Consider the following 71,871-nt stretch of genomic DNA (forward strand, 5'->3'; position numbering starts at 1 on the left):
TCCACACACATATATATATATTCCATGACAATCACAATATGCATTCCACATTAAGTCTACTTCAATTCCTATGCATATGTATATATATTTTCAGTCAATCCACAGTGTACATTCAGCACCGAATCTACACCCATACGTGTATAAACATAAGTATCACCTCAACATCTTTACTCAGTCAAAGATAATCATTCAGACATACAATTCACAATCATAAGTGAGTCCAGTAGAAAATCCCTTACCTTCAAATTTGTTAAGCTCCTTAACCACGTTGAAGTCTATGAAGAACGAACCTAAACATTAAGACAATTTCTCAATAATTCCCTTCAACGCATCAGTCATTTAAATTCAACCCAATGTGAATCTTTTTGCAACTTACCCAAATCTTCGCGAAAGAAATCGAGTAGTGGCTTTGCGAAGAGATGACGTGCGGCGGAGAGACCGTATACAGATGGCCGGAGAGTCGCGCGGCAGTGCAGACGACGGAGGAGAAGAAATCGGCGGCGGCTGGGCTGAAAACAGAGGAGAAAGGAGAGGGGAGACAGCCGGCGGTTACAGGTTCACGCGGCGGCCTTGCTTCGCGAACAGAGATGGCGGCCGACGGTTGCAGCGACGGAAGAGCAACGGCGCCGCAGATCTGGACTGGCAGCGGCGCAGTCTTGCTTCGCGGTGGGGCTGCGGACGGAAGAAGAAAATGGAAAGAAAGGATCGGCGGCTAGCTGCGGGACGGGAAGAAGAAGATAGAGGTGTGGTTGCGGCTGGGCTGCGGTTGGCTGCGGCGGGACGGGAAGAAGAAGATAGAGGCGGCGGCCGTGGAGCGGAGAAGAAAAGAGGAAGAAAAAGAAGAAAGAAAAGAGAAAGGAAAAGAGAAGAGAACGGGGGGGGGGGGCTGTGCAGCGCGCGAGAGAGAGAGAGAGAATTTCTTTTTCTTTTCTTTTTTTATTTAAATTAAATATAATTAAATAAATAAATATATATATATATATATAAAATAAAAACAAATATATATATATATATATACCTTTGGGGCATTACATTCTTCCCTCCTTAAGAAACTTTCGTCCTCGAAAGTTTTACTCCTGAAATAACTCTGGATAACGAGTCCTCATCTCTTCCTCTCGCTCCCATGTCGCCTCTTCCATTCGATGGTTCCGCCACAAAACTTTTACTAATGGAATGCTTCTATTACGAAGCATCTTTACCTCCCTAGCCAGAATCTCCACAGGTTGTTCTACATAGCTCAAATGCTCATCAATCTCCAAGGGTTCATAGTCCACTACATGAGACGTATCGGCCATATATTCCTCAACATCGAAACATGGAAAACATTATGGACTGCAGAGAGTGATGGTGGTAACGCCAAGCGATACGCCACAACGCCAACCCTCTCTAAGACCTCAAATGGTCCAACAAAACGAGGACTTAACTTCCCTTTCTTCTCAAAATGCATAACACCCTTCATAGGTACTACCTTCAAGAATACCTTTTCTCCCACATCGAACTTAAGGTCTTTTCGCCGTACATCTGCATAACTCTTCTGTCTACTCTGCGCTGTTTGCATACGTGTTCTAATCTTTTGAATAGCCTCATTAGTAGACCGAACTAATTCAGGTCCCATCAACCTATGTTCACCAACCTCACCCCAACAAACAGGGGTTCTACAACATTTGCCATACAAAGCCTCAAATGGTGTCATACCGATGGTAGCCTGGAAACTGTTGTTATAAGAAAACTCCATCAAATGTAGATGAGAGTCCCAACTACCTGGAAACTCTATAACACAAGCTCGTAGCATATCCTCTAAAACTTGGTTCAAACGTTCAGTTTGACCATCAGTCTGTGGATGAAAGGCTGTACTAAAATCCAATCTCGTACCCATAGCAGTCTGAAGTCCCTTCCAAAACTTGGAAGTAAACCGTCCATCCCTATCAGAAACAATCGATACAAGCACTCCATGCAGTCTCACAATCTCAGTTAAATACAACTCTGCCCACTTACTAGCAGTATAAGTGGATTTCCCTGGTACAAAATGTGCCGATTTCGTAAGCCTGTCTATGACAACCAAAATCACTGTGAAACCCTTCAGGGTCTTAGGCAGCCCTGAAATAAAATCCATCGACACATTCTCCCACTTCTACTCTGGCACACTTAAAGGTTGTAACAAACCTGCTGGTTTCTGTCTAGGTGCCTTAACTTGCTGACATACTAAGCACTTACTAACAAGATCTTCCATTTCTCTCTTCATATTACGCTAGTAACAAACTCTTTTCAGATCCGGATACATTTTTGTGCTACTTGGATGCATGAGAAATGGGAAACTATGAGTCTCAACCAATAACCTTGTCTTAATTGCTTTTTCTGTTGGCACACATAATTCTCTCTCAAACATAAGTTCATCATCAAAGGATATGGAAAACTCCTTAACTTGCCCTACTTCTACTAGGCGATGCTTCTCAATCAAATAAGGATCAATGAATTGAACCACAAGAATTCTTTGTCTCAAGGTCGGATGTACTGACAACTGAGCTAACTTTGAGGTGACTTCCCCCACTGAAACTACAATCTCAGCTCTCTCGTGGTTTTTTTTTGTCTAATGAAACCTGTCTGGTAATAAGTGCTGTCAAAATGTGATACTTTTCTACGAAGAGCACCAACTTCCACATTCACCTTACCTAGATGGTACAAAATCTCACAATCATAGTCATTTACTAACTGAAACCATCTTTGCTATCTCATACTCAACTTCTTTTGAGTGAAGAAGTATTTTATACTCTTTTGGTTAGAAAATATCTATATCTTTTCATCATACATATAGTGCCTTCAAATCATTAATGTAAAAACCACAACTGTCAATTCCATATCATAAGTTGGACAATTTTCCTCACGAGGAGTACAAGCAACTACTTTAACTTGTTGAATAAGAATACCTTTTAAACTTTCCTAAAAGCATCACTATAAATTACGGAACATTCTGAACCATCATGTACGGTAAGCACGGGAGTTGTACAAGCTTCTGCTTAAGATCCTGAGCACTATCCTCATAGGCTTTGTCCCAAACAAACAGAGTCCCTTTTCTTAGTTAACTGAGTCAAAGGAGTAGCTATACGAGAAAATTCTTATACAAACCGTTAGTAATAACTTGCTAACCCTAAAAGACTATGAACCTCACTGACTATGAAAAGTCGAGGCCAACTAGTAACAACTTCAATCTTTTGTGAGATCCACATAAATGTCACCTCTAGATACCACATGGCTTGGAAAGATACTTGGCCTCATCCAAAACTCACATTTTGAAAACTTTGCATACAATTCGTTGACTCGAAGAGCCTCTAAAACCATGTTAAATGCTCCTCATGCGCTGTCTCTATTTTGGAATAAATTAAGATATCGTCAATAAATACAATCACGAAAGTGTCTAAGAGATCGTTAAACACTTTGTTCATCAAGTCGTAAACATTGTTTGAGCATTTGCCAACTCAAAAGACATCATAATGAACTCATGATGTCCATATCACGAACGAAAATCTGTCATAGGAATGTCACTGTTCTCTAATCCTCAACAAGTCATAACCTGAATGTAATTCAATCTTAAAGAACACGGACTTATTGCAGTTGATCAAACAAATCCTCATTCATTGGTAAAAGATATTTATTCTTAACCGACACCTTATTCAACTTTCTACAATCAAAACATAAGTGCATCGACCCATCTTTCTTCTTAATAAACAAAAATTGGTGCACCCCAAGATATCATACTTCGTCGAATGTAGTCCTTGTCAAACATTTCTTTCAATTGCACCTTCAAATCTTTCAACTCTGTTGGGGCCATTTTGTATGAAGCTTTAGATATAGGAACGAGTCTAACTCTATCTCAATAGGAAGACCAAATTCTGTTTAGCGCGGTAATCTTAGAAACTCTTCTAGACAAATATCATAATACTTTTTCACCACTGATTCAAATAACACAGAAACATCGACTTCTCTGGTGTCTACCACACTAGTCAAATACAACAGGTACCCTGGTCAAGCAACTTACTAACCTTCATAGCTGGGATAACTTTTAGCGAAATGATAGTTCCAACCTCTTTGTACTTGAAACAAGCCTCTGGAGAAGGATTAGAAACTACATTTTCGCTGAACATTTTATGTTTACATGGTTAAACTACATTCCAATTTTCAAACTCCAAACTAGTAACTTTTCATTCACGAGAAACTCAAAATTGTTTCTTAAAGTCACATCAAGACAACCATGCTCATCTTCCTTGTTTCTTTTCCAATACCTCCATTCTAAAACCATTTAATGTGTTTCGTATAAACTTGACCGTGTATTTAGTCCTCGTTAAAACCACCTACATAACTTATTTTTCTTAGATTTCCAATCACAAAACAGACAATTTCGCTAACAACGTCTTACTTTTCTACTACTCGACCACTCCTTTGAACACCTCTACATGGCAACATTTTTCCTAAATTTCACCATTAAATCCTTCACCATTAAATCATAACATTCATGTAATTCTAGTTTAACTTAGGCAAGGTCATATACATAAACCATACATATAAGCATAAAGCATACCTGACGAGAGACGAAGGGTCGCGTTTGCCATAGGAACACAAAAACATAGACTTACATCGTAAGTCAGTCTACAGAACCTAAAACTTAGGCTCTGATACCAACTGTAACGACCCAACTTTTCTAAGTAAGTCGAGGTCGTTAATTTTTTTTAACAAAAGACTTTGGTTGATACAAAACGAAACGTAAGTCAATTTAAAAACAATACATCTTCAGGCCTGATTTTCAAATATTCAAGAAAACATAAAATAATACTGTTTGCAACAAACGTTTGTAAACTAAATTTCAAATCAATCTTAAATAAGCGGAAGCAACTACACGTTTCCTATGGCATCACGCTTCCTTCCTGCCCCTCGCCGGTTTGCCGCCTTTATTACCTTTGCCTGAAAATTAAACATAAGAAGGGTGAGTATTTTAAATACTCAGTAAGAGACCCTCTACTGGTCTCGTCAGGGGAAAATAAATTGTTAAAGTTCTATTGGGACACCCTGTACAGTCGCAGTCTTGTGATCCCGTAGGATACACATATCAGTCTAACGCCCCGAAGGACGTACATATCAGTCTGACGCCCCGAGGGACGTACATATCAGTCAAGTGTTCTGCAGAACACATATCAGTCAAATGCTCCCGAAGGTGCAAAAATAAATTGGTGATCCCGTGGGACACCTACAAGGTAATCATCCCAATACAACTTAACAATTTATCCCCTCATTCCATTCAACCCATCTTTCAGATACTTCAAAACATAGAGTTCCTTCTCTCAACAGTCAACTTATCTCACTTAGGTCATATGTCTGTCAATAACATACTAATACATCAGTCAATCAAACTATACAGTCAATACACCCCTCAGATCACCAGCACACAGTCATACTTTAGCGTAACGACACCCAATCTAAACGACAATCACAAGATCGCATCTGCATCTCATACAAGCATAATCTACAATTTTCGTCCTGTCCACATCCACACACATATATATATATTCCATGACAATCACAATATGCATTCCACATTAAGTCTACTTCAATTCCTATGCATATGTATATATATTTTCAGTCAATCCACAGTGTACATTCAGCACCGAATCTACACCCATACGTGTATAAACATAAGTATCACCTCAACATCTTTACTCAGTCAAAGATAATCATTCAGACATACAATTCACAATCATAAGTGAGTCCAGTAGAAAATCCCTTACCTTCAAATTTGTTAAGCTCCTTAACCACGTTGAAGTCTATGAAGAACGAACCTAAACATTAAGACAATTTCTCAATAATTCCCTTCAACGCATCAGTCATTTAAATTCAACCCAATGTGAATCTTTTTGCAACTTACCCAAATCTTCGCGAAAGAAATCGAGTAGTGGCTTTGCGAAGAGATGACGTGCGGCGGAGAGACCGTATACAGATGGCCGGAGAGTCGCGCGGCAGTGCAGACGACGGAGGAGAAGAAATCGGCGGCGGCTGGGCTGAAAACAGAGGAGAAAGGAGAGGGGAGACAGCCGGCGGTTACAGGTTCACGCGGCGGCCTTGCTTCGCGAACAGAGATGGCGGCCGACGGTTGCAGCGACGGAAGAGCAACGGCGCCGCAGATCTGGACTGGCAGCGGCGCAGTCTTGCTTCGCGGTGGGGCTGCGGACGGAAGAAGAAAATGGAAAGAAAGGATCGGCGGCTAGCTGCGGGACGGGAAGAAGAAGATAGAGGTGTGGTTGCGGCTGGGCTGCGGTTGGCTGCGGCGGGACGGGAAGAAGAAGATAGAGGCGGCGGCCGTGGAGCGGAGAAGAAAAGAGGAAGAAAAAGAAGAAAGAAAAGAGAAAGGAAAAGAGAAGAGAACGGGGGGGGGGGCTGTGCAGCGCGCGAGAGAGAGAGAGAGAATTTCTTTTTCTTTTCTTTTTTTTATTTAAATTAAATATAATTAAATAAATAAATATATATATATATATATAAAATAAAAACAAAATATATATATATATATATACCTTTGGGGCATTACATTCTTCCCTCCTTAAGAAACTTTCGTCCTCGAAAGTTTTACTCCTGAAATAACTCTGGATAACGAGTCCTCATCTCTTCCTCTCGCTCCCATGTCGCCTCTTCCATTCGATGGTTCCGCCACAAAACTTTTACTAATGGAATGCTTCTATTACGAAGCATCTTTACCTCCCTAGCCAGAATCTCCACAGGTTGTTCTACATAGCTCAAATGCTCATCAATCTCCAAGGGTTCATAGTCCACTACATGAGACGTATCGGCCATATATTTCCTCAACATCGAAACATGGAAAACATTATGGACTGCAGAGAGTGATGGTGGTAACGCCAAGCGATACGCCACAACGCCAACCCTCTCTAAGACCTCAAATGGTCCAACAAAACGAGGACTTAACTTCCCTTTCTTCTCAAAATGCATAACACCCTTCATAGGTACTACCTTCAAGAATACCTTTTCTCCCACATCGAACTTAAGGTCTTTTCGCCGTACATCTGCATAACTCTTCTGTCTACTCTGCGCTGTTTGCATACGTGTTCTAATCTTTTGAATAGCCTCATTAGTAGACCGAACTAATTCAGGTCCCATCAACCTATGTTCACCAACCTCACCCCAACAAACAGGGGTTCTACAACATTTGCCATACAAAGCCTCAAATGGTGTCATACCGATGGTAGCCTGGAAACTGTTGTTATAAGAAAACTCCATCAAATGTAGATGAGAGTCCCAACTACCTGGAAACTCTATAACACAAGCTCGTAGCATATCCTCTAAAACTTGGTTCAAACGTTCAGTTTGACCATCAGTCTGTGGATGAAAGGCTGTACTAAAATCCAATCTCGTACCCATAGCAGTCTGAAGTCCCTTCCAAAACTTGGAAGTAAACCGTCCATCCCTATCAGAAACAATCGATACAAGCACTCCATGCAGTCTCACAATCTCAGTTAAATACAACTCTGCCCACTTACTAGCAGTATAAGTGGATTTCCCTGGTACAAAATGTGCCGATTTCGTAAGCCTGTCTATGACAACCAAAATCACTGTGAAACCCTTCAGGGTCTTAGGCAGCCCTGAAATAAAATCCATCGACACATTCTCCCACTTCTACTCTGGCACACTTAAAGGTTGTAACAAACCTGCTGGTTTCTGTCTAGGTGCCTTAACTTGCTGACATACTAAGCACTTACTAACAAGATCTTCCATTTCTCTCTTCATATTACGCTAGTAACAAACTCTTTTCAGATCCGGATACATTTTTGTGCTACTTGGATGCATGAGAAATGGGAAACTATGAGTCTCAACCAATAACCTTGTCTTAATTGCTTTTTCTGTTGGCACACATAATTCTCTCTCAAACATAAGTTCATCATCAAAGGATATGGAAAACTCCTTAACTTGCCCTACTTCTACTAGGCGATGCTTCTCAATCAAATAAGGATCAATGAATTGAACCACAAGAATTCTTTGTCTCAAGGTCGGATGTACTGACAACTGAGCTAACTTTGAGGTGACTTCCCCCACTGAAACTACAATCTCAGCTCTCTCGTGGTTTTTTTTTGTCTAATGAAACCTGTCTGGTAATAAGTGCTGTCAAAATGTGATACTTTTCTACGAAGAGCACCAACTTCCACATTCACCTTACCTAGATGGTACAAAATCTCACAATCATAGTCATTTACTAACTGAAACCATCTTTGCTATCTCATACTCAACTTCTTTTGAGTGAAGAAGTATTTTATACTCTTTTGGTTAGAAAATATCTATATCTTTTCATCATACATATAGTGCCTTCAAATCATTAATGTAAAAACCACAACTGTCAATTCCATATCATAAGTTGGACCATTTTCCTCACGAGGAGTACAAGCAACTACTTTAACTTGTTGAATAAGAATACCTTTTAAACTTTCCTAAAAGCATCACTATAAATTACGGAACATTCTGAACCATCATGTACGGTAAGCACGGGAGTTGTACAAGCTTCTGCTTAAGATCCTGAGCACTATCCTCATAGGCTTTGTCCCAAACAAACAGAGTCCTTTTCTTAGTTAACTGAGTCAAAGGAGTAGCTATACGAGAAAATTCTTATACAAACCGTTAGTAATAACTTGCTAACCCTAAAAGACTATGAACCTCACTGACTATGAAAAGTCGAGGCCAACTAGTAACAACTTCAATCTTTTGTGAGATCCACATAAATGTCACCTCTAGATACCACATGGCTTGGAAAGATACTTGGCCTCATCCAAAACTCACATTTTGAAAACTTTGCATACAATTCGTTGACTCGAAGAGCCTCTAAAACCATGTTAAATGCTCCTCATGCGCTGTCTCTATTTTGGAATAAATTAAGATATCGTCAATAAATACAATCACGAAAGTGTCTAAGAGATCGTTAAACACTTTGTTCATCAAGTCGTAAACATTGTTTGAGCATTTGCCAACTCAAAAGACATCATCAAGTCGTAAACATTTTAGGTTAGATTGAGTTTGTTGCACTTACACACTTGGTTGTCATTTTGGGTCTTCAAGTGCTCTTTTCACACTTTTTGAACTTTTTGGTAGTTTATTAGTTACGAACCTACACATAAGCTTTTTTAGATCATTTTGAAAGTTCAAGTGATACTTAGACACGTTTTGAACTCGTTTTAGGTTGGTTTGAAACTAAGTTTATTGACCTTACCCACTTGGTTGCCATTTTGGGTCTTGACGTGCTGTTTTCACACTTTTTGAACTTTTTGGTAGCTTATTAGTTACGAACCTACACATAAGCTTTTTTAGATCCTTTTGAAAGTTCAAGTGATACTTAGACACGTTTTGAACTCGTTTTAGGTTGGTTTGAAACTAAGTTTATTGACCTCACCCACTTGGTTGCCATTTTGGGTCTTGACGTGTTGTTTTCACACTTTTTGAACTTTTTGGTAGGCTATGGGTTACCAAATTACACTTAAGCTTTCTTAGATCGTTTTGAAAGTCCAAGTGATACTTAGACACGCCTTGACCACTTTTTAGGTTGGTTTGGAACTAAGTTTGTTGCACTTGCACACTTGGTTGTCATTTTGGATCCTGGAGTGTTTTTTTTTTCCATACTTTTTGAACTTTTTGGTAGGTTATGAGTGACGAACTTACAAACAAACATTCTTAGGTCGTTCTGAAAGTTCAAGTGATACTTAAACACGACTTGAACATTTTTTAGATTTGTTTAAGACTAAGTTTGTTTCACTTGCATACTTGTTTCACAAGCATTTTGAACTTTTTGTTAGTTTATGAGTTACGAACTTACACTTAAGCATTGTTAGGTCCTTTTAAACACATTTTGTGTTTGTTTGGAACTATGTTTGTTACACATTTGGTTGACATGTTGGGTCTTGAAGTGCTTTTTTTCACACTTTTTGAAATTTTTGTAGGTTGTGAGTTACGAACTTACGCTTGAGTATTGTTTGGTCGGTTTGAAAGCTTAGACACGTTTTGACCTCTTTTTAGGATGGCTTGAAACTAAGTTCGTTGCACTTAGATACTTCGTTTCCGTTTTGGGTCTTGAAGTACTTTTTTCACACTTTTTGAAATTTTGGTAGGTTGTGAGTTACAAACTTACATTTTAAGCATTGTTTGGTCGTTTTGAAAATTCAAGTGATGCTTACACACATTTTGATTACATTTTAGGCTAGATTGCGTTTGTTGCACTTACACACTTGGTTGTCATTTTTGTTCTTGAAATTCTTTTTTCAACCTTTTTGGTAGATTATGAGTTACAAACTTACACTTAGGATTTGCTAGGTCATTTTGAAAACTCAAGTAATACCTAGACACGTTTTGAGCACGTTTTAGCTTGGTTTGCACTAAGTTTATTGCACTTGCACACTTGGTTGCCATTTTGGGTCTTGTAGTGCTTTTTTCACACTAGTTGAACTTTTTTGGTAGGTTATGAGTTACGAACCTACACGTAAGATTTTTAGGTCGTTTTAAAAGTTCAAGTGATACTGAGACACGTTTTGAACTCGTTGTAGGTTGGTTTGAAACTAAGTTTGTTGACCTTACCCACCTGGTTGCCATTTTGGGTCTTGAAGTGCCCTTTTCACACTTTTTGAACTTTTTGGTAGGCTATGGGTTACCAACTTACACTTAAGCTTTGTTAGGTCGTTTTGAAAGTCCAAGTAATACTTAGACACGCCTTGACCACTTTTTAGGTTCGTTTGGAACTAAGTTTGTTGCACTTGCACACTTGGTTGCCATTTTGGGTCCTGTAGTGTTTTTTTCTTTTCCGTACTTTTTGAATTTTTTGGTAGGTTATGAGTGACAAACTTACAAGTAAACGTTCTTAGGTCGTTCTGAAAGTTCAAGTGATACTTAAACATAGTTTGAACAAATTTTAGATTTGTTTAAGACTAGGTTTGTTTCACTTGCATACTTGGTTGCCATTTTAGGTCTCAAAGTGCATTTTCACACATTTTGAACTTTTTGTTAGTTTGTGAGTTACGAACTTACACTTAAGGATTATTTGGTCATTTTGGGGTTTTGGGGTTTTGGGGTTTTGTGGTTTTGGGGTTAGGGTTTAGGGTTTTGGGTTTAGGGTTTTGGGTTTAGGGTTTTGGGTTTAGGGTTTGATGGTTTGAGAGGTAGGGGTTGGGTTTCGAGGTTTAGAGTTTTCGAGCTTTTGAGGTTGGGGGTTGGGGGTTGGGGTTTGAGGGTTGGAAGGTTTGCGGTTTGGGTTTCCAGGTTTGGACTTTTCGAGGTTTCGAGGTTGGTGGTTTTGGCTTCAGGGTTTCAGGTTCAAGGTTCGAGGTTCGAGGTTCGAGGTTTAGGGTTCAGGGTTAGGGGTATTTAGGGTTTAGTGTTTAGGACTTTGGGTTCCAGTTTCGGGATTGAGGTTTGGGGTTCGTGGTTTGAGGTTTGGGGTACTTTGGGGTGTATGATTTAGGGGTTAAAGTTTAGGATTTATGGTTTGCGATTTCAGATTTCTGGTTTAGGGTGCATGGATCGGTTCGGGGTTCGTGATTTCGAGATTCGGGGTGGAGTGTTTGGGGTTTAGGTTAGAGTTATAGGGCTGGGTGTTATTAGATTCTGAGACGATGACCAATATTAAACAAAGTTTGATACCCAAAATGCATGTAATTCGAATCATAATAAAAAACTCAATATTTCAAACTAATCCATGAATATTCCCTAAATAATAGAAATTTTTATCTCCACCAACAAAGTTTGAAGTTAGGATTACAGGTTTCGGATTTCGGATTTCGAGTTTTGAGGTTTAGGAGTTTAGGGGTTTAGAGGATTTGGGATTTACGGTTTCAATTTTTGGGTTTAGGGTGCATGAACTGGTTCGAGGTTCGTGATTTTGGGCTTTGGGGTGGTGCGTTTGGGGTTTCAGGGTTTAGGGTTGAGGGTAGAGTTTTAAGGCTGTGTGTTATTAGATTTCGAGACGATGACCAATATTAATTAAAGTTTGATACCCAAAATGCATGTAATTCGAATCATAATAAGAAACTTAAAATTTCAAACCAATCCATAATACAAAATACATAGATATTCCCTAAATAATAGAAATTGTTATCTCCACCAACAAAGTTTGAAGTTAGGATTTCAGGTTTCAGATTTTGAGTTTTGGCGTTTAGGGGTTTTGTGGTTGGGAGTTTGGAGGTTTGGGTGTTGGAAGGTTTAGGGGTTAAGGGTTGGAAGGTTTGAGAGGTTGGGGGTTGGGTTTCGAGGTTTAGACTTTTCGAGGTTTTGAGGTTTTGGGGTTTGGAGGTTTGGGTGTTGAGGGTTGGAAGGTTTTGGGTTTGGGTATAGAGGTTTTGGGTTTCAAGGTTTAGACTTTTCGAGGTTTCGAAGTTTGTGGTTTTGGGATTATAGGTTTCACGTTCTGGGTTCAAGGTTCGAGGTTCGGGGTTTGGGGTACTTTAGGGTTTATTATTTAGGATTTTGGGTTCGGGTTTCGGGTTCGGGGTACTTTAGGTTTTACGGTTTAGGGGTTAAAAGTTTAGGATTTATGGTTTACGGTTTACGGTTTTTAGGGGTTTAGGGTTTAGGGTTTTAGGTTTCGAGGTTTAAGGTGCATGGATTGGTTCAGTGTTCGTGATTTTGGGATTCAGGGTGGAGCGTTTGGGGTTTCAGGGTTTAGGGTTTAGGTTAGAGTTATAGGGTTGTGTTGTTATTAGATTCTGAGACGATGACCAATATTAATCAAAGTTTGATACCCAAAATGCCATGTAATTCGAATCATAATAAGAAACTAAAAATTTCTAACCAATCCATAATGCAAAATGCATAGATACTCCCTAAATAATAGAAATTGTTTATCTCCACCAACAAAGTTTTGAAGTTAGGATTACAGGTTTTAGATATCGATTTTCAGGGTTTAGGGGTTTTGGGGCTTGGAGGTTTGGGGGTTGGAAGGTTTGTGGGTTGGGTTTCGAAGGTTTGTAGTTTTTGGGGTTTTAGGTTTCGTTTCAGGGTTCAAGGTTGGAGGTTCGACGTTCAAGGTTCGGGGTTTGGGGTTTGAGTTGTTAAAGGTACTTTAGGGTTTAGTGTTTAGGATTTTAGGGTTCGAGTTTCGAGATTGGGGATTGGGGTTTGGGGTTCAGGGTTCGTGGTTTGGGGTTCGGGGTTCGTGGTTTACGGTACTTTGGTTACTTTAGGGTTTATGGTTTAAGGGTTAAAATTTAGGATTTATGGTTTACGGTTTTAGGTTTTTAGGGGTTTTCAGGGTTTAGGGTGCATGGATCAGTTTTGGAGTTCTTGATTTCAGGTCTCAGGGTAGAGCGTTTTCGGTTTTCAAGTTTCAGGTTTCGAGTTTTTGGGTTTTGGGGGTGGGGGTTTGGGGGTTGGGGGTTGGGTTAGGGGTTTTAGGTTTCAAGGTTTAGACTTTTCGAGCTTTCGAGCTTTCGAGGTTTGTGGTTTTGGGGTACTTTAGGGTTTATGGTTTAGGGGCTAAAGTTTAGGGTTTATTGTTTACGGTTTACGGTTTTTAGGGATTTAGGGTTTCGTGTTTTAGGTTTCGGGGTTTAAGATGTATTGGATCGATTTGGGGTTGTGTGATTTCAGGCTCCGGGGTGGAGCGTTTGAGGTTTGAAGTTTGAGGTTTCGAGGTTTTGGGTTTAGAAGTTTTGGGGTTTGGGGGTTTGGATTTTAGGGTTTCAGGTTTCGGGGTTTAGGGTGCCAATGGATCGGTTCGAGGTTCGTGATTTCGAGCATCGGGATGGAGCGTTTGGAGTTTCAAGTTTTGGGTTTAGGAGTTTTGGGGTTTGAAGGTTTGGGGGGTTTTGTGGTTCGTTTGTTGGGGTTCAAGGTTTCAAGGTTCTGTTTCAAGTTTCGGTTTCAGGTATGTGTTTCTAAGGGTGGATCTTCTTGAAGATTGTTTTGCCCTAAACTAATTTATCTTTTAAGTTTCTTTCTTTCTTCTTAATCTTCTTTATTTAATCATATCATGTCTTCAAAATTTTCTATGTTATTTAGAGCCAGAAGACATGCATCAAAAACCAAGGAGAGAGTAAAGATCGTGCAAAACTATAAGCAAGAAGAGGAAAAAGGGAGCATGCGATCTTTTTATATTTTCTCTTCTATATGGTACTATTTAAGAAAAGATAAATTCAAGAAGATAAGAATATATGTAAAACTTTTATTATATATGTGTGTATGGCTGCTATTATTGTAAAAATAAAAATATGCTTTCAATTGTTTAACTAACAAAAATTTCAGCAAGGTTCAACTAAAGTTCCTACACCGTGCCAAGAACCCCCAACAACAGCGCCATTTGCTTTATCATTCTCGGAGAATCATTCTCCTGCCCCAAATACACTCCATGTCTTTTTTTATTTTGATGATCAACGACTACTTTTTTATTTTTATTATCGGTAAAATGGTAAAAAGAAAATGAAGTTTAACCCCTTCCCCCCTACCGTTTTTGTGAAGGAGGGTTGCTGTTCAGAATGAGCGACAGTAATATGCAATATGTAACATCTACTTCATACCTTCTGTTAACTTACACCAAATACTTGATCTCCACCAATATGGTTGCTAACTATGGGGACACCACAATCACTCTCAAACCCTCCATTCCATCACCAAGAAACAGGTATTTTTCGAATTTGGACCATGTCTATTTTTGTGGATATTACTTTTCTTTTTTTTTTTATAGTCGTTTGTTACCATGTTGGGGTGTTTGGGTCCAGATTTGCAAGGAAGGGAGTTGACTAAAATAGCTAACTCCTTGTTCGGATCTCGAATTATGAAAATCCTAGTATTAGGAGTTTATAGAGTCTAGTAGAGTATGAGAGGAAAGGGGATAACTCCGGTCAAGAGGAGCTAGATATGGCGCAAAGATATCATTCACAAAAGAGTTTGTTTAGGGGTTTACGGGTCTAGGGTTTAGGGTTTGACTAAATTAAATTGTATTTAGTCAAATTAATTTTGAAATTGTGAAAATATACGTGGATGTATTTTCCACTGCAATCTTTTTTTTTTCCATCTCTTTTGAATAATTTTCAAAGTATTTCAACAAGTATAGTTTTGTAACTTCACAAAAAAATAATTTAACAAATATCGTAGTAAATAATAAATATTATAGGAAATTGAGGATTTGAAATAGTGTTTAAGATAGTTAATTTGAGATTTTTAAATACCATTTACTATAGCAAAGGGGTTTAGGGGTTAGGGATTCGGGGTTTACGGTTTTTGTTAGGCTACGGTTTATTTATCAATGGGGTTCATGTTCTAGTTTCTATTTTCTATTTTAAATAATGTACAAGAGAGTTGTGGATTGCCATTGTCCACAAAATCAGAGTACCTTTCATTTATTTTCTCTCTTCAAGCTTTCTCTCAGAGCTAGTTTTTCCCGTAATAACTCCACGAATTTCTAATTTGCTTTTATGTTATCCTTTGTTCTTCTTGTCTTCTTCACATAAAAAAGACGATCAAATTTCTACAAATTATTCTACCATTTCTCCCACAAAAAGTTCGCCCTGTAATTACATTTCTTTGTGTTTTCATTATCCTTTACTATTCTGCCCCTTTTTTTTATTAACCTCTACAAGCCCCCTCGTCTTTTGCCTATTTTTTTTGTAAGAAGGATGTTGAGCCGTGGTTGCCTAAGGGTATCAATTACTAGGAGTGCAATGAAGATAATAGAAAATATTAAAGAGATCATGGACAAAACCACAACAATTATGAAATTAATCATAAACTTCCTTTTCAGGTTACATTCTCTTTCTCTCTTATTTGCTAACTATGTTGCAATATTTTCTTATTTATGTTGTTTTGAAGGTTGCACCATATTATTTTCCATCATTCCTTTATAAGTTAGGCTCTTGTCGAAAAAAATTTCCTTCGACATGGTAATTTTAAGTTATTTATGATCTCAATGTGAAATCACACAAGAATTATTAATTTATGAATATGGTAGATCTTTAGATGTAGATTTTTAAAAAACAAATTTCATATTTTGGTAACTGGTTTTCTTTATTATTTTAATAAATAGGAATCGACTTGCATTTTTTTAGTTTTTTTTTTTTTTTTTGTAAAAATAATGATTTGATTTGTTTGTTTTTAAGTATTGGGTTTGGCAAGATGTGGTTATCTCACATCCATTTTTTTTATAGAAAAGTTTGACTCAAAGACTATAAAAGAAACCTATTTCATTTATTTAGAAATTCTCACTTATAAACATTTTAAGTTTTAGTGTGATTACTCTAATTAAATTCCTTCTGTATTATCTAGTTGGAGAGTGGATAAAAAATGTGAGTGGTTAAAAACTTTGAGAATGTGTTCTTATAATGGGGTCTCTCATGAGAGAGTGTTCTTGTAATTGGGGTCGGGCTTTGAGACTCAAATTAACTACCAAATAGGCAAGACTATGGTTTGGTATTTTTATAAGTTAATTTTGGGTCGAGCATTGTGGACTTTCCATATACGTTTAAAATTTTAAGTGAGAATAAATTATTGCTAGGATTTGAGTAAATAGACGATGGGCCTTTCATTTTGGGCCATAGAGTACAATTTTCGAAATGGATCCAAACGAAGGAAAGTCACTCATTGTGTGTGTGAACCTGATAAAGCCACGTAGGTTGAAGTTGCATAGACCAATTCTTTCGATCGTGTTGTTGGTTATCATACTTGTATCTTTAAAGTAGTTTGAACGAAAATGGACGATCCGAGACACAAATAGCACTACACCAAAATGAACTTTTAATAGCCCATTATTTTAAATGGGATGTGGAAAAGAACAACAAAGAAAAAGCGGGAAATAAATATTTAAGTTCCCTCTAAATATTTTCCCCCATTTTCGGCCTCTTTCAATCTAATTCATTTTGCTCTCTAGTGCGCTCTAGCACGACTACGAAAGCCACGTTGAAACCCAACACGACGACTGCGATACCCTGCCTCTCACGATTGTTTCACAACAACATGCTGATCTCTCACCGTCGTCCACATTGGTTTTGCTTAGGGTTCGTCGTCTACCAGCCCATCCTCTGCTACTGTTAGACACTTGAAGCTAATGATTCAAGGTTAGTCTTTCTTCTTCCTTTCTTCTACCTCGTTTTTATGGTAAGTGCATTGAATGGAATATCACAGTATATAAACTCTTTTCACCATTCCAAACTCTGAAATATTACTGTTGACCCAAATAATTTATCCACCATACTGTAGATCTTAAGTTCCACATCCTCTAACAACCTCTGCTTACTATCTCTTTGCATCAACAACAATGTAAATACCTTCCAACTTCTATGCTCTCCTCGGTTATTGTCTCTTAATTTATGGGTAAGCTATTTTTCTATAGAAAAGTAGTTGGTGTGAAACAACCAATGGTCTGCATCAACTTCTATTTCATGAGCTTCGTAAACAAGTTTGGCATCAATACAATGTACTTTGGCTTTGACTTTATCTGTTTTCTTGTTGTACTGTATGTAGTTCAATTTTTGTCCTTTCGTGAATGCTGATTGTTCATATTTGTAGCATTAGATGGAAGAAGGAATTGTAGGGACATTAATAAAGAACCTTGTGACGTCATTTTTTTTAACTATCTAATTGAATAAATTGTAATGTTGGACAAGTAGAGTGCTTAGAATTAAATTTCTAATAATGATCCGCCAACTATTTAAGTCAAACAAGAACTGGATTTTACAACTTCAACTTTTATACACTACTTCTAACTTCATGGGACAAACACACCCTACAAACTCATACTAACATACAAATTATGGAGAGATTATGAAATTCTATATTTAAGAGTTTGGTAACAATTTTTTATTCCACTTGGGACGTAGTTGAAAACCTATTTCGAGATAGATACATTTTAATATTTTTTATATCTTTCGAGATAAGATATAAAATATTATTAAAATTAAGGTGATTCATTTTTTTATCTTTTATACATTTTTTTTATTTCACAAATGTATTTTTTTTGTTCTTGATGTATGATAATTTTATAAATTTTATTTGTTGACTTTTTTTTTTTAATTCTAATAACCGATAAGAAGTATATGTTTATGGATTATTTAAACTTTTAATTATTTTCATTCATAAGTAATATTAAAAAGAATATGGATTATTATTATTGCCTTTTATACAAAACCCTCTCTCCCGTCAAATTTCTTCCCCATCCTTCTTCCAACGGTAACTCTCTCTACTTCCTCTCCCCTCTCCCCTTCTCTTTCGCTCTCTGTGAGTAACCCATCTTGCCGATCCACACCATCATCTTCTCCTAGCCCTAACGGCGCCAGAATCAAGAGCGGCAGACCCCTCGGAAACCCAATTCGTCTTCCAAAGTCCTTTTGTTCCACCGTCACCGTCAGATCCCGACTCCATGGTTCTTGATTCCAAACCCTCGCCGGCTAAGTTGAAGAGCCCGCTTCCACCTAGGTCTCCCTCTTCTAACCCACTTAAGCGGAAGGTATGAAGACCGTTCCTGAGAATTCCATCTCTGGATTGTCTGATTCGGGTATGAAGGTATTTTACGTGTTGTGGTATGATTATGGGGGTTTTGGATTATTTGTCTTAATTTCGGTGGTGTAGTGACAGTTTTAGTTTAAGATTCAAGTTTGGAAGTTTTGCCTAGTGTGAACTGTCTCTGTGATTTTCAGGTGGTAGTGCGCTTGCTGCCGCCATCCAAGGACGGAGATGAAGGGGATAATATAATACAAAAGGTTATGTGTCGATGAAGTTAGCGGACAGTGGGCAGATGCAGATGAATTCTTTAATGAGGTAAACCTGATCAGAGGATTACTTGAAAGCAAACCTATTCTTTATTTGAATTTCGATAATTAAAGATTTGTCATAAAAAAAAAAAGAGGGGGAACTTCACTTTTGGCCTAACCAAAACCAGACCACCTACTCTTAGCGTTCTAGACATAGCATCGATTTTGATGAGGGGAGTTGCCAATTGGATCGATATTATTTATGGGGCCATATTCCTTAGGGAAAAACTTTCTCAGAATTTTATGATTTTGATCTGGTTTGATGTAGAAATATGGAAAGGCAGCTGTGGATAACCTCCATCAGATAAATTAGGAAGCGGATTAAAAAATATATGATATGGTTATGCCATCAGTATATATCTACAACAAAAGAAAACAAAAAGAATTAGATACTTAAGAATTCAAATAGCAATATTTATTAAGAGTTCTACACTTCAATGATTTTACATAAAATTCTCACTCTCCCTCTATTGTAGCCTTTTCCAGCCACTGCACAAATGCCCACGGTCTGTTCAAGACGATGTGGCCCTGAGAACAGAATATACAGTTTAATGAAATACGAAAAAGAATCCTACACATTTGAAAACAAGACATTACATTTCATGGGAAAGAAACAATGAGTACGTCCAAAGTAACAATAACTGAGTTAAATGAAGATAAAGAAGGAGGTGCAAAGAAATATGCTTTAAAATCTCATTACTGGTTCTATTATTATCATTAATAAGATTGATTTATTCTATAAATTGTCTTCAATATCTTTAGAGCACAGTTGTAAAGGAGATCCTAGTTCATATTGCCAAAACTCAAATCTTAATATTTTTTTTGAAGAGTTAGGCAAATCACTATTTAGATGCGGACTACTTTAATACTTCAATGAGATATTTTGTGGCTGTACAGGAACAGGCTATGTGAAAGAGACCAGGCTATTCGCAAACTGGAAAGGGAAATAGAAGATAAAGATAGGGAATTGCAATCAATTAAATTAGACAACGACGCAGTGTGTTTTTTTTTTCCCCCCTCATGCTTGATGTGCTTACATAAGAATGTTTTGTAATGATCTGCTTTTTTCTTCACTAACCCTTTTATTCTATAATTTCTTCACAGGCTTGGGCCAAGGATGATCTTCTGCGGGAACAAGATAAGGAAATAGCAACTTAAAGGTTACATTTTTTGTTGATGCCCTTCAATTTTTCCCTTCTTTTGCCATTGATTTTACTTTTTGCTTACGCTAACATCCTAGCACATTCTTTAGTATTTTAATTTTATTGCAGTACATTATATTGAATCTTCATTTTCCTTGGCTGTGCTATAAATGGTGTTTCTTCTATATGGATTTGCATTATACAACAGTACCGTATTAAGTCATAAAGTTAAGAAAATTAGAAAGACACCCTTTGTAGGAGAGAACATGATCCTTCCTTTAAAGTAAATTGAGAGAATTTCCTCTACTTCCTCAATTTTAAGGCTTGAGGTTTGAAGAACAAGGATGAATAATCAACGAAAGAGGAATGAAGAGGTTTCTCCTTTAGCGAAAATAGCGATTTTTCGTTTTTCATACTTCCAAAAACACACAATTATGAACTTATTGTGCATTAAATTGATCGAGAGGCCTTCCAATTGTTTGTTAATCTATAGTTTCTGTCTCTATTTTAATTAACTGCTACAAGTAGAAGCTTAACTACATGGTTAGAGTTCTATCAAAAAAGGAAAGAAAAAAAAGAAGAAAGATCATGTGATAAATTTATAGAAATGCCATTAAATTATTTTCTAACCTTTGATTTCTGTTTCTGTGGTAAATTACTGCTACTAGAAATCTAATTGTGTTCGGTTAGTTAGACTTCATGGGTTTGAATTTATTTATTTTTTTGTTAAAGAGGTTCCATTATACAGAATACCCCTAAACTTTGTACTTTATATAGAAATACCATTGAAAACACACTCAAGACATAAACTACCAAAAGAGTTAAAAATACAGTTACTATAATTATCCTAATTTTAGTAATAAATGAAATTGAGAGAATTTCCTTTGATTTTCAGGAACAAGGATAATTAATCAATGAAAAAGAAATGAAGAGGTTTATCCATGCAAGCTTCAAACCAAAGTCAAGGATGTCGATCCTTCCAGGGGAGTCCAAAGTTCCCCCTTATTCTTCTCCCTTTATATTGATTTTCAAAAGCTTGCAATTTTTTAAGTGGGGGTGGGCAATAGCTTACATGTTTAGTCTAAACTTGGGGGTTCAAATGTTTTGCCCAAATTTCAAAATTTCTAAAAAAAATTTCCTTACAATAAGGAGCATTATACCTTATTAGCTTACTTAGATCTTGCATAAAAAGCATGACCGGCAACCCTTGACCACTGAGCTTGGGTTTGTGATGTAAAATTCTGAATGTTGATGATTATATGTGCTGAAATTTGAGAATAAGCTGCCGTCTTTTTTGGTTTACGTCCCTTTTTAGCGATATCTTATTGAGATGTTAGCGATATCTTGTTGAGATGTGAATGCTTGATTGAGAAAATGGTATGTGTGTTGTGAATGCTTGATTGCATGTATATAATAAATAAGTGCATGGATACTTTTCTAGCTTTGTCTTCCTTTGTTGCTTTGCCGTGACTTACCTATGATGCGCTTAGTCCAAACCTAGCCTAGATAGAGTTAAAAAAGGATAGGAGGTACTCTTTAGAAATTGAGATGGTTTTAATAAATAACATGAGTTAGGAGCCGTTTGTCTAGCCACAATGAACTGAATCCCTTTAGAAAAGGGTGGACATTAACAAAACTTGTTGCCACTTCGAAGGGAGTAGTCAAACTTAGAAACTAAGTGTAGAACCATAGAAAGGTTAGCCCACCGGTTCTAGCAAGACCTAGTTACCACATTGCATATCAAAGAAAGAATAGAGAGACTTGCAAACGTAAACAGTGACACAATTAAGAGCTAAAAAAAACAAACAACATATGCAATATACATCAGAAAAATCCCATAAAAAATGAGGGGAAACTTCACTTATGGCCTAACCAAAACCAGACCACCTACTCTTAGCGTTCTAGACATAGCATCGAGTTTGATGAGGGCTTTGAAAAGAGGAGGAATCCTCCCCGTTCCACACTAGGGGGAAAACGAGGCTTGTTGTCACTCCGAAGGGAGCAGTCAAACTTAGCATTGAGTTTGACGAGGGCTTTGAAAAGAGGAGGAATCCTCCCCGTTCCATAGTAGGGGGAAAACGAGGCTTGTTGTCACTCCGAAGGGAGCAGTCAAACTTAGAAACTAAGTCTAGAACCATAGAAAGGTTACCCCACCGGTTCTTGTGTGCGTACCAAAGAAACAAAAGAGATAGTTGCAAATGTAAAACGTAAAAAAACGAGACAATTAAGAGCTAAAAAAAACAAACAACATATGCATTATACATCAGAAAAATCCCATTCAGATTGTTTTATCTTCTCATGTTGGGCTACTTCCAAGCAATGTTTTAAGTGAAGGGTGGATAATAGCTCACTTGTTTAGTCTAACCTTGGGGGATTTCAAATTTTGTCCAAATTTCAAAATTTTTCAAAAGTTTTTCATTACAATAATGAGCATCATAGCTTCTTAGATCTTGCATAAAAGGCATGACTGTCAACCCTTGAGCACTAAGCTCGGGTTTGTGACGTGAGATTCTGAATTTTGATGAGTATATGTACTGAAATTTGAGAATAAGCTTATGTCCTTTTTGTGTTTGCTAAGTTTCAACTAATACTCTCAGTATTTATCTTTGTGCTTATGTGATAGATTTGTTATGCACTGTAGTGATGTGGGGTGTTTCCTTTTCATCTTATTTTCTGCATCTTAAATACCTTATTTTTTTGCATCTTAATTGGTACTGAAATTTTGTTTGTTTCAGTGGAAGAGGCACTATCAGCATTGACATGTACATGTGATTTTAAGCAAGAACCAGGAGAGTGAGAGTTTTAGTGTGCCGTATTTAGAATTTGCCGATATCTTTTTCCCGTTTCAGCAAGTATTCCTGATAGTGGGGGTAACTCTCAAGTCTGCAGTCTTTTCTTCATGAAATTTGTAGATTATCTAAGAATACTAATATCATTTAATGGTGACATTTTTTAGCAACTTTTCTTAACCACACTTTTTCATTAAGTTTACTCTTGTTTAATTGACAGATTCTTCGAGTAATGCTAGATATTGGTTCTAACAACGAGAAGTTACTTAATGATCCTCTTTGTAAGTGAAAGGGAAACCTTCATGTCTTTTATCTCCATATTTTCCTTGTAATGTATTTTGCTTATATTGCTCTGTTTCTGTTGTCAATGACGATATATCTGGGCTTTTTGTTGTTGTGGTGGTGGTGGTGAAATATTTTATTTAAGCCTCTAGTTAATATTTATGCTTACTTAACAGAAAATTTGTTGCTTGAGCTTGCTTCATTTCGTCCTTTTACTTGTTTAAGTCCTCCAAAAAGTATTCATTACTTTAATAAATTCCCTCACCAGCATCATCACCTCTTAGTCAACAAACTGTTTTTTCCCAAATGCAAAAAAGGAAAAAAAAAATAAATAAAGACAATCAAGAACAACCATCAACAACATGAAAAAAAAAAGAGAAGAAAAAGATAGCTACTGAAAAACATTACTACCCATTTTCATTATCATAATCCTCTACTATGCTTTTCCACCTTCTAACCCATTTTTCCATTGCAGGATTTATTGGAGTTGAGGAGTCCCACAATCTTTATGTTCTGTTTGTTTCTCCATCACTTTTTCAAGGCTGTTCAATTGGAGTTCCATCTTCAGGTAATATTAATGTGTTTGTTTCTAAGATAATTTTGTTAAACACTTGTTTTTGTTGTCTCCATCCACCAACTGTTTGATGAAATGCCGCATTGAACAATTTTATGGGTTCTTGGGAAGCATGTGATCTATGTGTTGTGGAATTTGTATAATTAGTTAGAGTGATTTAGAAAAACTTTTGTATTTGTAGTTGGATAGACAATTCATTCCATATTTAGAGCATGATTAAGAGTTATTTTGAAAATGTTAAAATTACTTCAAAAGATATTTGGATAATTTAAATGACTTTCGTCTATTGTATGATGATCATGTTTGATAGATCGAAAACTTTTCTTCTTCTTCTTCTTCGTTTCTTCCTGCTGCCTATTCGACCTTCAACTTTGAGTGTAGTTGCTTGGCTGTCGAATGGCCACCACTCAAAGTCACTCCCTCGCCTTCTTATCACTCTTAATTTCCTTAACAACAAAGTCAAACTGCTACAGAACAATCGAATTTTTGTTTGATTAATTTTCTATCCACAGGAGGCTTTTGTATGTTGATCACCCTTGTTTTCTTTGAAAAGTTTAAACTTCCATACACGATATATTGGGAAACTTTCACATTCCTCGGGACATTAAAAGCTCAAGAGCATTGATTTTGAGCAAAATAAAAATGAAAATCTCTTTTAATTTCCAGCAACACCATATTTGAAGTTCATTGTATTTTCTTCTTCCAACTACAGGTTGACATGATTGTCTTGACAGATGGAAGTCGTATTCTTGGCCTCGGTGACCTTGGAGTTCAGGGAATAGGAATACCTAGATTGGAGGGAGAAGAGTATCTATCAATTGTTGATGATTTTATGGAAGCCGTGCATACATGTTGGCCTAAAGCTATTGTTCAGGTTTATTGGTTAAGATATCAAATTTTTAACTGTGTTCACTGCCAGTAATCAGTATCGTAATCTCGTAATTTGATTTTGAATGATGCCAGTTTGAGGATTTTCAAATGAAATGGCCTTTTGAAACATTACAACGTTATCGTAAGAGGTTCTGCATGTTCAACGATGACATACAAGTGAGTAGTTGATGATGTATTAATGCAGTTGATAATTACTTAAAAGGACATTCGTTTTCGTTTATTTCATTTCATAAAGGGAACTGCTGGTGTTGCTCTCGTTGGACTATTGGGAACTGTGAGAGCTCAAGGGCGGCCATTGAGTGATTTTGTTAACCAAAAGATAGTAGTGGTAGGGGCTGGAAGGTATTGTCAGCTGTTTAACTTTAACATTTTCTCCAAATAGCAATACTGCTAACGATTTAGGGATCATAAGCCTTGTCCTCTTTGTTGAAACAAAAGTGGTTGTTTGAAAGAGGAATTACTATTACTATTACTATTACTATTACGTGAATATAAGAGATGAAAACTTTGGAAACTATAGTTCAATCCTTTTGGTTTAACCTTCATTTGTTTCAACATGCTGTTTTTTCCCCTCTTTCAACTTTAGTGCAGGGCTCGGTGTTCTTAACATGACTATTCAGGCTGTTTCGAGAATGGCAGGGAACAACGATTCTAGTGCAAGAATCTTTTTCTAACTTTCATTCTCAATTTCTGCATCAGTCTGTCCAAGTTTTTCCTTCCATGAGAGTTACTGATTTCAGAAACCAATCAGATGGGGTTCGGAATTTGGATAGCTTTATTATGGGTTAATTTGTATGACGCAGTTTCTTGTGAAAAGTATGAGGCAGTTGAAGAAGTTAAATGACTTGTGGTGGTAGTAATCATTGTCAAACTCATGTGGTTTTTAACTTAAAAAGAAAGAGGGAAAATGTGAACTTAGTCCTATGCAGATTAGTGTTTTAAAGAGGAAAAATATGAACTTAGTCCTATGCAGATTAGTGTTTTAAGTCTTCTATCTAATTGTTCGTGGGATAAATGCAGTTACTTTATCAAAAACAAAGAAGAAAAGGAAGGGACCACAAGAAATCAATGGTGGAATCGATCAGGCAGGGTGTGGAAAATTACAACTCAGTTTTTGTTTTCACTGTTGAGAACATGAGAAACCTCAAGTTCAAGGAACTCAGGGAGCAGCTGAAGTCAGCTAGCAGGCAAGTTCTACTTTCTGAATTCTGTATTATTTAATCTGCGTCATCATTTCAAATATTGATTAGTGATACAAATGTACTTTCTCTATGTTGTTTGGTTAGCTTCTAGATAGCACGAGAAAAGATATGAATAATAAATAGCATATTTTTAAAACTCAAAAGATAAAATCATAATGAATAGCATTCCTTAGGAGAAAGGATGAGGACACGTTGTTTCTATAAACCTAATTTTAGTTTTGCCAGTTTGAAATACTTGTGTAGTTTAGTTTAGATATATATTTAAACTAGCACGTTAAATAATAGTTTGCCCTGTTTGTGTTTGCTAAGTTTCAACTAATACTCTCAGTATTTATCTTTGTGCTTATGTGATAGATTTCTTATGCACTGTAGTGATTTGGGGTGTTTTCTTATTTTCTGCATCTTAGCTACCTTATTTGCTGCATCTTAATTGCTAACGATTTAGGGATCATAAGCCTTGTCCTCTTTGTTGAAAAAAAAAAGTGGTTGTTTGAAAGAGGAATTACTATTACTATTACGTCAAATTACATATTGAATGAAAAAGAAAATTACAATTTCTTTTAGCGCTATGTAATGGTAGTCAGGTATAGTAGTCATGCCTTTGCTCTAGCTTATATATTCATGTCTATGTTACTTTCACACTTCTATTTATTAATTTCATGAAGTCAGTGGGTTTGCAAAATGAAAGAATCGTCATCCTTTTTAAACCACTAGTCCTAATGTTTCAAATGAATTTTCCAATTTCTTTTTGGGCTGATGTTTCCATAGCCCGTTTCTTAACAAATTGCATGCCCTCTTCCATTTTTAAGGGTGAGATACCTTTTTGTATCTTATGCCCCAAACAACATTTGTTTCTCATTCCACCCAAAATAATTGGTTATACTTGATTTGTCCAAGACGTTCGGCCTCAACATACAAAGTTGGATCCAAAGACCTTAAAATATATCTTTTTGGTTATTCTCGTGTTCTTTGAACATTCCTCCTTTTATTCCTCACCTTCTTTCTCTTCGAATATGAGTCGAGGGAGTATCAAGAGTCAAAGGATGATTTCTTTATCTACAATGTTATCTCTCCTTCTAATCCTCTTTGTGGTTCATCTTCACGTGTGTTTACTTCTATTTGTCAAACCCATCACTGAAGTCTATGATCGACGACAACCTTCTTCAATTCCATGCCCTACCCCTAAGGCTTCTTCGTCATTGGATCCAGAAATGAGTGATGATCTTCCTATTGCTCTTCGTAAAGGTAAACTTAAGTGTGCTCATCTTATTTCCTCTTCTGTTTCATATAACCATTAGTTGTCTTCTGCATGTTCTTTCATTGCATCATTAGAGTTTGTATCATTAAGCCTATTCTCATCTTGGTTGGTGTGTTGCAATGGTGGAGGAGATGATTACTTTAGATGATAATTGTACTTGGGATTTAGTTTCTCTCCCTGCACGAAAAAAGTATATCAGTTGCAAATGGGTGGTTACAATTAAAGTTAATCCCTGATGGTTTTGTCGCTCAATTAAAAGTACACCTTGTAGTGAAAGGCTACGCACAAAACATGGCGTTAACTATGCTGATACTTTTTCTCGAGTAGTAAAAATGACATTTGTGAGGTTGTTTATTTCACTAACTTCAATCAGTCACTGGCCTTTACATCAGCTTGATATTTTTGAAAAGGAGGTGTAATTATGAGTCAATAAAAAGGACCTGATCATGTTGAGGAAGGAGACCCAACCTTGTCTGGTTTCTCATGAGTAGATGGATGAAGGATTGTATTCCAGAGAAGTTTCGAGCAACACACCTCAGAAACCAATCAGATGGGGTTCAGAATTTGGATAGCTTTGTTGTTTCGGTTTCATCACTCGCATATTTGTTGAAAAACTTTCCAGTTTGGTTCTTTTACAAGAACATCTATTGAATCAATGAACACACTCTATATTGGATCTTGGATAAAGTGAGGATTTTTTGGAAGTCTACATCTTCAATATTGAACCTCCCCTTTTCGAACTAGATACAGTAGAAAGTGTCTACCATTTTTTCAACTTTTGACTTCCATTTCTGAAAAAGATGGAGTTGTAACTCCCCGGGTTTGGCGTTGCCGTCGACGTCACCGTGAGAAGGTGTGGCCGGAATGAAGAGAGAAGAGGGTGGGTGAGAGGAGAGGAGAGGTTCAATATTTGTTTCCAACTTTTTTACATCAGCTTGATATTAAAAGTGCATTTTGTTAGGATCCCACCTAATAAGGATTACCTCAAGAAAGAAAAGATGAACTCAAGAATACTTAAAAAACATCCAAACATGAAATATATATTAGAAAGATCTTAGTAACAAGTAACAAGTAACCCTAGCCTTTTGAGAGGGTTAGACTCTCCTAAGGTTCCCTTACAAGGAAAACTTTCTCAAAATTCTTCACCTCTCTCCAACCCCTCTCCCACTATTTATAACAAAAAGAACTAACCAACTTACCATCTATTTACTATATGACCTTACTAACAACCATTTTCATTTTCTCCTAATAATCCACTATTTTTCTATCTAGGGTCCTTACATTACTCCGCCCTTCGAAGACACCTTGTCCTCAAGGTGTGCTTACAAACTACAAACCTTGAACTCTCTACCATACCCCTGCCATCTCGGAAGAAATTTTATTCAGCTTTGCCTTGAAATTCTATTGGGTTGTAATAATTACACTTGCATGCATCCAACCCTTTAGACTCCAAGAACTTCCCCAATCTTCATTCTTCTCACACGGAAAGTGATCCCAATTAACCAACTGCCATTCCCTGAGCCTAATTCCATGCCACTTGCATTTTAATTTGAAGCTCTTCCTCTCTAATGGGCTAAGCCCACAATTAACTTTATGACCCCATCCCCAAATCAATTTCACGGCCCATACACCATCTTTCTTAGAATTACCAATGAGCTTCAGGCAATTCCTATCCATTTTCAAGTTACATTTCAGCCACACTAACAAATGGGTCTCAATGAATTTAGCAAATTCAAGCACATTAATTTCCTTTCTTTCTTTATGAAGGCTGTATTTCTTTGTTATCATCTCATGTTTGGCCCACCATCCATATTCCAATAGGATTTCCACTTCCTTAGATAAAGCCGTCAATTTATTTTTCTTTGAGGTATAATGGGCCTCATCCCTTACTTTTGCAATCAGCCCAAAAAGCAACATTTTGGCCCACTTTTGATTAAATTCTTTCCCTAATTTCCATCCCACGTGATATACTTTAACCATTGAGGTTTGCATGTGCCAATCCTTCTCCTAGCCTCCACTTTGTTTTCCTGGCCATTTATTAGGAATTTGATCCCCAATTTCTCCACCTAAGCCAAGCCCATTTGAGAAAATCTGGCCCTTTTCATTTAATTTCAGCCCACTAAACAAATCATAACTACTATTGTCTCTAATTTTTCGCCTTAACGTCTGACGCTTCACGTGGGTTGAAGAATCGTTTTTCTTCAAGAAATCTTCCCCCTCCTTTCTGAATTTTTTTTGTCCGTAGCTGCTCACTCCCTCTGCAAATATCAAAGCATTCTTCCCGACAATTTCCGATCTCACTTGCAGCCTCGTTGCTATCCGCGTTCCGACAAACTCCCTTTGTGCCTTAGGTCGACTACCTCCAACGCACCCTGTCTCCATCTCCTCTTCCTGTAACTGGACTTTTCGACAATCCATCTTCTTCTTTTTTTGGCCACCGGTGACCGACTCAGAATCTTTCCTCCGCCGCGGTTTCTGTTCATCCCCGCCTCGATTTTCTGTCACAACCCAATATGTTTCCATTCGCCAGCCTCTCTATGATCCCTGTACTAATTCCATTGCCATTTTCTTCCTTGTCGTTACCCATTCTATCTTACTCCGATGACCTTCGAAATTCCTTTATTCATCTTCTTCATTGCCTAGCTTCCTCATCCCTTCCCTACTTTGATATAACTCGCATGCCACAAAAGAAAGGCAAGGAAAGTAACGTACCTCAACAAAATCTTGGCCTATATATATGATCAGCCTCTCAATGTTGCCACTCCAATGAGCCGTTTCTTCTATTTTCACAGATCGTATCCAGGTCGACTTGTTCCACATAGGTACTGTTTGATTCTTCTTTTTGTTTTCTTCACTACCACCAAGTATCAATGATCGCTTCCTCAATCGTTTCTTTGCCTTCCTTCTCATCCATAGTGTTTGCCTCCTTTCCCATGCTTCCGCCTTCTCTGCTCGGTGTTTCCATTTCCACCAAGTGTTTGTCTCTGACCACCCCACCCTTAGTCGTCGGCCATGGGAATACACAGTTAGATTTGGCTTCCTCTTCCCTTCATCTTTTTCATGGTCGTTCTTCGATTCCTTCATCTTCAAGTCATTGTTCCATTTTTGTTTTTCTTCAACTTTAATTTTTTCTAGTTTCTTCTCCGCTCTTTCTTTATCTCTTTGCAGCCCTTCAGAAAGCGTTTGATGTATTGTTTTAGCACTCCTCTCTATTCTTTTTGCCTTGCAATCCACAATCCATTTCTGCATATGCTCCCATGTCCATGGAGTTTCTCCCCTCTCATCCACCTCAAGTTTGCAATTAGCAGCCCATTTAAGTGCTTGCTCCCAAGTCCCTCTCTCAACTGCGGTCGAGTCTTCTTCCATCTTTCCTTTCATTTTCAACACCGATCCCTCCGACGTAGCAGATTCTTCCCGTCGGCAACTAACATTGTTTTCTCGTAATTCCTCTGCCAGCCTTTCGATGCTTTTGGACAACTCCAAAGTTACATCTTTAAGTTCCCTAATGTCCTTCTCATTCTTCTCCAACCTCTCCTCCATTTGTTTTTGCATCCAAGCCCGTGTCATCCCCAAGATGTTACGGCTCTGATACCAATTTGTTAGGATCCCACCTAACAAGGATTACCTCAAGGAGAAAAGATGAACTCAAGAATACTTAAAATACATCCAAACATGAAATATATATTAGAAGATCTTAATAACAAGTAACAAGTAACCCTAGCCTTTTGAGAGGGTTAGACTCTCCTAAGGTTCCCTTACAAGGAAAACTTTCTCAAAATTCTTCACACCTCTCTCCAACCCCTCTCCCACTATTTATAACAAAAAGAACTAACCAACTTACCATCTATTTACTATATGACCTTACTAACAACCATTTTCATTTTCTCCTAATAATCCACTATTTTTCTATCTAGGGTCCTTACACATTTCTTCATGGTGATCCTCAAGAAGGGGTGTATATGGAGCAACCACTAGGGTTTGTTGCTCAGGGGAAGAATGGAAAGGCGTGTCGCCTTTGTAAATCTTTGGATGGACTAAAACATAGTCCACAGGCTTGGTTTGGAAAATTTATTAAGGTGATCGAAAGTTTTGGAATGCAAAAGAGCACGTTAGATCATTCAATCTTTTTTAAAAGATCCGAGAGTGGGGTGATCCTAATCGTAGTATATGTTGATGCAATTGTGGTTGTTGGTGATGATGCTTTAGATGTCCAGTCCCTGAAGACTTTTCTCTATTGCCAATTCCAAATAAAAGATTTGAGCATGTTGAAATACCTCCTAGGAATTTGAGGTAAAAACAGGCAAGAAAGCAATACTATTATCACAGAGAAAATATGGACTTGTTGACTGAAACATGGAAGGTAGGTGCCAAGCCATGTAGTACCCCAACGATGCCTAACTTATAGCTCACAAAAGATGGAGAATTGTTGAAAGATCTTCAAAGATATAGGAGGTTAGAGGGAAAACTTAATTACCTTCCAGCGAATCGACTCGACATAGCCTATTTAGTGAGTATTATGAGCCAGTGTATGTCATGCCCTAAAGTTGATCATTCAGCTGCTTTGGAATGATTCAGTGTTATCTGAAGGCTGCTCTCGGGCATGATTTTATTATATAAGGATTATAGTCATACTAATATTGAATGTTTCTCAGATGTTAATTGGTAAAATCTAAAGAAGACAAAAGATCAACTTCAGGATATTTTGTTTTTGTTGGTGGCAATTTGATGTCTTGGAAAAGTAAGAAACAAAATGTGGTGTCACATTCAAGTGCATAATAAAAAATATAGAGCAATTGCACAGTTTTTGTGTGAATTGGATATATCAAATTGATTTGGATATATCAACTTTTTTACTATTGTTGAGTTGGGATTTGAAATCACCACACCAGCAAAATTGTGGTGTGATAATCAAGCAGCACTTGATATCGCATTTAATCCGGTGTTCCATGAAGTTAATGACAATTCTATCACTGGTTCTTTTTGTTCTATATCAAGTTCAATAGCTTTTACCTCAAGTTCCTCTGTACGATCATCCTCTTCCACTACTTCCAATTCCTCCCCATTTGCTTGAACAACTAACACTCTGAGTTCCTTCTGATCCTTCACCTTACATCTATGGCCTGCACAAAATTTTTCCTCACAACAAAAGCAGAGCCCTTTCTCACGTCTGGCTTGAAACTCAGCATCACAAAAAGTCGTCTTGATGGTCCATGTGTTATTTGAATGGTTGGTGATGGCCTTTGGCTTATCCAATGCACCGAGCACCTTCATGAGGTTGATGAACCAGGTGCTCGTTTCTAAACCAGTTCATAGTGGTTTACTTTGATGACATCCTCTTGTACAACAATAGTACTGAAGACCACATTCAGCACTTAAGAAAATTGTTCCAAGTCCTGGCCGAAACTGAACTGTACATTAATCCAAAGAAACGTACATTCCTCACCAAGGAAATTGTCTTTCTCGGCTTCGTAATCAAAGAAGGAAAAGTAGGTATGGAACCAAAGAAGACAGAAGCCATAAAGTCTTGGCCAATACCAACCTCCATCAAGGAGGTACAAGCCTTCCTTGGCTTGGCATCCTTTTACAGAAGATTCATCAGAAACTTCAGCTCAATAGTGGCCCCCTTAACCGACTGCCTAAAGAAAGGGAACTATAAGTGGAACGAAGAGCAACAGCAGAGCTTTGAAGAGATAAAAAGAAGACTAACTTCCAGCCCTATTCTACAGTTGTCGAACTTCGCATCACCCTTTGAAGTAGCTGTTGATGCTTGCGGAACCGGAATTGGAGCCGAGTTATCACAGCAAGGCCACCCTATTGAATACTTCAGTAAGAAGTTGAGCACAACAAGACAGTCCTGGAGCACTTACGAACAAGAGCTTTATGCCCTTGTCCGAGCACTCAAACAGTAGGAACATTACCTCCTATGCAGGGAATTTGTACTCCTAACGAACCGCTTCTCTTTGAAAGATCTCTAGTCACAAAAGAATATTACTCGGATGCACGCACGATGGATCTCCTTCCTACAAAGGTTCGACTTTGTCATTAGGCACCAAAATGGTAAGGAGAACAAGGTGGCAGATGCACTATCCAGGAAGAGCTCCTTACTCACTATTCTATCCATGGAGATCGAGGCATTCAAACACTTACCTAACCTATATGGGGAAGACGTTGACTTCGCCATGACATGGACCAAATGCAGCCACTACACCAAGGCGGAAGACTTCCATATAATGGAAGGATATCTATTCAAAGGAGATCAGTTGTGTATCCCACACACATCACTTCTAGAAGCACTACTAAAAGAGGCTCATTCAGGAGGATTGGCTGGACACTTCGGGCAGGATAAAACTTTTGAAATAATCTTTAAGAGATACTACTGGCCTTAATTAAGAAGATACTGTAACAACTTTATTAAAAGGTGCCCTATTTGCCAAAGAGCTAAAGGTTCAAGTATAAACGCAGGCCTGTACTCACCATTACCTACCCCAATTTCCATTTGAGAAGATCTATCAATTGATTTCGGGCTCTGATTACCAAAAACTCAAAGGCAGTATGACTGAGTCATGGTTGTAGTCGACAGATTCAGTAAAATGGCACACTTTGTGGCTTGTAAGAAGTCAAATGATGCCACCTACATAGCTAATTTATTCTGTCGAGAGATAGTTCGGCTGCACGGAGTACCAAAGACCATTGTTTCTAATCGGGATGTCAAGTTCCTAAGCCATTTCTGGAAGACATTATGGAGCAAATTTGACACAACCTTGAATGAAATATAGCACAACATCACACCCTCAAACAGATGGCCAAACAGAAGTTACAAATAGAACTGTCGACAACTTAATATGCTGTCTTAGTGGATCCAAACCAAAACAGTGGGACTTAGCTCTTGCACAGTCAGAATTCGCCTTCAACAATATGAAGAATAGATCAACCGGCAAATGTCCATTTGAGGTCGTATACACAAAACAGCCAAGACTAACAACCTTTGACCTAGCATCACTCCCCACAACTATTGACACTAGCTCAGAAGCAGAAAAGATGGTAGAAAAGATTCAGAATTTACACGAAGAAGTCCATAACCACCTAAAAGAATCAACTCAGTCCTACAAAAAGGCAGCAGACAAAAAGAGAAGACAAGCTACCTTTACTGAGGGAGACTTAGTAATGATTCACCTCAGAAAAATTCGATTTCCAACTGGAACACAAACTGAAAGACAGACAATTAGGACCATTTCGTGTCCTAGAAAAGATTTGAGATAACGCTTACAGAATTGAACTACCACCAGACTTGCACATTCATCCTATTTTTAACGTGGCAGACCTGAAACAGTACTATGCCCCAGATGATTTCTGCCTTGTCAACTAAGTCACTCGGGTCGAGTTCCATGCTAGGGGGTGGAATGATGTAATATAGAATGCCATGGCTAAACAGCTGTAGTTAGTTAGTAAAACAGTTTAAATAATTAAACTGTTTAGCTGTTAAGACTGCAATTAAAACTGTTTCATAAAAACAGTTATTTCAACTACTTGTAACTACTTACAATCCTCAATATATACTCCATCTCTTAGCCACTATTGGTGGAGAATTCATTGTGAAAAACTAAGTCCAACTTGAATTACATCAGTTTATTAAGTCTGTTGATTTGTGGATGAACTAAAACATATACATCTTTTCTAAAAAGGATAAAAAAAACTTGCATAAGTTTTCATTTTCACAACTCTATGATTTGTGATCAATGCAGCAAGGAGCAGCTGGCAAACAAATTTCTTTATGCCATAAATGCGGATGCTGGTTTTGATCTAAGCTAATGGTAAGTCGTACCCTGCTCAATATTCCTTCTATTCTCCACTTCATCCTTCGCCTTGGCCATAATTTCCAATCATACATGGAATTTACTTTGGTTGATTATTTTTTTCTTTCTTTTGGATAAGGATATCCTGGTCTTGCCCTTATCATGGAAGATTCTTGTATATCTTTCATCCCATACTTTGGTTGAATTTTGGAACATTAATGTATCGCCTGACATTCATAAATACACTGTCATAATTTTAAATCTGCTGTCTTCCTACATTATGCATGTTTTTCTGTTATTGAAGATGCTGCCCGGTTGTGCTAAAAGTTCTCAGTCACATTCTAAATTTTTCTTTAGTTCTCAAGCAGTCATGTTAAAAGATCTCAATCACATTAAGTGATTTTTGACAGGATGTTGTTGTTTTACCCTTCTTCTTGTTGATATACCTTTCGTAACATCCTTTCATCCCTAATCTCATCCTCGACCACAACCACTGCTTTGACCACGATCGTCTCTCCGAAGATTTGTGAGGTATGTTCTTGGATTGGTTTGACATTCTACTTTTCTCCCATTCTCAATAAATACTAATCACCGCTTCATCTCTAATCTCATCCTCGGCCATGCCCTGATTTTGTCTAATTTTGTTTTCTGTTATTTTGTGAAATTCTTATTTTTCTTGTGATCTTTACATGTAGAGATAGGAAGAAATATCATGCTCCAAATACTAGTCCTTATGTTTCAATTGGCGTTAGATTTATTTATGTGTCCCAAGAAAATCGATCACATTGCACGATACCTTGAGCTCCTTCGGTAAAATCTGAATCAAAAGTGCCTCCACTACTCATTGTAAACATTGATCAGTCGATTAAGGATCCTCTAGAATCTGATCTTAATACCGCTTTCAGACAAGGGAGGATTTAATTACTGAGAAACAAGTCTCTTTATTTCCCTCACAAGCTCGACAATGTGAAGTTCCAGATCGCTTGAAGTCAATTGTTGAGCAATGTGGAACTACTTTGGTTTGAGTATAGAATAACTTGATCTTGGTTTTTCAGCCAATTATCTTTTAGGTTTGTTTTAGTGGATCACATGAGGTTCGACGAATGCTTTTATTATTTTGGCCCTCTAAAGTTCTTATGAAATATTCTGGTTCTAGTCACTCACTCAAGATCGAAGGATGACTTGGGAGGGATATTTTTTTCAACAAAGCTGCATTGTTGTTAGCTCTCCCTTGGTGTTTCCTTCCATCTAGTTTGAAGTTTTTAGTCTGCAATTTTCAGCTGATTTTGGGCTTCTTGTTGAAAGGTTTTAAGTTCGCTTTGTTCTCAGTTTTCTATTGTTTTCTCAGGATTTTGATTGTTTTGTTCAATTTGTCTGTACTTTTGTTTTGGTCATTCTTTTCGCTCTTAGTATAATTCTCCTATAGTTTGAGCATTAGTCTCTTTTTTACTTACATCTTTAATAAAAAGGGTTGTCTCTGTTTCAAAAAAAAATATGAACAATTATTTTCAGAAAAAGGCGCCTGATTAATATGTTTGTCAAATTTCGAGAAGAGGGATATAAGGACTAATTTTTTATAGCAAAAGTTAATCATAGATTAACAGTTGGGGAGTAATTTTAAGAAAATAAAATAACCTCTCTGAATTCTATACCTCTACATTGTGAAAATTGAGGCTAAATGACGGGGTTCTGACCAAGTATACATTTATATTAAGTTTCTTCTCTCAAAGCTTATAAAATACATGCCAATTGACATAAAAATGAAGAAAACTTAATGATAAAAAGACTTGGTGGGTTGGGTCCAAAAGTTTTCTTACCCCAACCCATGAACCCTAGATAGTTTTATGTCGCAAGTTGGTAAAGATGGAGTTACTGTACAAAATAATTCCTTTGAGGTAGTTTGGGTTTGATTATCACTCACATTGAGGAATGCAACCGTACATGGCTGATCCAAATTGCCACATCAGCTAAAAGTACTACCTTTAGGAACTAGTTCGAAGTTTCATTCTTTCATAATAAGAATCATAACTTTTCATGAATATGTGAAAAGTTACATTGTAATTCCAACCTTCGAAGGACCAAGTATTTAAACAACAACAACTCTCCCAGCATATTTTCGAAGAGATTTTTGGAATTGGTTTCAGAACAAGCTTATCTTTTATTTTTGATTGAATACAACAAATATATTTATGTTTATATGCTGAGGAAGCAAGGCTATTCAAGGTAGCTTCTCATCTAAGATATATTGATGTCTATCCAATGAGAGGAGTTTGGCATCCTAAGAATCCCGAGAAGACTTTAGTCTTTGCTCATTGGGATTTCTAAATGGAAAAGCTCAGAGTATTTCTTCAATTTATTTTTTGTTACCTGTATATAAGTTAGAAAGGACCATTCCTAGAGTAATAAATTAGAGCTTCTTTAGTAGGAAAGAAAAAGATTAATAAACTCTATAGGTTGTTGATGAAATATTAAATGATATTAAAATGAGTGATTTCTATTGCCTTCTCTGAATCTGTAGAACCACTTTTCATTTCACATGGGAGGACTATTTGTTATATTCTTTATATTAGAATATTGAATTAATTAGAAAGTTGACTTTGATTTTCTTTTCCATTCAGACAGTTCCATTAGGTTATGGGCACTAAGTGGTGAAACATTGATGGAGATGGTTGGTGACACTTCCATTGTGTATTCAGTGGATTCACATGCTTCCGAAGTCATTGTTAGTGGGAGTGAAGATTGTTCGGCAAAGATATGGAAAGGTTAATACTTCAATCTATAGGAGTTCGTCAGTTTTTGTTATTCCTTTCTTCTTCTTCTAGCGTGGAGTTATAGACCACTATATCGTCCAGATAGACCACCACAAACTTGTTAAGGTATTCATGGAAGACCTGGTTCATTAGCGTACAGAACGTTGCAGGCGCATTGGTAAGACCAAATGGCATGACAAGGAACTCGAACGCCCCATACCTCGTAACGCATGTGGTTTTGGGCTCATCCTCTTTGGCAATTCTTACTTGATAATAGCCCGATCGCAGATCTAGCTTCGAGAAATACTTTGCTCCATGAAGGCGATCAAACAGGTCATTGATTATTGGTAGCGGATATCTGTTGCGGACCGTGATCTTGTTTAGGGCGTGGTAGTCGATGCACAACCGCATACTTCCATCGTTCTTCTTCTGGAAAAGGACTGGAGCTCCATATGGAGCTTTTGCAGGCCTCACAAATCCTGCGTTCAGCAGTTCGTCCAGTTGTTTCCGAAGTTCGGCCAACTCAGCGGCGCCATACGATAAGCATTCTTCGCAGGCGGCTTTGCCCCTGGCAGCAATTCGATCTCATGGTCGATCATTCTCCACGGAGGCAATGATTTCGGCAGGCTGTCTGGCATCAGATCCTTGTACTTCTCTAAGACACTCAGGATGTCTTTGGGGACTGTTTCCCTTGAGCTTTCCAACGACTCCAGTGGGATAGCCATAAAGGTTAAATCGTCACGAGCAAGGCCTTTCTTCAACTGCATAGCCGAGATCATCTATATCCCATATGGCTGACGAATCTCCGTTTGAACAACAGTAGGCGTTGTTCCAGTAATCACTAGACATTTGGCTAGTGGCATTGGTATGACTTGATGCTCAAGTAGAAACTCCATACCTAGTACCACGTCGAAGTCATCCATCTTTGCAACCACCAAATCTATGGGACCGCTCCACTCTCCCATCCTCATGGTCGTTCGTTTTACCAACCCGACGATAGGTAGGGCAACTGAGTTCACGGCCTTCATTTTTTCTGCGTCTTTCTTCCAACGGAGATTCAGTCGTCTGGCTTCCGCTTCTGCAATGAAGTTATGAGTAGCACCAGAATCCACCATAGTGCTCTTGGGTGGCTTCTGGTTGACCCAACAGTCTACGTACATGAGACCATTCTTTGCCTGTCCACTGGTCTCCCCCATCTTCTTCTGGAGCGATGACAGAAACTTTAAGGCCTCCATCCGAGGATTCTCACCCTCTTCTATCTGTCCAACGTCTCCTTCAGTCTGACTCAATCTATCATCTGAGTCCGAGGCTAGGGTAGCTTGAAAAGCGTTGAAGGCGGTACGGTTGGGGCACTCTCTGGCAAGATGGGGCCCTTTACATATGAAACAACTGATGGAACGACCGGAGTTGTTCTGATTGTTTGGTCCTCGCCAGTTGTTTCCTGTATTCGCTTGGAAGGGCTTGCGATCTCCACCTTGTCGCTTGTCTCCCTCTGCAGTCTTCGGGGAATTTGGGCGGTTGTTTCTGTTTCCTCCAGAGGAGGAAGCTTGATGTCGTCTTGCATCTTGAGATTCGCTAGATAAGTCAAACAACCGTTCAGCCACTGCGTATGCTGACGTGAGGTCTTGAATTCGTTTCTCATACAACTTGGTCCTAGCCCACGGCTTCAAGCCCTCGACAAAACATAAAACTGTCTTTCTCGGTCATGTCGCGTATGTCCAACATCACCCCCGCAAACTGTTTCACGTAGTCCTGAATGTTTCCCGTGTGCTTCAATTCACGCAGCTTCCGTCGGGCTAGAATTTCGACATTCTCAGGGAAAAATTGCGAACGAAGTTCTCCTTTTAGGGCATCCCACGTGTCGATTGTGCAACGCCCTTCTTGAATGTCCATGTATCGGGACCTCCACCATAACTTCGCATCTTCTGACAGATGCATGGTTGCCAACGTCACCTTGGCCTCTTCAGTAATTGTGTTCGTGGCTTTGTAATACTGCTCGACATCAAAGATGAAGTTTTCCAATGCCTTGGCATCTCTCGCCCCACAGAAGGGCTTGGGCTCAGGAACCTTGATTCTGCCCACAGGAATGGCTCCTCCAGCTGGAGCCTGGTTTGCTAGTTCTCGTATAGTAAGGTTCACCCTCGTGTTTACCTATGCGAGCTCATTCCTCACGACATCGAGGGTTGCTCGAAAATCCTCTGTCATGCCGTTGATCATCTCCAACATGTTCTTTTGCGAGTTATCAAGCTCCATAACTCGTTCTTCCATCTGGGCAATAGAGCCCGATGAACTGTCCCCAAGCTCGTAGGCGACATTTCCCGTTTCATTACTCGGGACTCTAGAGTGTCGACTCTAGTCAGTAACTCTTGGATGGGTAGTCCGTCAAGGCGATCGGACACGGCTTCAATGCCATCAGCTTTCTTGGCAATATCCTCAAGCCGCTGTTCCAAGAACCGGATGGAATCAGGAACTTCCACCAGGTAGAGCATCTGCTCTTCGATTCCCACAAGTCGCTCATCATGGGTCTTGCTAGACTGTTTCGCCACCGACATCTTTCTGTCACGCACTGTCAACTAGCCAACCTGGCTCTGATACCACTTGTCACAATCGTAATTCTTCAAACACGATGTGAACGATTGTGCGGCACTTGTTCTAGCTCGACGAACAAGTCAGCCGATCAAAATCCACAAATCGCGGACAACTTTAACACATGCTTCAACCTCCCCTCACGTTCTTGGAAAATATTTTTAGAAAACGTGAAAGATGATTAAATTGATTGAAAACATTGTTAAAACAAGCATTGAAGACTGTCAATTGCAATAAGAAAGCATAGATTGCAAAGAGTACGACAAGGCTTGGGCGGGGATTCAACAGGTATGCCTCCCCTATAGTACATTTTTAACATTTTCATCTCTGGTAGGCTTGCATATGAAAATGCCGAAACGTCACACCCAAGCATATCGACTTGAAATTTAAAGCAACTACCTAAACTACATACAAGACATAAAGACAAGATAAATTGGGGCTAATCGGAGCATACGGCCATAGGTAAACACACCTTGGACAAGTATGTCCGTTACACTAGGCCTCCAATCACCCAAGTTTACCAAAGGAGGGGTAAAAATAAAAATTCCACCTAGACAACATGGTTGTTAGGATGACCAGTGGTCCTAACAACACGTGGCAGCAGCAGAAAGGGAATATATATATAGGCGTTTTTTGCTAGGGCTGATTATCTTGGTTATTATGTATTTTGAATGAACGTTGTTCATTGGGGAGAGAGCAGCCCTCTTACTTGGTTGAAGCTTATGATTCCATATTGAATATATATACACACATATATCAGCTTCTCTCCATTGTACTGTGTGTTTGTGAGTGTGCTGGAAATATTCTTTGTATTTGTGTGGGTGTGGGTTGAATCTTTTGCAGGTGAAACAAGAACCTACCAGGGGGGACCACTTTGGTAGGGCCGGGAGTTAGAGGAAAGAGATAAAAGAAAGGAAGCTACAGAGGGAGGGGGTATGGAACTTTGAGGAAGGAAATCTACATTACTCCTTGAGAGAGGGAAAGCAGAGGGTCCAAGTTCATCTTTGAATTGTTCTTGAGTCTTTTATTTGGTTGCTATTAGTTTGAGTAATTTTTGCTTTGAATCTGTAATCGCGATCAATACTCTATTGATCCACGAAGAGTCTCAATAATTCGTGTAAGTTTTCATATTATATCAACATATACGAACACTGCTGTGGTGTTCTATCATAATTCTGAGATACTGAGCTTCGTTTAAGATCCTTCACTGTGGCCAAACCGAGTTTGTGAGTTGAACCTTTCATGTATTTATGAGAAATGTTTCTCTATCTATTTGAAGTCTGTTTGATGGAGCATTTGGTTGGGAAGAGATGACTAACTTTTAGTGGAAAGGCGAAGGACTGGTGAAGCCCTGAAGGGGTGTTGAAGTTGGCTAAAGTTTATGTGTTGAATTGAATTTCTTTAAGAGAGTGGGTTTTTTTTTTTTTTTTTGTAGCTTGATTTTTAAATTTGAATTATGTTTATTATACTATAATTATTTATAAACCCTAAACCCTAATAGCATTTTAGTATCACGAAGTTGGATTATTTTGTTGCAGATGGAATTTGTGTCTAGAGCATTGAGCATCCTGGTTGCGTTTGGGATGCCAAGTTTTTGGAAAATGGAGATATTGTCACAGCTTGTTTAGATGGAGTAGTACGTGTCTGGACGGCAGAACAGGAAAGAATTGCTGATCCCCAAGAATTGGAGTTATTTGCTTCAAGACTGTCTCAGTATAAGTTGAAGAGGTGCCCCACAACAGCTGCCACACACACACACACACACTCACAAAGAGGAAGTTCCAAAATCCTTTGGTACATCTCTCTTTCTCTCTCTCTCTCTCTCTAACTTATTTTGACTTTTTGAGGCAAAAGCATGATTTTGAGCATATCTAAAATAATGTCAGTATAGAATATATTCTGTTCTGAGTATGATTTTAGCGACTTATGTACATCTTTAATTTATTTGTTCATACCTCATGATAATGTGCACTTTTATTCCTATGTTGACTGTTGGTCTTCTATTTGATAAGTTGTCTCTAATTTACTTGTGTTAGGAAGAGGGTTGGAGGATTGAAATTGGAAGAATTACCTGGGATGGATGCTTTACAAATTCCAGGTCTGGTTACACTATTCCATTTTAATAAGAAGCCAAGATGCTATCCGCTTCTATACCTTTTTCCTTTTACCCCTTAATTTCATGAATCTTTGTTGCAAAGTGGATGGGTGGCAAGGTTTTCTTTTTCTTGATATTTGTGAGATTCTAGGCCAGCTCACACACCCTCGACTAATCTCACGGGATAATCCGCTTGACCCTACAACATTTGGGTGTTAAGGAAACTCATAGGAAATTAATTTACAGCTGCCACACACACACACTCACAAAGAGGAAGTTCCAAAATCCTTTTGTTCATCTCTCTTTTTTTTTCTCTCTCTCTAGCTTATTTTGACTTTTTGAGGCAGAAGCATGATTCTGAGCATATCTAAAATAATGTCAGTATAGAATATATTCTGTTCTGAGTATGATTTTGCCGGCCTGTGTTATGTTTAACGCCTTTCTTTTTGCTTCTAGGCTGTACTGGAGCTTGTCATAATCTTCCCATGTTGCCTCATGAGGAGGGAGACCTTGCCATTTAATCAAAACCTCACAGCTTCCTCTTTTATTCTTCGAGTACCCAAATATTTCCTCCGGTATAGATTTCCACTCGTGAGTTTCAGTAACGTAAGGCAGCATGTCTGTCTGTACAAGTTGATGATCACCAACCATTTTTTTGAGTTGGGACACATGAAACACTGGATGGATGGAAGCGGATGCTGGCAACTCTAGCTTATACGCAACCAGTATGATGCGTTCCACAATCGTATAAGGCCCAAAGAACTTGGGGGATAGTTTCTCATTTTTCTTTTGTCGTAATGAGATCTGTCTATAGGGCCTAATCTTCAGGAAGACCATATCGCCAACTGCATACTCCACATCATGACGCTTCAAGTCTACGTTATTTTTCATCTTGTCTGTGCGACGAATTAGTGTTCTTTTAGGACTCCCAGAATTTCAACTCATGCCTTGAGCTATTCGTTTAAGGTAGTGTTTGGAGTGTCCCGGTCACCATAAAACATCAATGGTGGTGGCATACGTCCATAGATAGCCTGAAATGGAGTGACCCCTACGGATCTCTAAAAAGTAGTGTTGTACCAATATTCAGCCCAATGTATCCATTTTGACCATTCCTTAGGCCGTTCTCCACAAAAACATCGCAGATACGTCTCCACTCCCCTATTAACCACCTCAGTTTTCCCATCCGACTGAGGGTGATAAGCGGTGCTTCGATTTAATCGGGTGCCTGCCATTTTGAACATTTCTTGCCAAAAGTTGCTCAAGAATACCTTATCTCGGTCGGACACTATCGATTTGGGAAAGCCATGAAGTCGGACAATCTCCTTAACAAATATATTTGCTGAATCTGTCCACCACTACAAAGATGACTTCGAAACCATTCGATCTTGGTAAGCCCTCGATAAAGTCCATAGATATATCGCTCCAAATATTGTTTGGACTGTCCAGGGACAGCAGCAGTCCGGTGGGGGATAGTGCTAGGGAGTTGTTCTTCTGACATATTACACATTCCTCACAATACTTCTTAACATCCGCCTTCATTCCTTCCCAATATAGCTCACCAGTTGGTCGTTTGTATGTGCATAAAAATCCAGAATGGTCTCCAAGTACCGAATCATGGTAAGTATGTAGGATTGTGGGTATCAATGTAGATGTTTTGGACAGCACAAACTTATCCTTATATCTTAACATACCTTGTCGGATGGAGAATTTACCCTCTGTTCCTTCTTCCATTGCTTGTAGTTCTTCCATTATTTTGCTCAACTTTTCATCCGCTTCGACTTCCTTTTTAATCACCAGAATGTCAACCAATGTAGGAGCTGTTATGCTACCGAGGTTAACTGTAGGAGGCATCCAAGACAAGGCGTCTGCTGCTTTATTCTCCAAGCCGGGTTTGTAGACCACCTCAAATGAGTATCCCGTTAGCTTCGCTACCCATTTCTGATACTGAAGCTGTATCACTCTTTGTTGTAATAAGAACTTCAAGGATTTCTGATCGGTCTTCACAATAAATTTTCTTTCCAACAGATATGGTCGCCATCGTTGCACAGGCAAGATTACTGCCATTAATTCCCTTTCATATACAGGCTTGGCCCTATCTCTTAAGGCTAACGTATGGCTAAAGTATGCTATGGGGCGCTTGGCTTGGACGAGTACGACTCCTACCCTATATCTCGATGCATCTGTTTCCATTTCAAAGGTGGCATTGAAATCAGGCAACACCAAAACGGGCAGGGTCATCATGGCATTCTGTAGTTGTTGGAATGCCTCCTTAGACTCCTCAGTCCACTGGAATCCCCCTTTCCTAAGTAGTTGAGTCAATGGTGCGACAATGAAGCCATAGTGCTGAACGAACTTTCTTTAGTAACAGGTGAGGCCTAGTAATCCTCGTACCTCTCTTATATTACTGGGTATAGGCCATTCCCTGATTGCTCTGATTTTCTCGGGGTTCACTTCAACTTCTTGTCCTGAAATGATATGACCCAAATAATCAATACGTTCTTGCGCGAAGCTGCACTTCTTCTGGTTTGCATATAACTCATTCTTTCTCAGGATTTCCAATGCTAACCCAATGTGCTTCAGATGATTTTCCAAGTTCTCACTGTAGATTAGTATGTCGTCGAAAAATACTAATATGAACTTCTGCAAAAATGGTTTAAATATTGAGTTCATTAGAGCTTGGAAAGTGGATGTGGCATTAGTTAAGCCGAATGCCATAACCATAAATTCATAGTGTCCATCATGTGTTCGAAATGCTGTTTTTTCGATGTCTTCTCCACACATTTTGATCTGATGGAACCCCGCCTTTAAATCAATCTTTGAAAACCAGTTTGCTCCATTTAATTCATCGAAAAGCTCCTCAACCACCAGAATAGGGAATTTTTATCTTCAAAAAGTTCACCCAAATCAATGAATGAATAACCATGTTAATTGACTGGTTCTTTTTTTTATTTTATTTTGACATAATTACAACTAAGATGCACTTTTTTATTGAAAAGATACAAGTAAGAGGGTAAATTTTGAGTTTTCTCACTATATATGTTGCCAAAAAACCTGGTGTAAAGTGTAAGTATTTTCTTAATAATTTCATTTAAACCATGCTCAATTCTACGCAATATGAGTTTTGGTCCTTTATTATGAAAGTGCATATTTAGATTTGGTTACGAATGTTTTGTTTTATGAAAAAATCATTTGTGACTATTGTTTCAATCTTTTCAATTGAAACACGTGCACATATTCACGTGAAATATCTTAATTCTATTTAATTTTTAAATATGCTTTAGCATATAATAAACAAATATTATACAATATTAATGGTAAAATTATTATTTAAAAAAGAAAAAGAAATTCATTGTTGTAGTAATTAAATAATTGAATTAATGTATTAATATTTGATCCAATATTGTAATATATAGAATACGATAATTTTTTATTCTAATATGTCAATGTGAAATCACAAGAAATGATGCAATTTTTCACCATTCGTTACTACTTTGAATCAATTAAATCCCCTTTTGTGTGTGTTTGTTTTCTTTTGAACTTTGGGATTTCGTGACGTTTTTTTTTTCTAATGTGTAACTGCAAGAGTTTATTTTGTTTTTCTTTTACACGTACATTTTACATGTAAGTTTGGAGGAATCAATGCACCAATTTGATGTGTGTGCAACCATCTCCACTCTAAACAGAATGCATCGTATCTCGAAGATCAACTAGTCACATCCTATCAATATTAGTTACACATATTCGACATAAGGTTTTATTTTTTAAAATATAGAACTTTATTTTGTAAACTAAAAAATTGGAAAAATCTTCTTTCCAAACATTAAAATGGACACTTACAATAGAAAAGTCACAACTACGTTAGATCACAAAAAGTAATATAAATTTTTTTCGACAATTTAAGAATAAAATAGATGTATATAATTTTTTTTCTCCACGAGCGCATTTAATATAGTAGAGATTTCAACGCTGATTACAAATTTAGTTTACATCATGTCAAGGTAATATTACTCTGTATTTTTTTCCCTAAAAGAAGGTGTCCATAAATTTGTAACTTTTTGCTACTAAACCCAACTTTAATTAGTGTTTATGTAATGTTTTAAAATATTTATAAAATATAGTACAACTTTAGTAATTTTTCATCGGCAGGAAATTATCTATTAATATAAGTCTATTAGTGTCTATTAGGATATTATATTTTCAAATCTCGTCTTTTATTTAGTTATTTTGATTAGTTGGAATTATCTATTAATTGATTTTTTTTATCTAATTTTAAATTTTAACCAAAGTAATCAATTCCGATCACCATCCCACTGTAATGTTATTATTTTAAAAATTAAACTTCATTTTATTTATTGATTAAAATCTTCAAGTACATAGCCTTCAAAGAAGATTGGATATAACCAAAATAATGCTGCATATATCATTTAGAGTCTTGCCATTCTTCAAAAGCAACGATGTATCCTTAGGCGGCTGTGCGAACTTATCCTGACAGTCACCAATATTAGTCATGGCACCAGAAGTTACAATATTGACACCATTAAAGTCCCCAAGTGCCAAGTCCTTTTGGGCATTTTCAATGTCACCAATAGCTTCATCATAGCTCTCAGCACAAGACGAATATCGTTGCTTAAGTTGAGGATTGGTGGCGGTTTTTGCCAGTGAGTTGGCTAAAGTCAAAGATTTTTCAGCATTTGTATGAGCAAGGTTTAAGGTGTATACAGCCAAGCCTTTTAGATTTGTAGTGCCCGCAGATTTCAACACACTTGAACAAAATTGTGGATTTGAGGTTTTTGGACAGATGGTGGAAACGACGTCATTAGATGATGCCACATTTGAAATGATGGTGAACGAAAGAACTCCAACGAGAGAGATAATAATGAGACAAGAGTTATTGGCCATTTTAATTTTTCTTTGTTGTTTCCCGTCCTTATTGATATGATTCATTTGATAAATACATATATATATAGATGAAATTTAGAGAAATTGTTTGTTTTTCTTATGGAGGAGAAATGGCAGTTGTGATTACATAACTAAATAACCCATTCTAGTCTTTTGTTTGGTACTTTTATCTTGAAATAGCCCACCCAAATCAATTCATGAATAATCACATTAATTGTCTTTTTTTTTTTTTACATAATTACAACTAAGATGGGTTTATTTTTATTTTTATTCAAAAGATACGACTAAGATGTTAAATTTTGAATTTTCTCATCAATCCATTAGAGGTGACCTATGCTCCAATCTTTTCTTACCAACAATTTAGGCCTTATAAGTGTATAGAAAATTGAACAGTGAATAGGATAGTTAGGCTTTGTAAAACTTACAAGTTACATAGTCCAAACTCTGATGTCTCTTCCGTTCCTGTCCTGCTTTGATTTTACCCCCTTCTTTTCTCAAATACATTTTTCTACATTGTCGTTTCTTCTTCTCTAACTCATTTTTTCCAATTATATAACATGTCCGTATGTACCAGAAATACAGTGAGCGGAATTCATGGAAGTTTTTCCCTGTTTCAAGTTCTAAGGTATGTGCCTCCAGACATCCCAGAAGTCAATATCCTAGTGCTTTCTGTATATATATTGAAGAATTTTCGTTGTTTACTTTTCTGGCTGAAAAGGGGGGACACGAAACTTATGTGACAGAAATCAAAGGATAACGTGTCTACAGTAAATCGAAATAAGAGTCTGGTTTTCATTGAGTTCAACGTATTCCTCAAACAGAAACACAGGGCCGTATGCATACTTCTACGACTACAGTAGTCATCATGCTAGAGGTAAACTATTCCATAAGTTCACTATAAATTGTGAAATAAGAACTGTCTGATACTTGTCAAATAAGAATTGCATGCGTTAATCAGACTAATGTGTGGTAGAATATTACCTGAATTTGCTAAGTTTGTCCTGGACAGTTGTCTAATGTTAATTCTTTCCCCATTTCCTTTATAGGTCCCTGATATGCTATTGTGCTCCATTTTTGCCATTAACAATTATAATGTGAAAAGCTATCTCTCTGTTAAAAATACCTAGATGATGGATTAATGTGGAGTGGCCGATTAAAATGTTCTGTCATATCACACCAGTGCCTTAACATGAAAATCCAAGTGCATTACTATACAGTTATCCTTATATATAGTTGATATTCATAGTGTTCGTACTGTTTCTCTGTAGGAGTGTTAACAATTTAGATATGATAATTTCTCTTATTTGACTTTGTTCTCCGTTGCATTTGCATCTTGATCAGCTATGTTTATCTTGATTTGTTGAGCTTATGTTATTATTGCATCTAGGCAGATGAAGTTGAAGTAGTGATTGATCCGAAGGACATTGAACTGACTACTGCAAGATCTGGGGGCGCAGGAGGTGTAACTTTACTTCAAATATTGCTTGCAATTAGCTCTCTGAATTTGTTCTCATAAAACCAAAAAAATGGTAGAATAACCTTTCTATTTATTTCTCGTTGTCAATAATTATGCAGGGCGAAATGTCAACAAGGTGGAGACAGCAATTGATCTTTCCCCAAGCCGACAGGAAACCACATTTTTTGCACTGAAGAAAGGACTCAACTTGAGAATAAGATTCGGGCTTTTCTATTGCTACGAGCCAAACTATGAGCATCCATTACAATCATAGCATTTCTCACATCATCGTATAAATTACGTGAATGTGCACCTCATTCATACAATTTATGTATTTTTCTTTTTATGAGTACAAATTCGGGGTAGAGGGATTTAAACCCGAGACCTCTTGGTTCTAAGTACATACATACAGGCGTTAGTTGAGCTTGGTTGACAATTTCTATACTTTTTTAAGTAACAAATAATTGGAGAAATTTTGTGGCTATATTTATGATTTTTCTCAAAGAACTTAAGGATCTTTATTTCCATTTCTATATATTGTGGGAATTTTTGCAGACATTGATATGGGTGAAACAAAGAAAGTAAGCGAACAAACTAATATTGGACAGTTGGAGTTCAGCCCTGCACGACCCTTTGACAAAGCCCTTCCCTCACTTCTAGCCACCATTGTCCATTGTTCACACCTAACACAACCTAGTGGTAGCATGTCACTTCCTCCTTGCCAGCCAGTTCACCCCAGCCTGTAGGTCAGTCAGCCTGTTATAAAAGAAAAAAATCAATTTTTATGTTCTCCCCCAACCGACAGTGAGCTTCACGGTGACATCTATTCTAATCTACACTGACTTTCACCCTACTTCGACCACAACCAGACTTTCATAGTTAATAGGGTGGTAATTTTGCTGGTTTCGACATTATGTACATGCATGAGTTTAATCACCCCTCCCTCCTCTTTTCCTTTTCAGTTATGAGATTAAAGTGAGGGAATGACAAGAGAAGATCATGAACCAACGAAAATTACAGGTAATTATTGTTTTTCTTTTTTTCCTTAACTCTTTTTAGCCTTTGGAAATATTTAGCAAAGAACTCATGTATGATCTGCATTGAGACTGTTCTTGAGTTGCTTTCATCAGACAAGTTTATGAAGTTCTTGTTGTTGGTTTGTCATGATTTTGTTTCAATTTTTCTGGGAAACTAAGAGTTGTTACTCTTGATTTTTTTTCGAGTATTTCTCAGTCTAAGAGTAATTTATCACTAAGCACATGATTTTGTTGGTAACATGCAAGATACAACCTGAATGGAATATCAAATACCATAATGTATTTGTCAGATCATGCAAGACAATTATACAAGCAGATAATTATGCTTATAGTAGCAATCAACAATAAAATTATTTTTAAAATTTATTTCAGTGTTCTAATTACCTTGTTATCCTAATTCCTATCTTCTTTCGCCTTGCAGATGTGTTGAAATTTGTTGTCAGAATCTGTTTGAATGATGAACTTCATGCATACAATTGTTGTGGTTGTCACAACTGGAATCTATTAAACAAAATCAAATACTTGATAATAACTACCTCTCCACACTGTTATGTTTCTTGTTTTTTCGTTTTCAATAATTTGATCGGTTTTAGACTTTTGGTTTATTTTCAATTAGAAGTAAATGAATGAAGGAAAAAGATAACAGAAAAAGTTGATTTTACTTTTACTATCATTTTCCTATGCTTTTTAGTTTATGGGGATAGATATTTGTTGGTGTTCCTTTTCTTAAGTTAGAAGAAAAAAGTTGGGGCATAACTTTACATGGACAATCAAGTCATTTTTTTTCTTAATTTGTGTCTTTTATAGCTAAAAGAAGAAAACTTAAGAATTACATATAAGTAGTATAAAGTCCTAATATAAGCTTGATAAAAAAATTTCCTTTAATTTTTACTCTGTTTATAAACTTATGAGGTTACAAATTGCAATATATTTTCTAATACCATATTATGAATAATTTGGATAGCTGGTTGTGTTTGAAAACTATATCTTCTTCCATCGTCATTGGTTTATCGTTGCTTTCTTTTCATTTTTGTTAAATTCAACAAATATCAAGTTGATGTGACTTTTATTGTAGGATATGGGTAATGTTTACAATTTCAAGGATTAGAACTTTTCGTTTATGTTGTTTATCAGACCTTCTATACATCTCTACAGTTATATGATCTTTATGGTGAATACATTGTGCAAGGCCGTATATTATAAGATCAATACTGTTTTTTAAAGGAAAGAAAAATATATAATGTGCTACACACCAAATTTTCTTCAAAGAAAAAAAAATAAATTAAATATGTTCCATACTTTCTTTTTGTAGTTTGTGATCCTAGCTAAACTCAGGTTAAAGAGTTATGTTTATATTTGTATATTTGAATGGAGTTAATTGCAAATACAACGATTAGATACAAAATATTTGCATATGTAACACATATTGTATTGCTAATATAAATATATCACTCATAGATTTTGCTATAATTATACTTGTTTAAACATACTAATACACACTTAATCTTCTTAGTTCAATAATGGTATGGAGTGGAACAAACTTCCTACGTTAGGATAAAAGGGTCACACAAATTACCTTCGTAGTAAACTTACTTTTGACATTATTCATTTAACTTAGGGTAAGTATAATGGATTAGCAATTTTATGAATAATAATTAAGTATATAACAATATCTTTTAAAAATTGTAAATGTAGCAAAATATATTTGTGATAGATTTATATCGTTAATAGACTCTTATGGCTTATAAGCGAATGACATATGTGATTTAAAATAACTGCAGCAATTAGTTTAAAATGTTGTTATATATCTACGAATTTCTTAATTGTTATATTCATTTGTCATTAGTTGTATTTAAAAGGGATGACCAGAAAAACATTAAAACAAGAGGTTTACTTTTGATAAAAGAAAATTTTAAATTTAAATTGCTAAAATAGCAAAATGTGCATGTCTAAGTGAAAATTATTCAACAATAATCACGGTCGAACTCAAACTCCCAAAAACAATGATTACATTTATTCCCTAATTTGCTAATTCATTTTGGATTAGGTTTATTTTTGACAACAATAAAAAAATTGAGGTGTGGAACAATGATATTATAAATGCCAAAGAGTAGTTAAGATGCAAAATATAAATTTATATTTGCAATATTAGGTCAAAATGAATGATAATTTAGTTAGATTTTTGTCAAATAAATAAAAATGTGAACCATACCAAAAGCAAATATAGATGCTTTTTTATTATTGAATTTTCATAGAATAAATAATAAAAAAAAGTAAAAAATATTTGCCTTTTAACTTTTTCTTTTTTAATTTTCATAGAAAATATTTAATCCAAAAATTAAATAACTCTCCTCCACGGTCAATTTTCTTTTCCCTCTTCTTCAACCTCAACGGTCTCTTTTATTTCAAATTTCTTTCCCCTTTTTCTTCTCCATCGGTTTACTCTGCCTCTCATCTCCCCTTCTCTTCTTCGTCTTCCTCAAACCCTGCGATTTCCTATCTCTCAAATTCCGTTTCGCTCTTCCTATACCTCCAAAATTTCGCTCTTCCTCTCTAACGTGAAGCAGCCAAGAAACTCTATCTTGCGACATACCCATCTCGTCGATCCACCACTTTCTTCTTCTTCTAGCCTTAACGGTGCCGAAATCAAGGGCCGCAGACCCCCTCGGAAACCCAAGTCTTCCAAAGAAAATTCTCCACCCTCAGATCGGTTTTCGATTCCAAATCCTGAAGAGCCCGCTTCCACCTAGGCCTCCCTCTTCTAACCCGACCGTTCCTGAGAGTTCGCTATCACATACTGCTTTTTTTACCTGTGTTGTTGAATCCCGATCCAAGGTAATGCTAAAATAATGTTGCTAATATCTGGAATATGGTATTACTGAATTTAGTAAAAATAAATAAATAAATAAATAAAAGAAGTATACCTGTAACAACTAACAGTTGTGAGCACTGTCGGAAAAAGGCAATGAATTTGTAAATCGAAGTGCAGATAGTTCTGTTGTTTAGGATGGAAAAGCATGAGTATCACGTTTCTATTCAACGGACTGGTACTTGTAAAATTTAGGCTCATAATCATTTTATTATGCAGAGACTGGCAGATGGTTTAAGTAGCTGGTTCCGGAGGCAGAAGCTAACAGGTGCAGCTGGGGAGCGCTTGAAGGAAGCACGCAATATCAACCGACCACTCTCACAACTCGGGTAACCGATCAAAACTATTGGGAGATATTTCAAATTTCATTTAAGCAGTGATCTTTCCAATGATTTTTTTCTTTATTTATTTTGTAATGTCAATTAGTTGGCTAATTATTTATCAGAATGCTTGTTGATATCGCTGCATGTTTTATTTTGTAATGTTTGTACTTTTTAGTTGTGATTTGTGAATATGCTAGGATTGATTTGATTTGCTCTTCTGACTGTTAAGATCGGAATGATGTTTTGCGAACTCCCAATACTTCTACCGGAGACACTTGCATAGACAAATCAGCAGCCAAATCTTTTGAAATTGGGAATAATGGCCTGTTTGAACCCACGACCTTGCAAAGAACAGAAACATGAAAGACCGGGTGTATAAGCGATTCCTTGGGAAGGGCCAAACGGTATGCAACGAAACGAATTCGTGCCACGATCATAAATGAACCAATGAATCTTGGGGCCAATTTGGAGTGCTTAAAACGGCTGAGAGAGGACTTTCGGTAAGGGCGTAACTTCACATAAACCCAATCATGAACCTCAAACTGCACCTCCCGTCTTTTAGCATTAGCATATTTAACCATTCGCTGCTGTGCTTTCAGTAAATTGGCCTTCAAAACGCCCAAAATTTAATCTCTTTCTTTCATCAAATGGTCTACTTCATCATTCACCCGGCTCGAGCCCTTCACATATGGTAATATAGAGGGGGGTGGTCGCCCATAGAGGGCCTCGAAGGGGGTCATCAATGTGGCTGTACGGACTGTTGTATTATAGCTCAATTCAGCCCAAGCTAGCCATTTAACCCATTGTTTAGGTGTGTTCATAGAAAAATACCCTAGATACGTCTCCACCCCTCGATTGACAACTTCCGTTTGACCATCTGTTTGGGGGTGGTAAGTGGTGCTTCGTCTCAACTGAGTTTCCAACAACCTCCACAACTCTTCCCATAATAGACTTGTGAAAATACGATCACGATCCTACACTATACTTCAGGGGCATCCATGCAAACGAATAATCTCTCGCATAAAAACAGCAGCAACCACTTTTGCACCAAATGGATGTTTCAAGGGGATGAAATGTGCATACTTGGAAAGAAGATCCGCAACTACCAATATAACATCATAACCCTCGGATTTGGGGAGGCCCTCAATAAAATCCATACTAATATCTTCCCACACACGATCCGGAATGGGTAATGCTTGAAGGAAACCAGCCGGAGTTAAAGACAAGTATTTGGCTTGTTGACACACGGAACATTCAGCAACATAGGTGCGGATATGGGCTGTCATACCTCGCCAATATACCTCCCTTGCTAGCCTTTGATATGTTTTCAATGCACCATGATGTCCCCCTATCTGGCTGTTATGGAATTCAGCTAATAATAAAGTAATATCAGGTGAATCCTCCTCCTTGTAGCGAATATCCCTCTGGAGCTTGTTGTCCATTTATCAAGGATAGTCGAATATTGTTAAGAGATTCATTTCCAGCCACTTGATCGATGAAAACTGAAGGGTTTAGCCCGCCCACAATACTTACGAGGCCCAATTCAAATACCGGTGGTAATCTCTATAAGGCATCGGCCGCTTTGTTTTCCAATCCTTTCTTGTACTCAATCACAAAATCATACCCCAATAGTTTAGCGATCCATCTCTGATATTCTCCCCCGATAGCCCGTTGTTCAAGAAGAAACTTCAAACTTTTCTGATCTGTACGCACCACAAAAGGCTTACCCAATAGATATGGTCGCCATTTTTGAACAGCCAGCACTATTGCCATAAGCTCCCGTTCATAAACAGCCTTAAAACTATGGGTAATAGGTAAAGCTTGACTGAAAAAGGCCACTGGTCGTTGATTTTGCATTAGGACAGCCCCAATACCCACACCCGAAGCATCAGTTTCCAGCACAAAACTTTGTGAAAAATCAGGAATACCTAGCATCGGGACAGACATCATTGCTGACTTTTAACTGCTGAAATGTGTTCTCGGTCGTCTCATTCCACTTAAAGTTACCTTTTTTTAACAGTTGTGTCAAGGGGGCAGCACAATAGAACCGTAGTTTGCAACGAATTTCCGATAATACCCCGTTAGCCCCAAAAAACCCACCTAGCTCCTTCACGTTCTTGGGTGCTGGCCATTTAACCATCGCTTCTATTTTTGTTGGATCCGCTGCCACCCCCTATGAAGAAATAACATGGCCCAAGTATTCAATTTTGTCAACCGCAAATTGGCATTTTTTAAAGTTGGCTACCAGTTGATGAGCTACTAGAGTTTCCAAAACTATTGCCAATTGGTGCAAATGCTCGTCCAAGGACTTGCTGTAAATTAAGATGTCATCAAAGAAAACCAAAACAAACTTGCGTAAATATGGGCGAAGAACATCACTCATGATTGATTGGAATGTTGCCGGAGCGTTTCAACCCAAACAGCATCACAAGGAATTCATAGGGCCCCTCGTGGGTTCGAAATGCTGTTTTGTGAACATCGGCTGCCCGCACAAATAGAAAAATATCAGAATGCTTGTTTTTCTTTATTTATTTTGTAATGTCAATTAATTGGCTAATTATTTATCAGAATGCTTGTTGATATCGCTGCATGTTTTATTTTGTAATGTTTGTACTTTTTAGTTGTGATTTGTGAATATGCTAGGATTGATTTGATTTGCTCTTCTGACTGTTAAGATCGGAATGATGTCAATTAATTGGCTAATTATTTATCAGAATGCTTGTTGATATCGCTGCATGTTTGTACTTTTTAGTTGTGATTTGTGAATATGCTAGGATTGATTTGATTTGCTCTTCTGACTGTTAAGATCGGAATGATGTTGCTCATCTGAAAGTAGGCAGCATCATGTGGTTGAAGACTTGTAGAGTATGGAGAGTGAATGGTCAAATTTGAGGAATCATATCTGCTGGCTTTGTAGTCCAAATAGGTTGTCTGGCTAACTTTCTTTTTCTCATTTTCAACCAATTAGGATAGCTGTCATGTTTTTTGAATTCCTTGCCATTCTTGAGTAGTAACTTGGCATTTATTTATTAAAAGGTTTTAATTAAGATTGTGGTGTTCATAACTTTGTAGTCACACTAAATAACTTAAAAGAGTTAGTTTGACAGTTGACAAACATGATAGTAATGTGATAGTGAGTGCAAGGGTAAAAAGAGTTGCTTCTGTTGGGTTAAAGTGATGTTTGTGTTTTTTAGTGTGATGTGTTTTGTTTTCAAGTTCGTTAGTAGACGTATTACTTAATTGAAAATTTTGATACCATAGCCAGTGTAGGGGAAGATGAATGGAGGGTGCTATTAGACTAGTTAAGACTTATATGTATCCTAATTTTAGTAATATATAAAATTGAGAGAATTTCCTTTGATTTTCAGGAACAAGGATGAATAATCAATGAAAAAGGAATGAAAAGGTTTATCCATGCAAGCTTCAAACAAAAGTCAAGGATGTCGATCCTTCCAGGGAGTCCAAAGTTCCCCCCTTATTTTTCTCCATTTACTTTGATTTTCAAAAGCTTTTAGGACAGAAAAAGCAATTTTTTGAGTGGGTGTGGGTAATAGCTTGCTTAGCTTGCATGTTTAGTGTAAACTTGGGGGTTCAAATTTTGCCCAAATTTCAAAATTTTTCAGAATTCTTTCCATACAATAATGAGCATTATACCTTCTTAGCTTAATTAAATCTTGCATAAAAAGCATGATTGGCAACCCTTGAGCACTGAGCTCGGGTTTATGATGTGAAATTCTGAATTTTGATGAGTATATGTGCTGAAATTTGAGCATAAGCTGCTGTCTTTTTTGTTTTAAGCTCCTTTTAGCTATTTCTTATTGAGATGTGAATGCATGATTGAGAAAATGGTGTGTGTGTTGTGAATGCTTGATTGCATGTATAATAAATAAGTGCATGGATACTTTTCTAGCTTTGTCTTCCTTTGTTGCTTTGTCGTGACTTACCTATGACGCACTTAGTCCAAACCTAGCCTAGATAGAGTAACAAAGGATAGGAGGCACCCTTTAGAAACTGGGATGGTTTTAACAAGTTTGTCTTGTCAAACATGAGTTAGAAGCCTCTTCTCTAGCCACAGTGAACTAAATCCCTTTAGAAAAGGGTCGACATTAACAAAACTTATTGTCACTTCGAAGGGAGCAATCAAACTTAATTAGTAACTAAATGTAGAACCATAGAAAGGTTAGCCCACCGGTTCTAGCAAGGCCTAGTTACCACATTGCATACCAAAGAAAGAAAAGAGAGACTTGACAATGCAAAACATAAAAACAGTAAGACAATCAAGAGCTATAAAAAAAATCAAACAACATATCAATTATACATTAGAAAAAGCCCATAAAAAATGGGGAAAACTTCACTTTTGGCCTAACCAAAACCAGACTACCTACTCTTAGCGTTCTAAACATAGCATCGAGTTTGATGAGGGCTTTGAAAAGAGGAGGAATCCTCCCCGATCCACATTAGGGGGAAAACGAGGCTTGTTGTCACTCCGAAGGGAGCAGTCAAACTTAGAAACTAAGTTTAGAACCATAGAAAGGTTAGCCCACCGGTTCTAGCAAGACCTTGTTACCACATTGCATACCAAAGAAACAAAAGAGAGACTTGCAAATGCAAACCGTAAAAAGGTTAGACAATCAAGAGCTATAAAAAAACAAACAACACATGCAATATACATTAGAAAAATCCCATAAAAAAACAAAGAGCCAACTTGGTTCGGTCAGGTAGAATGTGTTGAGTTCCCTAACTATCAGAGCTTTTAGCAGAAAACTTTACTTTTGGCCTAACCAAAACCAAACCACCTACTCTTAGCGTTCTAAACTTAGCATCGAGTTTGATGAGGGCTTTGAAAAGAGGAGGAATCCTCCCCGATCCACATTAGGGGGAAAACAAGGCTTGTTGTCACTCCGAAGCGAGCAGTCAAACCTAGCATTGAGTTTGACGAGGGCTTTGAAAAGAGGAGGAATCCTCCCCGTTCCATAGTAGGGGGAAAACGAGGCTTGTTGTCACTCCGAAGAGAGCAGTCAAACTTAGAAACTAAGTTTAGAACCATAGAAAGGTTAGCCCACCGGTTCTAGCAAGACCTTGTTACCACATTGCATACCAAAGAAACAAAAGAGAGACTTGCAAATGCAAAACGTAAAAAGGTGAGACAATCAAGAGCTATAAAAAAACAAACAACACATGCAATATACATTAGAAAAATCCCTTAAAAAAACAAAGAGCCAACTTGGTTCGGTCAGGTAGAATGTGTTGAGTTCCCTAACTATCAGAGCTTTTAGAAAAATTCCAGGTATCACTATACCGTTTGAAGAAATTCTACTAGAGCTAAATAGCGATCAAATCGGTTACGGTATTCTTCTACATTCGTTTTCTGTTTGATTGAGAAAAATCTTCCAACCAAAGTTCCTTCTCGAATTGATCGAAACTGTACAAGCATTCGTTCTTTCAGGGCAGCCCAATTCTTAAAAACTTCCTCCAATTCCATCACCTGTGCACGTGCAATTCCACTTGTCTTTCTTCTGCTATATTGTATTGCAATTGGTGGTCTATCATTACTCTCCCTCTCCAAAGACACCTTGTTCTCAAGGTGGGAAATGAGGAAGCTTTTGTGTAAAATCATCACAATTCTCCCATGTAGCCTCATGAGGTGGTATTCCTTTCCAACTAACAAGCACTTCCCACTTCTTTGTTGCTGGATTTTTAGGATAGCCAAAATTGTCTGCTGGTAGTAACTCTTGAAATGTAGGAACATCATCAATTCCATATAGTTCGGTAAATGTCATTCCTCCCTCCATAGCTCGACATTTTGTCAAGAAACCGTAATCAGATGGTGTCCATGTCTCCATCATGTGTTACAGACTCACTCTAGTCTTTGTCAAACTCGGGTCACCCCTTATAACAACATTCTTTTCATTTTGTATGAAAGTTAAAGTGAGTTTCCGCCAATCCACTTCAGTTACCCCAACGTGTGCAGCCATTGCATTCCAAGGATGACATCACGATAGAACACTGATGTAGTGTTTCTATTATATTGACAATTCAAACACAACTTACAACATAAGCAAACCGTGAACCTCAGAAAATGAGTCACGTTACATATAATTCACAAACATCAAACAAAGAAAACCTCCTAATCCAAAATTCCGAACAACAAAATACTAATAAGCAAACCAGAATATAGAACACCAATCTTCTGCTTCCCCTGTCTTTCAAGGAGTATTGCAGACCTTTTCCTTCACTCCGAAAACTCACTTTAACAAAGAGGCAGCCACATTTTCAGGTACAGAAAATAAAGTAGGTAGTATGTAGGAAGGCTAACCAGAACTGAGTTGCATAAGGTTTGTCTTCCGCCTCTAGAGATGTTATATCTTTTCCACCTTTCAAGTTTCTTGTGAATTCGATCAATGACTGGTTGCCAAAAAGACTTTTGTCGAGGGTAGCCTCCCAAAGGGAGACCTAAATATATAATCGGAAGCTGGAATAAAAAGAGAAGAGTATCATCGACAAATTGAAGCAAAGGGAGGTGGATCAAGTCTTTGCCAACAAGGAAACCTTCAAACTGGCTGTTAATATGAAGCTTGTTTATGATTTCTCCTAAAACCTCACTTATTAGGAGGAATAAAAAGGGGGAGAGGGGGTCCCCTTGGCGGATACCTCTAGATGCTATTATCCGGCCTCTAGGCTTACCATTGATGAAGACTGAATACTTTGGATTTTTTAGGCAGCCCATTATCAATGATATCCATTTTGAACTAAACTTTTTCAAAGATAAATTTTTGTCTAAAAAGTTCCAATTCACCCTATCGAAGGCTTTTTCCAAGTCAAGTTTTAAAATTAATCCTTTTTTCCGTTTTTCCCTATAATCTTCCACGGCCTCGTTAGCAATTAATATTGGGTCAAGAATTTGCCTACCTTCAATAAAGGCGCTTTGAGTGGAGCTTATAATTGCATCCATAACTTGTTTTAGACGTTCAGATAAAACCTTTGCAACAACCTTGTATGCTAACGTAGTAAGGCTGATTGGACGGAAATCCTTGACTAGAGTCACATTCTCTTTTTTCTGCACTAAACAAATGAAGTTTTCTTGGATGCAAGCATTTAATCTTCCATTTCTGTGGAAATCAGACATTAGTGATTTGAAGATATCCTTGAAAATAGACCATTGGGTGATTAGGAACTTCACTGTGAAGCCATCCGGGCTCGGAGCTTTATTGTTGCCAAGTGCCTTTAATGCCTTAAAGATCTCCTCCACTGAAAATTGGGTAACAAGAGCCTCATTCTGAATTGAGGAAACACAAGACCAATTACTGTTAATAGGGATGAATCTGTCCCCCGGAATTCTGGTATAAAGTGACTCAAAAAATTCCAGCATAAGCCTTTCAATGTCGCGGAATGAAGTCGAGACAACCCCATCATCATTTTTTAATTCAGTTATGAGGTTCCTTCTTTTTTTCGCATTTAGAAACCGGTGGAAGAAGCCCGTATTCTCATCACCCGAAGAAAGCCAATTGAGTTTACTCTTCTGAATAAAATTACGCTCTTCGTTTTGATAAATACTAAGTAATTCCGCTTGCAAAGCAGCTCTAGAATTCAACTCTTCTTGATTTAATCCAATCAACTCAGCCACAGAATCATATTTTTCTAATTTTGACATCAAGGATTTCTCTGTTTTTTTTTTACCTTAGCTTGCGCAGCAATATTCCAAGCTTTTACTGCCAATTTAACTGATCTCAACTGCTCATGAAGAATGAAACCAGCCCATCCCTGGAAGTTAGAGTTGCTCACTGTTTCAACAATAATCTGATTAGAATCACTAGACACCAACCAGCTGTTACAAAACCGAAAAGGAGAGGGACCCCAAAGAAAAGAACCAGCCTCCAAGAATCTGTTTTGGAGTTTGTTCGATCTGTTCGTGATGATACCAATCTGTTATGATCCTATTGCACTTGCAACTTTTAGGGTATTTTTCTTCCATTTCTTTTCTACTTCCAATTTCATTTTCAATTTCTGCAAATTTTTTAGTTTTTCATATGTATATTGTTTTCCAATGGTCATTTGTTGTGTGGTGTCTTTCTTGTAAGTCATTGGTTACTTTGTAAAGAGAAACACATTATGCACTATGTCATCGTTCTACTCTTTCTGCAACATTTCCATAAAGAAGCAAGAAAACAGCTAGCAGGCAGATCAAACTTTCTTAAATATTCAATTGGCCATTTCGCCTTTCTGGATTTAACATTCTGCATTTGTGTCGTTACCCTTAAATCTCCTCACATCTCTTTGTTCTTCCAACAATCGTTAAGAAAAATCCCTGTAAACCGAACCCCATGTATTCCCTTTTCTCCTCACTCGCCAGAATTTTGCCCACTCTCCAAACAAAATCATTTCAGCCTTACTTTTGTTCACTACCCATTTCCAAAAATTTCATTTCCCTCTGAAAATCTTTGTTGATGGCCAAACTTGTGGCTGGGAACCGTTCTCGATCATGTCCAGTGCTGAACCTCCCGATGGACTGCAAGGATCAAGGGTTAAGGTTGGTTTTTCTATTTTTGTTGGTTAGAGTTCGTGTTCTGTTTCTTTTTTACTTTGAGTTAAATCCTTTGTATTTGAAGAAATTAAAGTTATGGGATGTGATGCATGTTGGCAGGGAGCTGATTCCTTAAAAGTTGGTTAGTGTTCTTGTTCTGTTTTTTTTTTTACCTTGAGTTAGTTACATTGTTTTTTGTAGGGAGCTGAATCCTTTCTTGGGAACGTTTTGGGGAGCATGGAGGCTGTTTATTTGAGTCGGAAGCCCGCTGCAAAATCTGTTTTGGAGTTTGTTCGATCTGTCCATGATGATACAAATTTGTTATGATCATACTGCATTTTGAAGTTTTGGGGTATTTTTCTTCCATTTCTTTTCTTCTTCCAATTTCCGCTTATCTTTTTATTCTTTCTTCTGTTTATTATTTTCTAATGGTCACTTGTTGTGCAATATCTTTCTTTTAAGTCATTGGCTACTTGTTGTGAAATGGTGTCACTTCTTAGGAACGTTTTGGCGAGCATGGATGCTGTTTATTTTAGTTGGACGCCTACTGCAAAATCTGTTTTGGAGTTTGTTCGATCTGTTCGTGATGATACCAATCTGTTATGATCATATTGCATTTTGAAGTTTTGGGTATTTTTCTTTGGTTCTTTTCTACTTCCAATTTCATTTTCAATTTCTGCAAATTTTTTAGTTTTTCATATGTATATTGTTTTCCAATGGTCATTTGTTGTGTGGTGTCTTTCTTGTAAGTCATTGGTTACTTTGTAAAGAGAAACACATTATGCACTATGTCATCGTTCTACTCTTTCTGCAACATTTCCATAAAGAAGCAAGAAAACAGCTAGCAGGCAGATCAAACTTCCTTAAATATTCAATTGGCCATTTCGCCTTTTTGGATTTAACATTCTGCATTTGTGTCGTTACCCTTAAATCTCCTCACATCTCTTTGTTCTTCCAACAATCGTTAAGAAAAATCCCTGTAAACCGAACCCCATGTATTACCTTTTCTCCTCACTCGCCAGAATCTTGCCCACTCTCCAAACAAAATCATTTCAGCCTTACTTTTGTTCACTACCCATTTCCAAAAATTTCATTTCCCTCTGAAAATCTTTGTCGATGGCCAAACCTGTGGCTGGGAACCGAATGTTCTCGATCATGTCCAGTGCTGAACCTCCCGATGGACTGCAAGGATCAAGGGTTAAGGTTGGTTTTTCTATTTTTGTTGGTTAGAGTTCGTGTTCTGTTTTTTTTTTAGTTTGAGTTAAATCCTTTGTATTTGAAGAAATTAAAGTTATGGGATGTGATGCATGTTGGCAGGGAACTGATTCCTTAAAAGTTGGTTAGTGTTCTTGTTCTGTTTTTTTTTTTTTTACCTTGAGTTAGTTACATTGTTTTTTGTAGGGAGCTGAATCCTTTCTTGGGAACGTTTTGGCGAGCATGGATGCTGTTTATTTTAGTTGGACGCCCACTGCAAAATCTGTTTTGGAGTTTGTCCGATCTGTTCGTGATGATACCAATCTGTTATGATCATATTGCATTTTGAAGTTTTGGGTATTTTTCTTTGGTTCTTTTCTACTTCCAATTTCTGCTTATTTTTTATTCTTTCGTATGTATATTATTTTTTAATGGTCACACGTTGAGCAATGTCTTTCTTTTAAGTCATTGGCTACTTTGTACAGAGAAGAACAAAGTGAACTATGTTATCGTTCTACTCTTTCTACCCCATTTCTATAAAGAAGCAAGAAAACACCTAACAGGCATATCAATCTGCTTAAACATTCAATTGGCCATTTAGTCTTTTGGGATTTAACATTGTGCCATTCTTGTCGTTGCCCTTAAATCTCCTCACAAACTCTTTGTTCTTCCAACAATCATTGAGAAAGATCCCTAGAATCGGAGCCCCATGACTTTCCTTTTCTCCACGCCGGCCAGAATTTTGCCCACTCTCGAAACAAAATCTTTCCAACCCTATTTTTCTTTACAACCTATTTCCAAAAAATTCATTTCGCTTTTTGGAAAATCATCGTCTATGTCGAAACCTGCATCTTGGAACTGATTGTTCTCGATCAAGTCCAGTGCTGAACCCCCGAATGGACTGCAAGGATCACGGGTGAAGGTTTATTTCTTTCTTATCGTTGGTTAGAGTTTTTGTTTTGTATTGTACTGCCTTGACTTAATTCCATTATTTTTGAAGAATTTAAAGTTATGGGTTTTGATGATCCTTTCTTAGGAACGTTTTGGCAAGACTGTACACTGCCTATCTGAGTCGGAATCCCACTGCAATATCCATTTTGGAGCTTATTCGATCAATTCATGTTGATACAAATTTTTTATAATCATAATGCATTTGGAAATTTTGGGGTATTGTTCTTCGTTCCATTTTTTTTTCTACTTCCAATTTCGTTTTCAATTTCTGCATATTTTTTATTCTTTCTTATGTATATTGTTTTCTAATGCTCATATGTGGTGCAATGTCTTTCTTTTAAGTCATTGGTTTTTTGGTGAATAGAAAAACAAAGGGAACTATGTCATCGTTCTACTGTTTCTACGACATTTCCATAAAGAAGCAAGCCAGATCAAACATTCTGCCATTCTTTTGGTTCCCTTAAATATCCTCACAACCTCTTTGTTCTTCCAACAATCATTAAGAAAAATCCCTGTAAACCGAACCCCATGTCTTCCCTTTTCTCCCCACTAGCCGGAGTTTTTCCCACTCTCCACACAAAATCCTCTCAACCTTATTTTTCTTGACTACCCATTTCCAAAATTTTCATTTCCTTGGAAATTCTTTGTCGATACCGAAACCTGCAGCTGGGAATCGATTGTTGTCGATCATGTCCCCGGTGCTGAACCTCCCAATGGACTGCAAGGATCAACGGTTAAGGTTTATTCTTTTGTTATCGTTGGTTTGAGTTCTTGTTCTGTTTTTTTCTGCTTTGATTTAATTGCATTGGTTTTGAAGAATTTAACGTTATGGGTTGTGATGCATGTTGATAGCAAGCTGAATCCTTTATTAGGAATGTTTTGGTGAGCATGGAGTCAGTTTATCCGAGTCGGAATCCCACTGCAAAATCTGTTTTGGGGCTTGTTCGATCTGTTCATCATGATACAATTTGTTGAGATCATATCGCTTTTAGAACTTTTGGGGTATTTTTCTTCCTCCCATTTCTTCTACTTCCAACTTCATTTTTATTTTATGGATTGATCATTCAATTTCAGCAAACCCACTGGTTATGGTCAAAAGCATATTTAAGTTGAAGATATAGTATTACATTTACCTCGTAAGTTTTTGGATGAATTGGTGATTTAACATGGTCTAGAGTGGATAGTTTAGGAGGCTGTTAGGCCACCATTGTTGTTTACCTATAATAGAAGAAAGAAAAATAAGGCACGTTAGGAACCAACAACAGTTACTTAAAAAAGATGACAGTTATCTAAAACTGGAAGTTAAATGGATGAGAGGGAGGTGGGAAAGGGCAGGCAGTTTTTAGTAAAAGGAAGGGCCTGCAATACTCCATGAGAGATAGGGGAAGCAGAGGGCTCACGATCTTGTTCTGGTTTTAATTGTAGTATTTTGAATTGTGTTTATTTGTGTTTTGGATTAGGAGGGTTTCTTTGCTTGTTGTTTGTAATTTCTCTGTAATTTTCTTTTTATTGTAACTTTGAGTTTCAAATGTCAATATAATAGGGAACAGTACATCAGTGTTCTATCAAGGTTGTATGTTCAAAAGTGAGTAGATAGTTGAGGAGGTCCAATGTTCAAAAGTGAGTAGATGGTTTAGGAGGGTCCTATGTTCAAAAGTTTGCTGGTGTGTATCTTTGTTGGCTCGACATGTTTTTAATTTATGATTGTTGTTGGTGGAGAGAGCGGAAGATGCCGGGGACAGCTTGGAGAAGATCAAGCGGCAGCTGGCCTCTGGGTCTGGTCGGAATTTGTTGCAGGGTCCCCTTCTAAAGCGATCTGAAACAGTAAACTAACGCATTGCAACTCTTTCTGTCTTTCCTTTTGTTTTGAATTGATGGTTACTGCTTAATTGCGCTGCCTTTAGGTCTTCCATTTAAATCGTTCTGACTGTTTTAGTGATATTTGAAGACTTAATTAAATCACCTAGAAGTACTTATTAAGATTAGGACGTCGGGATTTGTGATTTCAAGGAGATTAGAAATGTGAGAAATGCCCATGTTCGTGATCTAACTGTCGGCATATTTGTGTTTATGAATATGGCCGTCGATGTGATAGTATTCTCAGACTGTTTTGTAGTGCGCATATGCAGAATTGTGGTCACATTTGATCAGCCTTCTATTTTCTGCGTTTCTGTTCTTAGACAGCATTTTTTTATGGCAATGAGCCTTCATTGTAGCAAATCTGATTTTCTCTATTACAATGTTTGCAGTTGAGGAAATGGAATGAGCGATGGGTAGTTTTGGACCCAACAACAGGGAAAATGGAGTAACCATACGTCCCATTTACACTGTTTTTGGTCCTTCCTTGCTTGGTTCAATGTAGTAATATGTTGGTGGAAACAGCTCATTTCTAATGCTGCTGCCGATGGTGATGGGGTCAATGGACCTCTGCCAAGAGTGTTCATATCACAAATTGTTGTGGATTAGTTGAGTAAATAAACTCAGGTGCGTTTCACCGAATTCTCGATATGAAGAAATCTGAATATATTTTTTCCTTCTGAAATTTGGCTACAAGCTGTATCTTGGTGCTGCAGTAAGTGTATTGTTAGCGATGTAGTAGGCATAAGGTGGGAATAGGATGCATTTTGTGTTTTATCCATTTAAGTTTTTGGTTTATGCAACAAAACCTTAGCTTGAATTACAACTTCATATCATTTTTCCTACTGCATTCAGTACATAATCAGAAGATACACTGAATGTTCTTGCATTGGGAAGAAGCATGCTGCTTTGGCTGGTTCTCTGGGTTCCTTCACATGGGAAAAGCCTTTGCATTCAGAGTTTGAGCAATTAGCAAGGCTTTTAATCTCCCATGACTCTGAAACTTATGTTATTTAGGTCACCATATTATCGTGGAGAATGAACCAAATTTCATTTCTGAATTGTGATTTCACCAAGAATTTGAAAACAAAAATGCATATTGTTTTCTTTCTGATTCTCTTTTATTGCGTATTATTTTTTATTGGTCATTTACCTCCCACAGATGACATGAATAGCGCCAAACAACTACAAAGAGAACTGCCACACTCCTATAATTGCTGCTAACCTACCTAACTAAGAATATACGACAATCTCGAAAATGTGCCAATGAGAGACATCATCAGATCCAGAGATCAAGTTTGCCAAGAACTACTCATAGTAGAATTTGCAAATATGTGGTGCAAACTGAGCCAAGAATAGACAACTCCAACCTTTTTGGAATAGACGTGGTTATCAACCTTTTGACTCTCTTCTTCTTTTCTTTCCTGACTTGGATTCACTGCCCTGATCATTGGATGAATTTAGTGACTTTCCCTTTGAGTTCTCCATTGTTTTCCCAGAAGTTGATGAATGCTTCACATCTCCACTTTCTTTTTCTTTTGCTTTTGAAGATGTGAACTTAACCTTGGTGGAGAGATTGGTATTATTAGACTTATCGCCTGTTTTGGTAGACTTGCCTTTCCCCGTCTTCGATACATCTTGCTTGTTGGACTTTGCAACAGCGGCAGGTGTGGATGTCTCATCGTCCTTAGATTTGCTAGTCTTGTTGGATTCGGCATCATCATTCTTCGACTTGCCAGCGATTTTTGGACCTGTGCTACCAAGTTTACTTCCAATTTCAAGAGTGCCTTGATCCTTTGATTTACTTCCAATTTTTGGAGGCTGGTTTCAGCACAGGTGTGGTTTCCTTTTTATCATCATCACCTGACAATCTTTTCACGTTTTTTCCAGAAATAGATTTAGCTGATCCCTTCTTTCTCTTGACCTCTGATTGTTTTAAAGAACTCCCCCCACTCTTGCTGGTTCCATCACCCTTCCTAACAGACTGCTTCAATGTCTTAGTTTCAAAATCACTTGTAGTCTCACTTTCCCTTTCTCCTGCATCTTCAGCTGCAGCCTTAGCATCATCAGAAACTCCAGCAGGAACCTTCTCTTCAGCATCTGAATCGAGCTTTGCTCCTGAGTCATCCATTCCATCCAATGATTTTTTTGAAACTTCTGCAGATGATGCCGCCCCCTCTTTAACTGTGTTGCCTTTCCTTTTTGCCTGTCCAATCTTATTTCCCTGTCCAGACTTATTGTTACACCGATCAGGAACACTTTCTCTAAGTGAAGGTGAAGCAACATTTGCAGATTCAATCTCCATAGCCTTGGCTGAGGAAGGCTTGGCATCAGTCTCATTTTCCAAGGGCATGGAGGCTGTTTATTTGAGTCGGAAGCCCACTGCAAAATCTGTTTTGGAGTTTGTTCGATCTGTTCATGATGATACAAATTTGTTATGATCATATTGCATTTTGAAGTTTTGGGGTATTTTTCTTCCATTTCTTTTCTACTTCCAATTTCTGCTTACGTTGTATTCTTTCTTATGTATATTATTTTCTAATGGTCTTGTTGTGCAATGTCTTTCTTTTAAGTCATTGGCTACTTTGTAAAGAGAAAAACAAAGTGAACTATGTCATCGTTCTACTCTTTCTACCCCATTTCCGTAAAGAAGCAAGAAAACAGCTATCAGGCAAATCAATCTACTTAAACATTCAATTGGCCATTTAGTCTTTTGGGATTTAACATTCTGCCATTCTTGTCGTTGCCCTTAAATCTCCTCACAATCTCTTTGTTATTCCAACAATCCTTAAGAAAAATCCCTGTAAACCGAACCCCATATGTTCCCTTTTCTCCACATCGGTCATAATTTTGTCCACTCTCCAAACAATATCCTTTCAACCTTATTTTTCTTCACTACCCATTTCCAAAATTTTCATTTCCCTTGGAAAATCTTTGTCGATGTCGAAACTTGCGGCTGGGAACCGATAGTTCTCAATCATGTCCAGTGCTGTACCTCCCAATGGACGGCATGGATCAAGGGTTAAGGTGGATTTTTTTGTTATCGTTGGTTAGAATTCTTGTTCTGTTTTAGGACATAAATTCCAACACAAAGAATGTTTAAGTGTTAGCTTTCTCTACTCATAACCTACTCAAATATTAGAAAAAAGGACTTAACGACACAAATTGCATCCAAGTGTCCAGATGCAACACTATAGTGCCAAACAAACCTAACTAGTGTCCAAAATGTGCCTAAGATTTAAAGACAACCAAACGATGCTTAACTGTGAGCTTTTCCAATGCATAAGCTACCAAAAAGTGAGAAAAAAAGGTCTGAACAACCTAAAATCGCAACCAAGTGCCCAAATGCAACTACTATAGTGCCAAATAAACCTAAGTAGTGTCCAAAAGGTGCCTAAGCTTTAAAGAAAACCAAAGAATGCTTAAATGTGAGCTTTCTAGACTCATAACCAACTAAAAAGTTAGAAAAAAGAATTTAACAACCCGGAATGACAACCAAATGCCAAGGTACAACAACTATAGTGCCAAACCAAGGTGCGTAAGCTGTAAAGGAAACAAAAGAATGCTTAAGTGTTAGCTTTCCCGACTCATAACCTAACAAAAGTTAGAAAAAAGGACTTAACAACCCGAAATTGCAACCAAGTGCCAAAGTGCAACAACTATGGTGCCAAAGAAACCTTATTAATGTCCAAAAGGTTCCTAAGGTTTAAAGACAGCAAAAAAAATGCTTAAGTGTGAGATTTTCCAAATCATAACTTTAAAAAATGTGAGAAAAAGGACTTAACGACCTGAAGTGGAAATCAAGTGTCCAAGTGCAACAGCTATAATGCCAAACCAACCTAGGTAGTGTCCAAAAGGTGCCTACGTTGTAAATGCAATCAAAGAATGCTTCAGTGTGAACTTTCTCTACTTATAACCTACCAAAATGTTAGAAAAAAGGACTTAACGACTCGAATTGCAACCAAGTGCAACAAATATAGTGCCAAACTAACCTAACTAGTGTCCAAAAGGTGCATAAGGCTTAAAATCAACCACACAATGCTTAACTGTGAGCTTTTCCAACTCATAAGCTACGAAAAAATGAGAAAAAAATGACTTAACAACCCGAAATGGCAACCAAGTGCCCAAATTCAATAACTATAGTGTCAAACCAACCTAACTACTATCCAAACGGTGTTAAGTTGTAAAGGCAACCATTGAATGCTTAAGTGTGAGCTTTCTTAACTCATAAGCTACCAAAAAATCACAAAAAAGGACTTGATGAACAAAAATTTCAACCAAGTGCGTAAGTTAAACAAATATGCTGTTAAAACAACCTAATTAGTGTCTAAAAGGTGACTAAGGTTTAAAGACAACCAAAGAATGCTTAAGTGTGAGCTTTCCCGACTCATAACCTACCGATAAGTCAGAAAAAATGATTGAACGACTCGAAATGGCAAGCATGTGCCCAAGAGCAACAAATAAAATGTCAAACGTACCTAAGTAGTATCCAAAAGTTGCGTAAGCTATAAACGCAACCAAATAATATTTAAGTGTGAGCTTTCTCGACTCATAACAAACAAAAATGTAAAAAAAAAAGACTTAACGACCCCAATTGGCAACCAAGTGCCTAAGTGAAACAACTATAGTGCGAAACATACCTAAGTAGTGTCCAAAAAGTGCCTAAGCTGTAAATGCAACCCAAGAACTCGTAAGTGTGAGCTTTGTCGACTCATATCCTACCAAAATATCTGAAAAAATAACTTAACGACCCGAAATGGCAACCAAGTGCGCATGTGCAATAATTATAGTGCCAAACAAACCTAAGTAGTTTAAAAAACGTGCCTATTATATAAACACAACCAAAGAATGCTTAAGTGTGAGCTTTCTCAACTCAAAATCTACCAAAATGTCAGAAAAAAAGACTTAACGACCCAAAATGAAAATAAGTGCACAAAAGCAACAACTATAGTGCCAGACCAACCCAAGTAGTGTCCAAAAGGTGCCTAAGGTTTAAAGACAAACCAAGAATGTTTAACTGTGAGCATTCCTGATATGGATCAAGAAATCATGATTGAATCAAATGAAGAAGTTGAGGAGATGCAATGCTTGGAAGTTGAAGAGTTATTTTGGGCAACTCAAAAGTCATAAATTTAAATGTTTAAGAAATAATGTTTATGTGTTTTTAGTTATTATGTTAGTTGAAAGGTTATCAAATTAAATGTTTTGACCTTTCATTTCATATTTTAATTAGTATAAATAGGGTTGTAATTTTTCCACATTTAAAAAGAAGAATTTGGGATGAAAGAAATCTGAAAATTCTAGAATGTAGAATTTTGTTCTTGTCTGTTGTGATAGAATGCACAAACATTTGAAGCATTCAAGTGAGAATTGATCTACCTTACTTGTGGAGTGTTTTGAAGATTAAGGATTGATGGGAGTTTCTAATTTTGTTCGATCCTTGGTTTCTTAGATCATCTAAGCAATTTGTATGTAGCCTATCTTAGGGGTTGAAATCAAATTGGTTTTGCGGCTAGTGGGGTTGTGTTCTTTGAGTCTTGTTGTTTAACATGATTCTTAGATCCAATGCCTAGGGGTTTCTTATCAATTTCCAACACATAACCTACCAAAAAGTGACCAAAAAGGACTTAAGGACCTTAAATGGAAACCAAGTGTGCAAGTGCATCAACTATAGTGCCAACCAACCTATGTAGTGTCCAAGAGGTGCTTAGGCTGTAAAGACTATCAAACAATGCTTAAGTGTGAGCTTTCTTAACTCATAAACTACCAAAAATTGAAAAACAAAGAAGGAATTAACGACCAAAAATGGTAAATAAGACAAGAACTATAGTGCTAAACCAACCTAAGTGGTGTGCAAAAGGCGTCTATAGTGCAAATCATGTCATTTTAATTGATCAATTCATAAGTTAGTCCTAGAAGTTTTATGGTATAGTGCTTGATTTGGCAATGCATAGGTAAAGAAACCATAGTGACTAAAGTTCACAAATCAAATGTATAGTATTGTGTTTGAAATGACTTTATAAGTGAATAAAAACACTAGGAAAAAGAAATTGAGTCATATAAGGGATCATCTAGCAAACAGGTTTTTGTCAAGTTCCAAATGTAGTAACACTACAACAAAAATTATCTACTACGACAGTTGTTTATATCACAAAATGGAGGGAGGAAAAAAAATTATCACAAAAGGAAAAAAAACGCGCGGGAAAAGGCGAAACTTTTCGGATAATACTTTTCGCGACAGTTATTTGACGTCATAGTATTGTAATTGAAAAAAAATTTAGAGGCCTAGAACCACAAATGAAAGTCACGAATGAACCATCATCATTCTTCTTAAATCGCCACTAATCTTAAAAGTGCAAGCATTGTATATATGTTTAATTTTTAAAATAAAAAGAAAACAGTTCTAAAAAAGAAAATGGTTATCAATTCCTATCTGATGAGTTGTGGTAAAAATTATATCAATAAAATGAACAAGAAAAAAAGAAGTGTAAGGAAGGAAAAGTTGAATACCGTAGAACCCAACGAATTTTGACCTAATCGGCTTAACTCTCCTACATTCTACAGGCTATTGTTGCTTCGGCCGTGAGTGAATATTTTCCTACGCAAGTTCTGATATCGAAGGAACCCAACGCATTCTGACCTAATTG

The 71,871-nt window shown here is 37.4% G+C and overlaps 2 protein-coding genes and 4 long non-coding RNA genes across 16 annotated transcripts in view; 4 read left to right on the plus strand and 2 right to left on the minus strand.

The window, feature by feature from the left end:
• The window catches only part of LOC116406255, a 1,520-nt gene extending 643 nt beyond the window's left edge, over nt 1-877 (minus strand). Inside the window, exons 1-2 of the long non-coding RNA XR_004219284.1 lie at nt 377-877; nt 240-290 (exon numbers count right to left, since the gene is read on the minus strand). This is a non-coding gene — a long non-coding RNA (uncharacterized LOC116406255). The remainder of the gene's footprint in view (nt 1-239; nt 291-376) is intronic.
• A 17,138-nt stretch (nt 878-18,015) lies between these two features.
• LOC116406254 lies at nt 18,016-21,199 on the plus strand. 2 transcript variants are annotated; one of them, XR_004219283.1, is made up of 5 exons: nt 18,016-18,499; nt 18,642-18,762; nt 19,653-19,752; nt 19,860-19,915; nt 20,793-21,199. It is a non-coding gene; the product is annotated as an uncharacterized LOC116406254 (long non-coding RNA). The 2 variants fall into 2 exon arrangements; XR_004219282.1 differs by having other exon boundaries at nt 18,017-18,507.
• Nucleotides 21,200-22,568: 1,369 nt separating this feature from the next.
• LOC116406253 (NAD-dependent malic enzyme 59 kDa isoform, mitochondrial-like) lies at nt 22,569-44,868 on the plus strand. Of its 9 annotated transcripts, XM_031889970.1 has the most exons (14): nt 22,569-22,767; nt 22,907-22,967; nt 23,444-23,536; nt 24,255-24,416; nt 24,506-24,589; nt 24,669-24,775; nt 25,020-25,089; nt 25,454-25,620; nt 34,636-34,704; nt 35,097-35,217; nt 37,305-37,448; nt 41,561-41,816; nt 42,059-42,120; nt 42,574-44,868. In XM_031889970.1, exons 2-9 carry the CDS (start codon nt 22,956-22,958, stop codon nt 34,700-34,702), a joined length of 762 nt encoding a protein of 253 aa, XP_031745830.1. In that variant the 5' UTR covers nt 22,569-22,767; nt 22,907-22,955; the 3' UTR covers nt 34,703-34,704; nt 35,097-35,217; nt 37,305-37,448; nt 41,561-41,816; nt 42,059-42,120; nt 42,574-44,868. The 9 variants fall into 9 exon arrangements, with proteins under 9 accessions (XP_031745830.1, XP_031745823.1, XP_031745825.1 ...); XM_031889963.1 differs by lacking the exons at nt 22,569-22,767; nt 22,907-22,967 and having other exon boundaries at nt 22,998-23,536; nt 24,277-24,416; XM_031889965.1 differs by lacking the exons at nt 22,569-22,767; nt 22,907-22,967 and having other exon boundaries at nt 22,998-23,536; nt 24,277-24,416; nt 42,063-42,120.
• Nucleotides 44,869-46,497: 1,629 nt separating this feature from the next.
• LOC116406252 (pectinesterase inhibitor-like) lies at nt 46,498-47,016 on the minus strand. Its single transcript, XM_031889962.1, has one exon. The coding sequence runs from the start codon at nt 47,014-47,016 to the stop codon at nt 46,498-46,500; it is 519 nt and encodes a 172-aa protein (XP_031745822.1).
• Nucleotides 47,017-51,909: 4,893 nt separating this feature from the next.
• On the plus strand, nt 51,910-55,624 carry LOC116406246. 2 transcript variants are annotated; one of them, XR_004219272.1, is made up of 3 exons: nt 51,910-52,344; nt 52,598-52,707; nt 55,508-55,624. It is a non-coding gene; the product is annotated as an uncharacterized LOC116406246 (long non-coding RNA). The 2 variants fall into 2 exon arrangements; XR_004219273.1 differs by lacking the exon at nt 55,508-55,624 and adding an exon at nt 52,931-52,944.
• An 8,567-nt stretch (nt 55,625-64,191) lies between these two features.
• Nucleotides 64,192-65,672, plus strand: LOC116406247. The gene is made up of 2 exons (XR_004219274.1): nt 64,192-65,191; nt 65,617-65,672. It is a non-coding gene; the product is annotated as an uncharacterized LOC116406247 (long non-coding RNA).
• The last annotated feature ends 6,199 nt before the right edge of the window (nt 65,673-71,871 follow it).

This window comes from Cucumis sativus, unplaced genomic scaffold (assembly GCF_000004075.3).
Source record: "Cucumis sativus cultivar 9930 unplaced genomic scaffold, Cucumber_9930_V3 scaffold79, whole genome shotgun sequence".
NCBI lineage: Eukaryota > Viridiplantae > Streptophyta > Magnoliopsida > Cucurbitales > Cucurbitaceae > Cucumis > Cucumis sativus.

What these genes read in the sequence shown, in the direction of transcription:
- LOC116406252 (XM_031889962.1), bottom strand. Translation starts at nt 47,016, where the DNA reads ATGGCCAATAACTCTTGTCTCATTATTATCTCTCTCGTTGGAGTTCTT.
- LOC116406253 (XM_031889963.1), top strand. Translation starts at nt 23,407, where the DNA reads ATGCTTTTCCACCTTCTAACCCATTTTTCCATTGCAGGATTTATTGGA. An exon ending in GGCCTAAAGCTATTGTTCAG is followed by an intron (nt 24,417 to 24,505) that starts GTTTATTGGTTA and finishes GAATGATGCCAG; the next exon opens with TTTGAGGATTTTCAAATGAA. An exon ending in GTAGTGGTAGGGGCTGGAAG is followed by an intron (nt 24,776 to 25,019) that starts GTATTGTCAGCT and finishes TTTCAACTTTAG; the next exon opens with TGCAGGGCTCGGTGTTCTTA.